The 67,477-nt window shown below is 61.9% G+C and overlaps 5 protein-coding genes across 5 annotated transcripts in view; 2 read left to right on the forward strand and 3 right to left on the reverse strand.

The window, feature by feature from the left end:
• The first annotated feature begins 11,476 nt into the window (after positions 1 to 11,476).
• FAM240C (family with sequence similarity 240 member C) lies at positions 11,477 to 13,727 on the forward strand. The gene is made up of 2 exons (XM_047084862.1): positions 11,477 to 11,622; positions 13,598 to 13,727. The coding sequence occupies exons 1-2, from the start codon at positions 11,477 to 11,479 to the stop codon at positions 13,725 to 13,727; spliced, it is 276 nt and encodes a 91-aa protein (XP_046940818.1).
• A 12,007-nt stretch (positions 13,728 to 25,734) lies between these two features.
• On the reverse strand, positions 25,735 to 29,929 carry RTP5 (receptor transporter protein 5 (putative)). Its single transcript, XM_047084872.1, has 2 exons — positions 29,778 to 29,929; positions 25,735 to 27,220 (listed from the first exon to the last, which is right to left on the reverse strand). The coding sequence occupies exons 1-2, from the start codon at positions 29,927 to 29,929 to the stop codon at positions 25,735 to 25,737; spliced, it is 1,638 nt and encodes a 545-aa protein (XP_046940828.1).
• An 8,163-nt stretch (positions 29,930 to 38,092) lies between these two features.
• Positions 38,093 to 50,687, forward strand: PDCD1 (programmed cell death 1). The gene is made up of 5 exons (XM_047085652.1): positions 38,093 to 38,272; positions 45,354 to 45,713; positions 47,109 to 47,270; positions 49,461 to 49,495; positions 49,743 to 50,687. Exons 1-5 carry the CDS (start codon positions 38,197 to 38,199, stop codon positions 49,944 to 49,946), a joined length of 837 nt encoding a protein of 278 aa, XP_046941608.1. The 5' UTR covers positions 38,093 to 38,196; the 3' UTR covers positions 49,947 to 50,687.
• Positions 50,688 to 56,633: 5,946 nt separating this feature from the next.
• On the reverse strand, positions 56,634 to 59,131 carry NEU4 (neuraminidase 4). The gene is made up of 3 exons (XM_047082478.1): positions 58,931 to 59,131; positions 58,589 to 58,844; positions 56,634 to 57,619 (listed from the first exon to the last, which is right to left on the reverse strand). Exons 1-3 carry the CDS (start codon positions 59,129 to 59,131, stop codon positions 56,634 to 56,636), a joined length of 1,443 nt encoding a protein of 480 aa, XP_046938434.1.
• Positions 59,132 to 66,779: 7,648 nt separating this feature from the next.
• Positions 66,780 to 67,477, reverse strand: part of GAL3ST2 (galactose-3-O-sulfotransferase 2) — a 3,163-nt gene continuing 2,465 nt past the window's right edge. Inside the window, exon 3 of the mRNA XM_047083558.1 lies at positions 66,780 to 67,477. This exon is cut by the window's right edge and continues 121 nt beyond it. Coding sequence (XP_046939514.1) covers positions 66,780 to 67,477 — 698 coding nt within the window.

Consider the following 67,477-nt stretch of genomic DNA (forward strand, 5'->3'; position numbering starts at 1 on the left):
ACGGCAGCTCGCGGAGGCCTGGTCCTCACGGTTGCCGGGAGTACCCAGGGCCCTGTCTCTGGCGCTCGTCCGCCATCGCCTTGCTCCTCTATGAGCCTCCCGTCCTTTCCTGCTTTGTGTGCAAGTGGATCTTACCTTATTGGCCTGCGAACGCTCTTTGCATATTGTAAACATCCGCCATGTTCCTGGCATTCGTTTTGCAAGTTTTTTCCAAATCCATCACTGGCCGACCGTCTCTGCCCCTGCCTCCCTACAGCTGAAAACTGCGTCTTGCTTTAACTTGACCCCCTCATCTGATTGGGGGGCGGGGGCGGGTTTGCAGGGAAGGTCTATTCAGCATGTCACAGACTGGACCTCTGGGTCATCCTGAGCCACATGCTGCACTTGGGAAGACCAGGGAAGAAGCAAGAGAAGCTAAGGCGCCCTCCTGGGGCAGAACGTGTTCTCCCCAAAGCCTCCCTGTAGCTCCGGCCTCCGATGACGCAAATAATACACGCTCCACACAAACACTTCACAACACGCTAAAAAAAAGAGAAAGAAAACTGCACCTGCTGACCTCGACCTTGACCTTGGCGCCTTCGTGCACCGTGTGGAGACCATGGCTGCGTAGATCCCGCCACATCCTCGTTAAAACAAGGGAGGCTTGGGGCGCCTGGGTGGCGCAGTCGGTTAAGCGTCCGACTTCAGCCAGGTCACGATCTCGCGGTCCGGGAGTTCGAGCCCCGCGTCAGGCTCTGGGCTGATGGCTCAGAGCCTGGAGCCTGTTTCCGATTCTGTGTCTCCCTCTCTCTCTGCCCCTCCCCCGTTCATGCTCTGTCTCTCTCTGTCCCAAAAATAAATAAACGTTGAAAAAAAAATTTAAAAAAAAAAAAAAAAAAAACAAGGGAGGCTCACACTCGTCTGCTTTTAACCTCGGACGGGCACCTCCGTGTCCCCTGCGTCTCCTCCACGACGAGCACCCGGCCTGGGACACTGGGGCCTTCCCGCCCTCACAGGCTCGGCGCAGACGGAGGCACCGGTGAGGGCTCCCGCCGCCGCTCACTTTACAAGAACACGGTCGTGGCCCAGGCACTCCTGGTCGGTCCCTTGTCGTCTCAAGCCCTGTCCCCGCTCCTGCTATTTAGTGATGCTCCAAACCGGGCTGGGTCCCCGTCTGTGTCTGTCACCCTGTGCGCCTGAGCGGCGTCTGCCTCTCCGTGCGTCCGTGTTCTGCGTGTGGTGGGCTGGGTGGCCGTACGTCCCGATACCGTCCTGGGGCCAGCCTCCCGCCCAGCGTCCCCAAGAAGCCAGGCGCTGCTGTGCAAAGGCGCTGGCCACTGCAGGACACAGGACCCGAAGGAAAGCTCCCCACCTCCACGTCGGACACGCACGCAACTTGAATTTTTTAAAACCAGCCTATTCTGGGGCGCCTGGGTGGCGCAGTCGGTTAAGGGTCTGACTTCAGCCAGGTCACGATCTCGCGGTCCGTGAGTTCGAGCCCCGCGTCAGGCTCTGGGCTGATGGCTCAGAGCCTGGAGCCTGTTTCCGATTCTGTGTCTCCCTCTCTCTCTGCCCCTCCCCCGTTCATGCTCTGTCTCTCTGTGTCCCAAAAATAAATAAACGTTGAAAAAAAAATTTTTTTTAAAAAACCAGCCTATTCACGAGAATGTGAAAAACGACCTTGTGGGAACCCTTCGTCCTGAACATGTGGACCACTTGGGGGCATACAGAACAGCTCAGCTGATTTCTTCAGAAAGGACACTCTGTCCCTTAAACGGAGGGCACTCTGACGTCCCTTAAACGGAGGGCACTCTGTCCCTTAAGAGGAGGACACTCTGTCCTTTAAACGGAGGACAATCTGACTGTCCCTAAACAGAGGGCACTCTGTCCCTTAAACGGATATTAAACCTGACCCTGGGTCACACAGGAGCTGTGAGGATGGCCGTCCAGGGAGAGAACAACACACGGGTATATTCTTACTGTCATGTGTATGATTTTTTAAATTTTTTTTAATGTTTATTTATTTTTGAGAAAGAGACAGAGCTTGAGAGCAGGGGAGGGGCAGAGAGAGGGAGACACAGAATCCGAAGCAGCTCCAGGCTCTGAGCTGTTAGCACAGAGACCAACACAGGGCTCGAACTCACAGACTGTGAGATCATGACCTGAGCCAAAGTCGGACGCTGATCCGACTGAAACCCCCAGGCGCCCTCCTCCATGTATGATTTTTAAATGAGATGCATTACAAAGAGATGGACGGACGTTTGAGATAATTATATGCACACACAGAGTTGATTAGGTACCTATGTCTGTATTTGTACGTGTAGCTGTCTTGTTACAGATGCTGCTGAATCTTATTTTTAAACAATATCTGTAGTATATATAAAGTCAGCACACACAAAAAGGCTTCTTACAGAATCTTGTGTAAAACAGTGTGAGGAGCTTTTTTAAAAGAGAAAAAAAAAGGCATACTTGTAACCATCTTACATCCAGAAAGTTGCCTATTTCTGTCCTGGTCTTTCTGGGACAGTTTTTTATATCGGTTTTCAGTAACTTTCTACCTATGATTGTGCAAAAATACACGTGTGTATATACACAAAATATATATCTACAACTAAGTAGACCAGCAAAGGCTGCAAACAAATGCACACGCACACCACACGTGCACACACACATATGCACACACACGCACGCACCACACACATGCACACGTGCACACACACACACACCTCACACACACACCCCATACATACCCACACCGCACACACGCACGGCCCCCCAAGGCATGGCCGCCCAGTGGGCTCTTGCAAGTGTCCTGATGACGGGCTGACGGTGTGTCGGCTCAGAAAGGCCCGGATGTGGTTCCGGGAAGAACAACGGGGCCGGAACAACACGAAGCTCGACCGGTGCCCTATCGCATGTGTCCTGGCTGGCGTCCAGTGTCTATCTCGCAGCGTGTTAAACGCAAACGTGTGCTGCATGGATTCCCTGAAGGGAAGGACACAGACGTCCTGCAGAATTCCGCTCTCAGGTGTAGCCAGTCTCCTGAGGTGCTTCTTACCCCCCCCCCACCCCCGACAGGAGATCAGAGGTGGAGAAGGCACTGGGTTCTCACTGGAGCCCGTTCTCTCCTGCAGTGAAGAACTTTGGTCCTCGAGGTGCCTATTTGCCTTTTCTTGTTCTCTGTTCAAACCAGGTACCACCTGGGAGCAAAAGCCTCAGAAGGAAGTCCTCTGTTTAAACTAGAACATTCCAGGATGCATGGGTCTATGTCGGGTACACAGCCGGGGTCCACACACAGGTGTGGAGTTTCCGGTCGGTTCCTGAGCCAGTCGACAGCTCTCAGTGTCTGCCGTCCCCGGGGAAGGCAGGCCCCTCTGTCCCGGGGGCTTGGTGCTTCGTCAGCTAGAGTCACTGCGGGGATGCGTGGCCAGCTGGCCCCCCTCCCCCGGCTGACACAGGGGCCTTCATCCCGCAGAGTCGATGGGTCGTGCACGTGTGCTCTGCTCCAGGCCCTGGTCAGGGCCCGAGGGGACGTTGAAGGGACTACTGCACTGGGCCCGGTTCTAACCACTTGGCCATCAGCCGGGAGCCCCCTCTGAATCGCTGCTGCCCTGTGTACTAGTGGGAAGGGCAGGAAACACCCGGGTCCAGGGCTTTCCCTGCCTTTCTGAGGGAAGAACGCAGGCCCCCCGCTGACGGGCGCTCCCTTCACCAGCGCCCACGGGTCTCGTGTCTTCCTGAGGCAGCCCGCTTGCTCAGCACGGCACCAGTCCCTCATTCTCCACGTGATCCCCTTCTCAGTCCCTAGTGAAGAACTCTCGCCCTCTGTGGGTCCGTATCACCCCTTTGCTCCGTTTCCAAACTAGGTCCTCTCTGGGGCCAGAATAAACACTACATCACATACATAAACGCAAAGGTGAAACAGCCAACTCGCGGAAAGAGCCCAAATGTCCATCACCTGACGAATGATTAAAGAAGATGTGGTTTGTATACACCACGGAACACTACTTGGCAACGAGAGAGAATGAAACCCTGCCATTTGCAGCAACGTGGATGGAACTGGAGGGTATGATTATGCTGAGTGAAATAAGTCAGCCAGAGAAGGACGGATACTTTCACTCGTGTGTGGATCCTGGGAAACGGAACAGAAGACCATGGGGGAGGGGAAGGGGGAAATAGTTACCAACAGAGACGGAAAGCAAAACACAAGAGACTCTAAAATACAGAGAACACACTGAGGGCTGATGGGGGGAGGGGGGAGGGCAAAGGGGTGAGGGGCATTGAGGAGGCACCTCTTGGGATGAGCGCTGGGTGCTGTATGTAAGCGATGAACCACGGGGATCTACTCCCGAAGCCAAGAGCACCATGTACACGCTGTATGTTAGCCAACTCGACAACAAATTATATTAAAAAATAAAATAATAATAAAGCTAGCTTGTAACATAAATGCACATGAGGATCCAGTAAAACTAAATAAACACAAATCAAAGTAAATGCAAAGGCAGAGCGTCCGGGTGGCTCAGTCGGTTAAGCATCGGACTCTTGATTTCAGCTCAGGTCACGACTCCGGGATCGTGAGATCAAGCCCCGCGTCGGGCCCTGTGCTGACGGTGCAGAGCCTGCTTGGGATTCTGTCTCTCCCTCTCTCTCTGCCCCTCCCACGCTGTCTCTCTCGGTCTCTCTCAGAATAAATAAATAAACTTTAAAAAATAAACAAAAAATACCGCAAAGGCCACCACTCCTCACACCAGGCCCATGACCCTGCGCGATGCCCAGGCAGCCCACACTCTCGGGGGACGGCGACACCTGGGTGCCACTGTCTCCTTGCCCTCTGGCTCCCTGTCAACCCCCGGGGCTCCTCGGGAGCAGCGTCTCAAGAAAACCAAGCTGTCGGCCGCTAGTAACGCCATCCGGCAGGGAGGCAGGGAGCGAGGCCAGCAGACTCCACATTTCTGGACGGAGGACCGAGGGACACGTGTGCGCCAACAGCTACGTGCCAGGAGCCAAATTACGTCTCGGGATCTGCAGCCAGACAGAAGACAGCTCGCTGTCCCAGCAACTGACCTGAGGCCAAGTGCGCGTCACGAAGCCCATATAAGTGAGTGACGGGCGAGACCAGCGGGTGAGCTCTGGAGAGACAGAGGGCACCCACCCCGGGGAAGACACCCCAGGACGCCCAGTGACTGGGCCGAGAGTCACCTGCAAAGTAAGCTCTGATGTGCCAGGCGAGCTCGCTGGCGGGAGGCAGGGCGGCATCTGGGGGCCCCTAATACGTGAGCACCACGGAGAGGGGTTGGGGCGCACACGAGAATTCAACTTCGTGGTGACTGTTTCCAGGCGGGTTTCTGGTGGCGACGCCCCGGGTGCAGGGCCAGCTGGCGTTGAGTTCATCCCGCGTCCGGCTCCGGGGTCTGTTTCGCTCTGGGTCCTCCACCTGCTTTCTGGATTTCCCGCTGTCTGTCTGTCTGTCTGTCTCCCCCACGAGGGTCGGCAGGGCTGAGCCTCCTCGGGAGCCCTGCAGGGGAGCACAGGGGAGGGCAGCAAGGGCTCGGCCTCCCGCTTGTACTGATGTGAACAAACGCGCCTCCGAGGGGGGTTCCTGTGGGGGGTTCCGCCCAGAGGCACGAGCAGGCGCGCTGCCCCCCGCGGACCGCCAGGGGTGGGTGCGCTCAGGTGCGTGGGCTCAGCACGACTCCCGGCTGCCGGCGCGGCTGGGCACAGCCCTTCCGGTAAACCGCGCGTCGGTAGGTTTCCGGAACATCAGAGAGGGCGCCCACGGCTGACTTTTTGCCTCAAGAAAAGCCTCAAGAAGTGCTCACAACACGCCTCCTGACGGCCCGCGCGGCCCCACAGCCACTGTACCTGCGTCCACGGCTGGACGGTCACGGCGGCAGCCGCCACGTGATACGGCACGGTGCCCGCCGAAGGGGGGTGACGTGCTGGGGGCACACGAGCCCTTCGCTTTCCCCCAACTGGGAAGACGCTGGTGTGTCTGTTCCCCATCAGGGTGCAAGTCACACAGTAAAGGGAGGACCTGTCCCGAGACGTGAGTGGGGACGCAGGGCCTCGTGTCCCTGAGCTCCGACAGCCGGGACGTTCCCAGGGCCGTGTGGGGCTCAGGCAGCTGCAGGCTGGGGATGCACCCTCGTTCAGAGAAGCCCGGGGCCTGGACCGTCACCCCGGCTCCTCCTATAACCTGGGGCTGCAGCACGGGGCCGGCCGCCCGAGGAGACCCGGGACCGGGCGTGGCGGGCACACCCACAGGACCCAGGCTCCGTGTGCCCTCACGGCTGACCTGAGAGCAGGAGCCAAAAGGATTGGCTGCAAGTGACATCAGTCAGCCTGCCTGGATCACTTTCTCTCAAATAGCAGGACTGACTTCTTTGCCATGTTCTGGCACATTCGGCCCCAAGTCAGGGCTATTTCAGACCAAGGGTTACCCCTTCCGGAAGTGCAGTGAGGTGGTCTGTGCCAGGCCGGCCTGGGTGGCCTCGGGGGCAGTGCTGTAACTAGGGACCGTCTGCTCCGCAGCCCAGGACACTAAGTCCGCCAGGCAACCAATGGTACAGGCTTGTCCGCCATGTATCAGCTCATCATGGCCACACTCCACGGCCACCCCGTCCTGAGACCAGAGACCTCCTGGGAGCTGAGCATCAGCAAGATCACAAACCCAGAAGGCGGGCTCCCTCCTGGGACCCTACCCCTCCTCCCTCCCGGGACCCCTGCCCCTCCTCCCTCCCGGGACCCTGCCCCTCCTCCTTCCCAGGGACCCCTGCCCTTCTACTCCCAGACACCCTTGCCCTCTTCCTTCCTAGGGACCTCATATCCCCTCCTCCAAGGAACCCCTGACCCCTCGTCCCAGGAACTGCTGACCCGCCTGGGGACCCCTGCCCTCCCCCCCATTGACCTCTACCCCCCTCCTACCAGGAACCCCTGACCCCTCCTCCCCCACAGAACCCCTGCCCCATCCTGCGGACCCCTGCCCTCCACCCTCCCGGGACACTGCCCCTCCACCTTCCCAGGACCCCTGCCCCTCCTCCCTCCCGGACCCTGCCCCTCCTCCCTCCTGGGACCCCTGCCCCTTCTCCATCCAGACACCCTGCCCCTCCTCCCTCCTGGAACCCTGCCCCTCCTCCCTCCCAAGATTCTGCCCCTCCTCCCTCCCAGGACCCAGCCCCTCCTCCCTCCCGGGACCCCTGCCCCTCCTCCCTCCCAGGGACCCCTGCCCCTCTACTCCCAGGGACCCTTGCCCTCTTCCTTTCCCAGGGACCTCTAATCCCCTCCTCCCAGGAACCCCTGACCCCTCGTCCCAGGAACTGCTGACCCCTCCTGGGGACCCCTGCCCTCCTCCCCATTGACCTATAACCCCTCCCCCAGGAACCCCTGACCCCTCCTCCCCCACAGAACCCCTGCCCCATCCTGGGGACCCCTGCCCCTCCTCCCTCCCGGGAACCTGCCCCTCCTCCCTCCTGGGACCCCTGCCCCTTCTCCCTCCAGGCACCCTGCCCCTCCTCCCTCCTGGGACCCTGCCCCTCCTCCCTCCTGGAACCCTGCCCCTACTCCCTACTGGGACCCTGCCCCTCCTCCCTCCCGGGACACTGCCCCTCCTCCCTCCTGGGACCCCTGCCCCTTCTCCCTCCAGGCACCCTGCCCCTCCTCCCTCTTGGGACCCCTGCCCCTCCTCCTTCCTGGGACCCCTGCCCCTCCTCCCTCCTGGGACCCTGCCCCTCCTCTCTCCTGGCACCCTGCCCCTCCTCCCTCCCAGGACCCCTGCCCCTCCTCCCTCCCGGCACCCTGCCCCTCCTCCCTCCTGGGACCCCTGCCCCTCCTCCCTCCCAGGGACCCCTGCCCCTCTACTCCCAGGGACCCTTGCCCTCTTCCTTTCCCAGGGACCTCTAATCCCCTCCTCCAAGCAACCCCTGACCCCTCGTCCCAGGAACTGCTGACCCCTGCTGGGGACCCCTGCCCTCCCCCCCATTGACCTCTAACCCCTCCCCCCAGGAACCCCTGACACCTCCTCCCCCACAGAACCCCTGCCCCATCCTGGGGACCCCTGCCCCTCCTCCCTCCTGGGGCCCTGCCCCTCCTCCCTCCCGGGACCCCTGCCCCTCCTCCCTCCCGGGACCCCTGACCCTCTTCCCTCCTGGGGACCCTGGCCCTCTTCCCTCCTGGGACCCTGCCCTTCCTCCTTCGGGGACCCAGCCCCTCCACCTTCCCAGGACCCCTGCCCCTCCTCCCTCCCGGACCCTGCCCCTCCTCCCTCCTGGGACCCCTGCCCCTTCTCCATCCAGACACCCTGCCCCTCCTCCCTCCTGGAACCCTGCCCCTCCTCCCTCCCAGGATTCTGCCCCTCCTCCCTCCCAGGACCCAGCCCCTCCTCCCTCCCGGGACCCCTGCCCCTCCTCCCTCCCAGGGACCCCTGCCCCTCTACTCCCAGGGACCCTTGCCCTCTTCCTTTCCCAGGGACCTCTAATCCCCTCCTCCCAGGAACCCCTGACCCCTCATCCCAGGAACTGCTGACCCCTCCTGGGGACCCCTGCCCTCCCCCCCATTGACCTCTAACCCCTCCTCCCAGGAACCCCTGACCCCTCCTCCCCCACAGAACCCCTGCCCCATCCTGGGGACCCCTGCCCCTCCTCCCTCCCGGGACCCTGCCCCTCCTCCCTCCTGGGACCCCTGCCCTCCCCCCATTGACCTCTACCCCCCTCCTCCCAGGAACCCCTGACTCCTCTTCCCCCTCAGAACCCCTGCCCCATCCTGGGGACCCCTGCCCCTCTTCCCCAGGACCCCTATCCTCCCAGGTCCCAGGTCCCTCCACCCTTGTTGGAGGCCAGCACTGAGTCACTCTCCAGAGCACAGGGGCCCTCCTCTTGGGTCCCCTACTTTCTGTTGCCAGCACAGAAGTCTCAACTCCTAATGAGACTCCCCGTCTCCTCCTGACCTTGGTTAATGGTGGGGGGGCCACAGGTCTTGATTTGCTTTCAGAAGCCCCAGTGAACACAATTGGGGTAGCCCTGCCGGACTGAGGCAGGAGCCCCCCAGCTGACCTCCACCCACCTCTGGGCTCATGTCCCGGGGCCGGGCTCTGCTGCCTGTGCCCCCAGGGCCTCCCCCAGGAGCCGGACCTGCCCACCTGCAGCGTGAGCCCAGAGGCCCTGGGGGTGGGGAGGGGCCTTCTCCCTCAACTTCACACCCCTGAACTCAGCCAGCAGCAGGTCAGGGAAGGAAACTCCCTCACTGCCTTCACCCCAAAGGTCACAGGGTCCCCAGGGATCCCGCCACACACCGGCTGCAGGAGGGGCTGAGGGCCAATGATCACCCTGAGGTCTGGCCCAGGCCCCCCACCTTCACGATGCTAATTCATTCGTGTCCTGCTCACTTAAATGTTTGCACACACCCACGGGCCCCAACTGTGCAGGTGTTTTACGTGCCGTCCTGGGTGCTGCGGATGCTTCCAAGAGAGATCCCAACAGTGAGAGAGGAAAGGACTGGGTCCCCAGGAGAGGTCAGGCAGGCTTCTGGAAGCTTCTGGAAGGAGTGGCCAGCTGGAGCCTTGCTGGCACTCTGGTAAAGCACAACAAAATCAATTGTAGGAAGTGACATTTAAAAGACATAAAGCCCATTTTTTTTTATGGGACCCACACAAAATTCCAGCCAAACAGCCATGGAAGCTCCTAGCCTCTTCCCTGTGATTGTCCCCAAGGTGCCACCACGGGGCCCGAAGGGAGGGCCAGGCAGAGGAGGCATCGAAGCCCGGTCCGCAAGGGTCCTGATGGCAGGGGCATCACCTGGTCCCTCTCACTGTTTTCAGTCTGCGCCCTGCTCCCGCAGGTCCCCCAGCGCGTCCCCGATGTGTCCAGGTGTCCCTCCCCCTGGGCACAGTGGCCTCTGGTTCCTGGGAGGGTTCACTCCCGGAACTCGGTGCCTCCAGCTTCGAAACAAGCGTGTGTGAAGCATGATATCAGAAGATGAGTTTTGTTAAATGTCAACTTCAAGTTCCTTCTCGTAATTTTTTAACTTGAGTGTAGTTGACACAAGACGTCACGTCACTCTCAGGTGTACAACGCGGTGACCGGATGGCGTGGGCAGGACGCCGTGCTCCCACGAGCGTAGCTCCCGGCGGTCACCGCGCGACGCTCCTCCAGCGCCACTGGCTGCGGTCCCCGCGCTGGGCCTCCCGCACCGGGACTCCTTCGCCCCGTAACCGGAACGGGAAGCCTGGCCCTCCCTCTCCCCTGCGCCCCTCTCTCCAGCCCCGCCCCTCCCCTCTGGCAACCACCAGTGCTTCTCTGCATTTATGGGTCTCTTCCTGCTTTTTTTGCTTATTTGTTTTGTTTTTTAGATAACACGTAGAAGTGAAATTCTATGGTTTTTGTCTTTCTCTGGCTGATTTGTTTCACTCAGCATAATATATTCTAGGCCCACCCAGGTTGTCACAAATGACGAGGTTTCATCCCTTTTTTCTGGCTGAGTGATATTCCACTGTATATTATACACCACATCCTCTTTATCCATCATCAGTCAATGGGCAGTTGGGCTGCTTCCATATCTTGGCCATTGTAGATAGTGCTGCTATAAACATGGGGGTGTATATATCAAATTAGTGGGTTTTGTTTGGGGGGGGGGTTGTAAATACCCAATCATGGAACTTTGAGGTCATAAGGTAGTTCTATTTTCAATTTTTTGAAGAATCTCCATACTGTTTTTGGCCGTGGCTGCACCAGTTTGCATTCCCACCAACAGTGTAAGAGGGTTGCCCTTTCTCTGTGTCCCCCCCCAAAACCTGCTGTTTTCTGTGCTGTTGATTTTAGCCATTCTGACAGGTGTGAGGTGACATCTCATTGTGGTTTTGATTTGTATTTCCCTGATGATGAGTGCTGTTGAGCATTTTTTCATGTGTCTATTGGCCATCTGGATGTCTTCTTTGGGGAAAGTGTTCATATCTTTTGCCCATTTTTAATGGAATTGTTTGTTTTTTGTTTTGTTTTGTGTGCTGAATTGTGTAAGTTCTTTACAGATTTTGTTCTCATGTGTGTTTTTTTATTTTTTAATGTTTTTTTTTATTTTTGAGAGAGAGAGAGAAAGAAACAGAGCACGAGAGAGAGGGGGGGAGACACAGAATCCAAAGCCGTCTCCAGGCTCTGAGCTGTCAGCACAGAGCCCAACATACAGCTCAAACTCAGAACGGGGAGATCATGACCTGAGCCAAAATCGGATGCTTAACTGACTGAGCCACCCAGGCACCCCTGCCTTAGATTTGGGATACTAACCCTTATTAGGTCAGACCCCGGAGGCTGCTCTCAGGCGTGCCTACCGACTACCTCCCTGACGGATTCGGTGTGGGGGTCCCCACGTGGGTGTTCTGAGAACCACCCTGCTCCGAGAATCAGGGATTTGAGGCTGAATCCTCCTCATGGTTAACACGCCCACTCCCTGTGCAGTCCAACCAACACAGCACAAAACGGCTAAGTGTCATCAATTTTCCCTTTGACAGAAGATGAGCAAAAGCTACACTCTGAAGCAGCCTGGAAGAATAGCCTACGATGCTGGTGTGATCAAGAAGTTTTGGGAGGAAAAGATCGAGCTGCACACAAAACAGCTGCAGAGCGAGGACATGAGGACCCGCAGGAGCGCCCTGGACAGGTGAGCTCGCCGCAGAGCACGGCCTGGGGCCGCTCGGCCATCACCGTCCAGACACCGGCCCTGCCCTCAGATTCAGTCACAGGAGGAGCGGCTGCAACCACGGAACACCACTCACATTGACTCAGCTTAGAACCTTGATCACTGGGCTGGGGAGGAGAATGCCCCATCCCTGCAACCCCACCCGCTAACACCTACCAGCCCACCTGCCACCTCCCAGCCCTCCACTCCCCATCCCTGCAACCCTTCCTCCCTCCCCCCACCCCCTGCCCCCCATCCCCCACTCCGGAAGGTCTTGCTAGAAGTTATCAAAGAAGCCTTGTCTGGCGCAGACTGATTTTCTGACCGTTTCCCCCCCTCCCCACCCCAGACCGCAGGCTAAATCATCACACTCCTTCCCACACGTTTGCAGACCCAAAGCCCCTTTCTTCTCTGAGATGAGGCGAGGGGTCTGTGGGTGCAGAAGAGGGTCTCCTAGGTGACCCCGAGCAGACTCAGGGGTGCCTGGTCTCAGGGACAGCTAAAAGGGCAGGTTAGCACATAATTCGCACCTAGACAAGGGCTCAGATGGCCAGATATTCCAGAGTGACCACAGCTTTCATCCTCAAATACCCCAGCAGCTGCTGCCCTGGGCGCCCAGTTGGAAAGGAGGGTTCCCGGAGGGGCAGTGGGACCAGGTCTGGCGCTGACCTTGCCGGAGGCCTGGCTGCCACCATCCAGGACACCTCACCTGTCATCCAGCACACATTCCCCGACAGGCCCAGTACGGGACGCCAGGGTGTCCTTCCTCTCTGCATGGCTCAGCCCCCCATCTCACACACAGCCCGAACACGAACACGGGAAGAAGGGACCTCCCACTAATGCCTCCTGCCAGCCCTCGGCTCCCGCGTGAGGGCGCCACGGCCTCAGCCTTGTCCTACGTGCACCTTCAGACCCTGGAAACTTCTGGGTCTTCTGCCCACAGACCCGGGTCCCAGGAACGGGCGCCGGGTCAGACAGCGAGAGTGTGGTCGGCAGTGGCTGGGTTTGTCACTGAGGGTCCGGGCTGCTCAGGGACAGACTGTGGAGTGTGACCTTCTGTGGGGGATATGGGGCTAGTCATTAGGCCGCAGACCTGGCCGGAAGGATTGTTCCCTGTCTGCTGGATGACAACAACCCCCACAGCAGCCCCACAGCCATCCCACGTGCTCCCGGGAGCCATGTCGGGCCCTGGGCCCAGCCAGTCAGCAGCTGCGCCCTGGTGAGGGGACAGGAACATGGCCCTCACGTGACACCAGCCTAACGGCCTGCTGCTCCGAGGCACCTTCCTCATTCACATCTCCGGCTGCTGGAACAGCATCTATGTGCACGACTCTTACCGGTTTGTCCTCCAGACCCAGAGGCGTTCGGGAGCTGGGCTCCCAGCCCACACCGCGCCCTCCAAACCCAAACCACAGAGCGGGGCCGTGGCCTGCACGGGGATGTTCAGGTCTGTTCCCACCCAGTCACCCCGTGTGTCATGCTGTGGTCACAGCAATGCGCCACCAGCGGGCAGGCGGGCTGGACAGGCGGCTGGGAGTACCCCGGCAGGAGCCCGTGTGAGGGCGCTGGTGAGGGGGCCCAGGCCGACCGTGGGGACTGTGTCCGGTCCCCGTGAGCACATCTCCTACACAACAAACCAGGCCCACTGACAAAGGAGGAATTCAGGACATGGCTCAGTCTCTCCCGGCCTCAGAAGTTTCCAGAAGCTGCTTCCTGGACAGAGCACTTTCCCTCTCCGGGCTGGGGACCGGAGTGAGCCCCTCCGTGTTGGGCCATCGCCCCCGCCCGGGACCGGCCGGGCCTCCGAGGTGGCAGGGCTCTCTGGGACCCACAAGGTCACGGCCGCTGGCCGCCTGGAAGGGGACGGCTGCACGGGAACATGTGCGGAGGTGCCGACAGAGGCCTGGCTGCCGCCGGCCCACGGCTGACTCACAGGCCGAAATTATCGTTGTCCTAGGCTCCGCGGCGAGTGGGCTCGGATGCTGGAAGGCAGGAACAAGATGCTGCAGGGCCCCCCCGAGGCCCCCACGCGGCCGTGCCTGCTGGGCCCCCAGCCTTCCCACGCACAAGACACGACGGCAGCCTGAGGCTGCGGGGCCTGAGCGCAAGCGGGAGTCGGAGGCGTTGCTCATCCCCCGTCCCCGCGGCCACGGGTCCCATCACGGCGTCGCCCTCCCCCCAGCACATGACAGGTACCCAATAAAGCCCAACATTATCGGATTACATGTTTTGTGCAAACTTTTCTTCATACCTTTAACATTTACACACATTGGAAGCTCCCGTGGTGTTTTTAGCCCCTAAGAAGCCACAGGCACCTGTCCTGGGCTCTGGCCTCCTGCCTGCAGCCTGGAACTCGGCTCTTTCTTGCCTTTGATCGAAATACACGCGTAAACTCAACCCCAGGATGCGGCCTCGTGTGATGCTGGGTAGAGCTCTGTGCTTGTGCAGAATTCTCTTAAATACTTCATACATTAGCCACAACATCTCAGGAAACTAAAAATCCTTTTTTTATAGTTGGAAAGTTCAGGATTGGAAAGTTGTGTATTCAGGGCGCCTGGGTGGCTCAGTGGGTTGAGGGTCTGACTCTTGATTTCAGCTCAGGTCATGATCCCGGGTCATGGGGTTGAGCTCCACGTCAGGCTCACAGTTGAACATGGAGTCTGCTTAGGATTCTCTCTCTCTCTCTCTCTCTCTCTCTCTCTCTCTCACTTTCTCTAAAATAAATTTGTTTTAATTTTTTTAAAAAGGAAAGGCGTGTGTTTCCAAAGCCACGAAGGTTGTTAGGGTTGGGGTTCAGTGCTTGACCGCACTTGTCCTGTCCCTAGGCACCCCAGCTATGGCTGTGACCACCCTGGAGTCCTGGGGCAAGAAAACCGAGCACATGGTGGAGGCCAGGCCACCAGAGGACCTGGGCCACATCAGCCAACAGGGACCCAGACTGCAGCCAGCACCTGTCCCGACGTGTGAGCCCAAAGCCCACCACCCCCGTTCTCACTGCGTCCGCCCTGCTGTCACCACTGCACTTCATCCTCAGTGACACAGGACCCCCGTTCGGGGGACGGGATCCGGTCTGTGTCCTCTCTCCAGATGTAACTGCTTACAGGGTTTGGGTTTTGTTTCGTTTGACCCTCTGATCCAGTTGGCAGGGAGACAGGATGAGCAGGACTTCGCAGGTCATGGGAGACTCCCCAGAGAAAACACTGACACCTACAGCTAAGTGACACTCGGAGCCACGCAGGTTCCTCGTAGGGCACCCCCAGAGCGGAGCACAGACCAGACAGGCGAGCGTGAACATCCAGGAAGAAAGGCCCAGAACCCGACACCGAGCAGGGGTGTCTGTCTGGCCAAATGAACAAGTGGACAGCGAGTCCAGCGAGTGTGCCTTTACGACACCAGCCATGTCCCTCCGGCCATCCCCAGACCGTCTGTCATCACTCGTGACTCAGGAGATTCCACTGATAACACACTGGGGAGCGTGGGTATTAATACCCAAAATAGTTCCTGAACAGAAGTCACTCGCTGATGCTCACAGAGCCCAGAGCTGCTGAGGGTAACTTTATCTGATGGTAAACTTAGAACGCATTTACTGTCAACGCTAGGGAGCTGGGGTGTCCAGTTAGACCATTGTGGGGTGGAAGAGCCTTTTCACACAGCAGCCCTTGCTGTGAGGCTGTGCGGAACCTTCCAGAACAGCCACACCCTCCTTGCTGTCCGTCACGAGCCCATTACCCCTCCCACTAACATAGAAGCCAAGGGACACCAGGCAGTTGACCGGCCACGTCTTTGGGGTCCCCACCACTAATCACCTGGGCAAAGCTGAGCAGGTTCTGACACAGGAGGCATGGGGGGAGGTGAGCTGACCCCAGCCCCAAGGGCTTTGAGGGGCTCGGGAAGGGTGGGGGCGGGGAGGGAGCAGCCACAGCCCCAAGGACCCCCCCCCAGGGGCTCAGGACAGGTCTGGTGGGGGGGCAGGTGAGCGTGGGTGGGGTGAGCTTGCGTGTAGAGCGAAGGAGGCGGAGCCACCCACCCTGCAGGCCCCCAGTCGGCCACTCTGCCTCCAGGCGGGTGGGGAACTGGCTGTGGGGACAGATGGTCTGCACCTTTTTGGGGTGGAGCCTCCCCGCATTCACAGTTGTCCCAGCGCCCCGAGCTGAGCTCTGGAGTTCAGTGCTAGCTACTGTACAGAAGTTTCATAGAACAGAAAAGGTTTTAAAACGAAATGCAAGGCTCACACACACCGTCCTCTGCCGCTGGCCCCGTGGCCGGGAGGGCAGGTGCCTCCCGACAGGGAGGGGCCCTGCTCCCAGGGGGGCCCCGAGGCTTGCCTGCCCCCCCCCCGTCAGGTCCCCACCCCACCCCGCACGCACACCTGCCGTCGTAGGAACAGGCCCCACTCGGGGGGTAGCTGAGCAGGCCCTGGGTTTCTCTGCTCAGGCTGGAGGAGGGGAGGGGGTCCTCAGGCTTCACACTCAGGGTGTTCTCTCCCTCCAGGCGTCGCTGTCCCCACACCAGCCACCAAGCCTACCATCCCTATATTCATTCCCTCTCCTCTCCCAGCGGTGACGAGTCACGTGGGAGGGGACGGAGGTGTTAGCTAACCTTACTGTGGTGGCTACATCACATCGTAACCGTGCATCAGATCATCACCGGACACCCTAACTTTACAGGGTGTCACTCGCCAATGACCCATCCGTCAATGGTGCTAGGGAAGGAGGGAGGCAGGGGGTCAGGGTCTGAGGCTGGAGGTGCCCCAGCCCCCAGGGGCACCCGGGAGGCACCAGCCCTCCTGACCCCTTGATTTTATTTTCTGCCTTTAATGTTTACTTATGTATTTTGAGGGAGAGAAGGAGAGGGAGACAGACAGAGCAAGCGAGAGTGTAGGGGAGGGGGAGAGAGAGACAGAGACAGAGACAGAGACAGAGAGACAGAGAGAGAATCCCAAGCAGGTTCCAGCTGTCAGCACAGAGTCCAACGGGGGGCTCGGCCCCATGACCTGAGCTGAAATCAAGAGCCAGACACTCGACCGCCTGAGCCCCAGGACACAGCTGCAGGGCAGGGGATGGGGGAGGGCAGTCAAGGGGGCCCCTCAACCCAGGGTCTGGACCGGTGTCCACAGCACACACACCTGCTGCAGAGCCGCTCACTTAGACCAGGGGGCCCTGGCCCCTCCCCCTGTGCCCACCCCTCCCCCACAGGCTGACCTCCAAGTGCCACCCCCCAGGGGCCGGGGGGGGGACCGGAGGAGAATGCCTCCCTGACCGGCTTCCAGACCCCACGTCCTTCTCTCTGGTCTCTCTGGAAGACGCCCCGCACTGCCTGCCAGATTGGCTCACTGCAGTGGCTCACGGCTCGGGGGTAACAGAATCAGAAGCACATTCAGGAAACCCTTGTGCACGGAGGGAAGCCTACTGTCCGCTGTCCTCTGCAGTGACCCCCCACAGCCCGGCCTCGAAGGGCTTGCCCCTCCCCAACACAAGCGTGGTGAACCGTGCGTTTCTTCCCTACAAACTTCCAAGTGTTCCTTCTCCATTTGAGAGAGAAGACCCAGGCCACGTCTGCTGTGAGCTCAGCCAACCCTCCAGTCGCCCCTGTGTAGACCCCTCCTCTGCCCCCCCACCCGCCCGCAGCCCCACCCCAGGAGGAGGCCTGGCTCGTGCTCAGACCGGGACAAGACAGTGCAAAGGGACAAGACCGGGAGCTTGAACTTCAGCGGGTGGCCCGGGGTCAAGGGTGAGTCTCACTGTCACGGCGGGGACCCGACTGCTGGGCGAGTTCTCCCGGAACAGGTGCACCAGAGCCCGTGGATTGTGAACACACCTCCACGTGCAACCAGGTCGGTGGGGCAAGAAGTCAGCTCACCACGTGGCCCAAACAGCGGACCAACGACCTAAGTCCAGACCCTCCGGAATGTTCGGGGCGGCGGCAAGACAGACACTCCTCTTCCGCATCCACCAGGGAAGGGCCTGACTTCTTCACCTGCCCCGGTGCGGTTCCACATCTCCGAGGGTCTGTTCATGGAGGATGAGCCCGTTCGAACCCACCAGCGTTCCACACGGCCCACAGCCCTGCCCCGACGCCCTGCCCTGCGCCCGCCCCCCCCCCCCAGGACGTGTGTCCCCGCCTCCACGGGGTTTCTGCCATCACCCAGGCCTTGCTGCCTGCCGCCGCGGCTCTGAGACCCACAGTCAGAATTTTTGCCCAAGAAGGCCGGGCATCGCTGGAAAAGGCAGCCGGGCTGACCCAGGCCCCCCCAAGCCACGGCATGGCCCGTGGAGGGAGCACACTGAGGGTGTCTGCGTTCCTGTCCCTGGTGAGCTCTGTCGTGGGGGGTGGCGTGGCACTGGGCTCTCACTCCCCGCGCCCGCTGTTGGCTCTCCCGTCCGGCACTCAGGCGACCTGTGCCCTTGAGCTGCTAGGATGCTCGGAACCTCCCCTCTGGCCGTGGCGAGTGACCGCAAACGCCCTCCCACCGCAAACAGGTAGAAAATCAGGCAAACACAGGGCGGTTGCTTGCAGGCGCTGGGTGGCAGGCAGAAGCTGACTGTAGGCCATGGGCGGCCTGCCCTAGGGGGTGGGGCCTGGGGAAGCAGGACCCACAGGAAGACACAGACGCACCTGACTCCACGGCCCAGTCCCAGAGCCTGGGGCCCCCGCATCCCTGTCCGAGGCTGCCTGCCCTGTGTGCAGGGCAAGCCACCGTGTCCCTGCCCTGTCCAAACGGGGGTCTCCTGGGGGTCACAGTCTGGGGATACCTGAGAAGGCCAGGCCTTAGGAATAAGAAACGTGTCCTGGAGGAAGGGCCACAGACAAAAGGACTCAGAACGGGCCCAAGGGGTGTGGGGCCAGGCCCTTATCCGTGGGGCAACACCCCGTCCCAAGGAGATCACTTCTTCCTCACTGGCCTCGTACCTACCCTGCAGGCCGGCCGTCATGTAACGTCATGGAGTGACCTCTCACACAACACGGGCAACAACAGAGCAGAGTGGAGACCAGGAAAGTGCAGTGCTCCCACTGGAGCCAGAGAAAGGAACAAGTTAGGGGCAGCCCCCAGATGCCGCCCTCTCCCTCCTGGCCAGGAGGACAGGGTCTTGGGAAAGAGCTCAGTGTCTGAAATGAAAATACGCTGGTGACTCAGGAGCAGGAAAGAGGCAAATGAGCAAGAAAAGAGGGGGAGAGGGGATGGGAGGGGAGGGGAGGGAAGGGAGGAGGAGAGGAGAGGGAGAGGAGGAGGGAGAGTAGAGGGGAGGGAGAGGGGAGGGAGAGGGGAGGAGAGAGAGAGAGAGGAGGGAGAGGGGAGGGGAGGGGAGGGAGAGGGGAGAGGAGGGGAGGGAGAGGGGAGGGAGGAGGAGAGGAAAGGGAGAGGAGGAGGGAGAGGAGAGGGGAGGGAGAGGGGAGGGAGAAGGGAGAGGGGAGAGGAGGGAGGGAGAGGAAGAGGGAGAGTAGAGGGGAAGGAGAGGGGAGGGAGAAAAGAGGAAGGAGGAGAAGGGAGGGAGAGGGGGGGGAGAGGGGAGGGAGGGAGAGAAGAGGGAGGAGGAGGGAGAGGGAGAGGAGGAGGGAGAGTAAAGGGGAGGGGAGGGAGAGGAGAGGAGAAGGGAGGGAGAGGAGAGGGGATGGAGAGGAGAGGAAAGAGGAGAGAGGAGGGAGAGGAAGGAGGAGAGGGGAGGGAGAGGAAGGAGGAGAGGGGGAGAGGGGGAGAGGAGAGGGGAGGGAGAGGGGGAGAGGGGAGGGGAGGTAGGGAGGGAGGAGGAGAAGAGAGGGAGAGGAGGAGGGAGAGGAGGAGGGAGAGGAGGACGGAGAGGAGGACGGAGAGGAGAGGGGAGGGAAAGGGCAGGGAGAGGGGAGAAGAGAGGGAGGGGGGAGGGGGAGGAAGAGGGGGAGTGGGGAGAGGGGGAAAGGGGAGATGGGAGGGAGGGAGAGGGGGAGAGGGGAGGGGAGGGAAGGAGGCAGGAAGAGAAGAGAGAGAGAGGAGGAGGGAGAGGGGAGAGGGGGAGAGGGGAGAAGGGAGGGAGGGAGGAGGAGAGGAGAGGGGAGAGGGGAGAGAGGGAAGAAGGGAGGGAACGGCCTGAAGAGGCCGCCGGCTCCCGGGGGCAGTGCCCGGGCAGTGGCTGAGCACCCATCCACGGCGGCCCCCTCGCCATTCTCAGCTCCTGTCTGCGGTGACAGGTCTGTGCCCACAACTCCCAGCCAGCCGCGGCCTCCCAAGGAGCCTGACCTGTGGCGCACACTCTTGAAGCAGAAAGTATGCGATTACGGTTCGAGTGTGTGCGGAAGGGAGCACGGTGGCCAGAAGGGTGTGGGTCCGTGCTCCCACTGGGATCTCACACCCGCTGAGGGGCCGACAGCCTGTGGCACGCCACGGGCCCAGTCATGATCCCCAGAACGACTACTAAAAGCAGAGCACGAAGAAGCATGACTAAGAGGCCAGCAGAGGAAGTAAGTTAAGGTGAAATACTAGGGGCGCCTGGGTGGCTCCGTCGGTGGAGCGTCTGACTCTTGCTTTCAGCTCAGGTCATGATCCCCGCGTCACGAGATCGAGCCCTGAGCCAGGCTCTGCGCTGACGGCTCGAGCCTGGAGCCGGCTTCGGATTCTGTCTCCCTCTCTCTGCCCCTCCCCCGCTCACTGGCACACATTCTCTCTCGCTCTCTCTCTCCCTCTCTCTAAATGAATAAATAAATAAACATTTTAGAAAATGAAGTGCCAAAAAAATTCTGCAAAAAGGAAGGAGTGGAGGAACCGAGGAAGAAAAAGCAGAACAGGTACAAAATAAACGCCAAGATAAGACTGTTACGAAACAAACAAGAAAGGGGGATTTCGAGCCAACTGTATGGAAAAGTGCACACAACACAAAGGCAGAAACGAAGACAGAGGTCATCAGACTGAGACGCACGCCAGGACCCAACTCCACTTCAAGCATGGGGACCCAGGCCGCACGTCTCCGGGACAGGGGTGCGCCCGGCCGGCCAGCGTCAGAGAGCTGCGGTGCCCACGACAGACCACGAGGCATCCCAGGGGAAACGAGGGGTGCCGTATCGTGACAAAGGAATCAGCCGCCAGGAAGACCTAAAAATCCTAAATCCTGGTGAACCTGATACAGGAAACCGGGCAGAACTGAAGGGCGGGGCTCGGACACTTCAGCAACAGGTAAGGACTTAGAAGCACCGTCGGCCCGGCGGACACGATGCGCGTTTACAGAACTTTGCACCCAACAATTGCCGAAAACACATCATTGTCGAGTGTGTGAGGCACACTTACCACGGATGTCTGCCACCATGAGTCATGAAGGAGATGCAAACCGAGGCCACACGGACATGCCACTACCCATGCGTCGGGTCACAGAGGTGGTGACGGGCCTGGCACCCGCCGGAGGCTCCGAAATGGGGTCAGGAAGAGGGTCCGGGTCGTGGCAGCTGCGGCTAGGTGTGCAGTGTCCGCTGAGGGTGGCCCTTCTTTCTTAAAAAGCTCCGTTCTAACGCCGCTTGCCGAAGGAAAATCAGAGAGCTTCTCTTGGTTACGCTAAGGCTGTGCTTGGCGGGACCAGGCCCCTGTCAAAACCTAGCTGAAAATTAGTGGAAACGGCAAGCTTCCCGTGGGCAGCAGGGGGTGAGTAACGCCCAGGCGGCGGAGGAGAGAGGCCTGGGGATCCAGGAAGCTCAGAGTCAACGTTGGAGGAAAGGACTCGCAGCCATTTTGCTCTGAGGCCCACGGTCAGCGTCCAGTGCCTCTCCGACCCTCGGGGGAGCCCAGAGGTGGCCAGGAGCCCAGGGCGGCCGTCGCCGGAAAAGTCAAAAATCCCGGGCAGGCAGAGAAGTAACAGCTACAGCAGAGAGGAGGGGGAGGGGGATGGCTGGGCCGCCAGGGAGGGATCAGCTGTTTGTCACACACATCGTGTTACGTATAGAATTATTTTGACTTTTACACACCACAGAAAGTCCCACTTTGCCGTGATCTAAGGAAAATAATACTGCAGCCCCGGTGCCACCAGGAAGCAGGGGGAAGAAGCGGCTCCTGAACCCTGCGTTTCTGGGAGTTAGAATGTTTCCTATCACTTTCCTAATAAAAACGGAGGGGGTGGGGCTTCTGGGTGGCTCAGTCGGTTAAGCGACCGACTTCAGCTCAGGTCACGATCTCACGGTCCGTGAGTTCGAGCCCCGCGTCGGGCTCTGGGCTGATGGCTCAGAGCCTGGAGCCTGCTTCCGATTCTGTGTCTCCCTCTCTCTCTGCCCCTCCCCCGTTCATGCTCTGTCTCTCTCTGTCTCAAAAATAAAATAAACGTTAAGAAAGGTTTAAAAAAAAAAAAAAGGAGGGGGAGGTTCAGGTCACAAGTGGGTAAGTGTGTGTTCTTGTGGGCGCCTGGGGACAAGCTCTTCCAGGAGGCAGGCCCACCCCTTCCCTGGTGCTTGAAGGAGGACCTAAGATCTGCCCTGGCTCTGACCCCACACTCACCCAGCCGCTTTGTGATTACAGTGGTAGAACCTTCCAGAATTTTCTGGAAAACAATGCCAGACTACATTTGCTGATGAGAAGGGCTGGACTATAGGATAGATGTGTTTTCTGATCAAAATCAACAAATTGTCCTGACTTTTCAACTCAGAGGAAAGATGATAGAAAAGCATTTCAGATGGGACAGTTCGAAGTCAGGATTCCAGCTGATAGAGTTTGCAGAGTGGGATCGCAGCCACCTGCCAGGGCCTCGGGCAAGGGCATCTGGTACCTACAGGAGGCCAGCCGTGGCAGGGATGTGCTGGGACTGACGGTGCACTGTGGCTGCCCTCAGGGAGAGGGCCTGGGAAAGTGCCCATCCACCGCCTGCGTCCCAGTGCAGGGCATGAACTAATCAGGGTCCGTCTGGTGCAGCCCTGTCACCCCCTGCCCTGCAGGAGGTCTCCTTGAAGCCCCCCTCCGCACACACAGGGCCCTTCCTTCTTCCCCCAGCTTGAGAAGCTCACATCGCTGTGCTCAGTCCCTGGCACGCAGGAAGTGTGACTCATTCCTTCACTAGAACATTTACCAAAAATCAGGAAATTGTTCACACTTTGAGACCCCCCACCCCCCGGCTCTGGCTGAACTAACAGTACTTGCATTTAAAATGTGTCTGCCTTTGGTTCTCTTCGAGATGTTTTAGACATTCAGTGTCTCTATTATTGATTGAGTTCCCAAAAATAGTTATTGCTACATCATACTGAATTGGGCCCAACCTGGTCATTCAGGCTGTACAAGAGACAGGTGTGGAATCAGGTGGAGACTCAAGTACAGGGTCAGGAACAGGCTCAGGTGTGGGCCCAGGTGTGGGTCAGGCGTGAACTCAGGTGCAGACTCAGTGTGGGCTCAGGTGTGGGTCAGGCATGAGCTCAGGTGCAGACTCAATGTGGGCCCAGGTGTGGGTCAGGCATGAACTCAGGGGCAGACTCAGTGTGGGCTCAGGTGTGGGTCAGGTGTGGGTCAGGTGTGGGTCAGGTGTGGGTCAGGTGCAGACTCAATGTGGGCCCAGGTGTGGGTCAGGTGTGGGCTCAGGTGCAGTCTCAGGTGCAGACTCAGGTATAGGCTGTCCTAGATTTGCGTCCCAGGCACGCCTTGGCATTTTAGCCGGTGTCTGTGAGCCTGCAGTCTCCCGTGATTACGAAGGTAAACAGGCGCTCAAAGGAGCTGGTGTGCCCGGATGCGGATGCCCGGATGAGGATCTGTCACAGAGCGAGTGCATTTGCTCTCCGCATTTGCTATCGGTCTTATTAATGAAACTTAATTCTTAATGAGTTAATTATTAATGATTTAATGAAATTTAGCTATTCATAAAGACTAATGTTAATGATGTCGATGACGGATGGAGTTTGCTGGGTTTTAACAAACCGTCTGATTAAACAGAAATATTTAAACAGCTGCCATCAGTCGCGCCATCGCGGGGCTGCGTGTCCCGCCAGCGGCCACACGGAGGCGCCTCAGGACAGCGCGGGCGGCCAGGCGCTGGAGGCGGGGCCGGAGAAGGGGCGGGGCTGGGGCGAGGGGAGGGGAGGGGAGGGGCTGGAAGAGGTGCAGGCGTCTGGAGAAGAGGAAGGGACTGGGGAGGGTAGGGCTGGGGGCCAGGGGCCGGGGCGGTTTAGGGTGTCAGGGGCTGGAGAAGGGGCCGGGAGCTGGAGGAGGGAGCGGGAATGGAAAGGGCCCAACGCGGCCAACCGGCAGAGGGACCAGGTGGACCCTTACCTCCTGACTCTCACCAGGGCTCCCCCAGGGGGTTGGGGCCGGACTGGCTTCCATCCCTCAATCAATCAGAAGAGACCCCGGTTTCAGATATTAAGCTCCTCCCCAGGGCAGCCCTGGTGAGCAGGGTCCCTGAGCTGAGGGAGGTGCTCCCCAGGGGGTCCTCTGGGAAGGACAGGCCCCTCTGGCCAGCCCCTGGCAGGGTTCCCGACCCCCACCCTCGTGGGGCAGGAGGGTCTCCAGCACCCATCCCAAAGGGACGCTGGTCCTGCCCTGGGACCCCCGCGACTGTGGGCAGAGTGTCCCTCCCTGGAGAGAGTCCAGTGGCAGATCCCACGGTGGGCACTGCCACCCCCCAGTCATTTCCAGGGAAGCCAGTGAGCTGGGCGAGGACCCGTGTGTGGGGACAGGACAGGGAACCTGCCCATGTCGGACCTCCCTAACAGACTCCCGGGTAGGTGTCCACACCCAGTGTAGATGGGATGCTGGGTGGGGGGGGGGGGTTAGGGTTGGGGGGGGAGGGAGGCGGGGGTGGCAGCTGCCCCAGGACAGAGGGCTCTCACCTGGTGTGGGTCCTGCCCTCCCAGTGAGGCTCTCACCCAGTGTAGACGGGACTTGGAGGGTCTGTGTTTAGGTCTGCCCCGGGTCTCAGTGGCGTCAGGTGAGGGCTCCTGTTCAGGCTGGCTGAGGTCTGTAGACCCTGTGTCCCACACAGGCTTGGCCTTCAGGGCAGGGCGGAATCTTCTGGGTTTGCTGGTATTTGAAGCCTCACCTGCACCTCTTCTCTCCCAGCCAACAACGTAGTCGGTGCAGGAGCACCCCGTCCCCGTGCCTCCCCCAACATGCACCTGTAGGATCCGGGTCAGGCCAGAGGGCAACTGGGCAGAGCCCTGGACGAAGGTTACCATACGCTCAGCCCCCCCCCACAAGGCAAGGCTTCCCCAGACCCTCTCATCTGACCCCCCGCTGCCCAAATCTCAGACCTCGGGGTCCCTGCAGACAACTCCCCACCTCCCTGGGGCCCCGCCTGGAGAAGGAGGGCATGGGGGCCTGACATGGTCATGCCCAATGTCACGCCTCCACCTGGCTGGGAACTGCACAGCCCAATACCCCTGCCCCTTAGAAGTGGGCCCTGTGGCCTCTGAAGATGGAAATCCAGAGTGTGGCTGACAGGAGGGTTCTGATTTCTGGCATGGACGGCCCTTCTCCCACCACAGCAGTGCTGTCATGCACGGGGTCCTGGGGCAGGTCGGGGGGCAGGGAGTTCACCATGGCTCAAGGGGGCTTTTACCTTTTCCCAGAGCGGCGGGGGGGGGGGGGGGAGGTGTGGCAAGTGGTCTGCTCCAGGAGGGTCCCAGGGGTCCACACATGAACGCGGCTCGTGCACGGCCCGCGTCCCCGTGCTCAAAGGGCAGAGCGTCCCGGCCCAGCACACCCAGCAGGGAGTCCAGAAGCCATCAGGGGAACAAGTGCTGGGAACGACCGGGTCCCTGCAGGGAGGTGTCCACCACACCCGCCCACCTCCAACCCTTCCGGGTGCTGACTTCCACTCAGCCCAAGAGCACCATGGGTTTTTTTCCGTTTAACTTTTATTTTACTGGATTGTAACACTCACACAGACAAGTGCCTGGAGCACGCGTGGGCAGCTTGGCGGAAAATCACGGCGTGGACATCCACGAAGCCACGACTCACATCAAGAGACAGAACACACACGGAAGTGGGAAGGGGAGGGGAGGGTAAGGACCAGCTGTCAGAGGACTCAGCTCAGGGAGGGCAGGGAGGGGGGCAGGGGGCCCGGGGGTGCAGACAGGGGCGGGGGTCCCGTTGCTCTGCGGCCTGGGCGGCCCTGCTGGAGGGGCGCAGCGGGGACCGGACGGGGGGCGTCGGCCTCACCCTGGCCGTCAGGGGCTGAACTTGTACAGGTACATAATCCACAGGATGCAGACGGTCATGGACACCCAGATCCACACTTCTTCGTAGGGGTCGAAGCAGGGCCTGCAGCAGCCGTCCTCGGGGCACAAGTCCTCCTCCCAGCCGGGCTCGGGGCAGGACCTGCCCAGCCTGGCCCGTGGCCGCCTCCTCTTCTGGGACTGGCCACGGGGGGCCAGGCCACCCCTCGGGGAGCCGCTGGCGGTGGAGCTGGGGCCCACACATTTTATGATGTTGAAGACCGAGAAGGGGATGGTGACGGAGCCCTCGCTGATGGTGACGGGTCTGCGGGCGTGGGGCCCCCGCGGGGGCTCCCGGCCAGCGACGGCGGGGCCGTGGCCGCCGCCCCCCTCCTCTTTGCCTTGGGTGACGCCGGCAGAAGCACCCTTGCCTGTGCCTTCATCAGTAAAGATGAAGGGGAAGGTGACAGAGCCGTTGACGATGGGGAAGGAGTCCTCCTCTATGACGATGTTGGCCAAAGACGAGGGGAAGGTGACGGAGCCCTCTCCGTCATCCGTGAGGCCGACGATGTAGGACACTGGCAACCGGCTGCTCCCCGCAGGGCCCCGGTCGCCCGGGTCGGTGTCAGTGGGGCTGGGGATGGAGCCCCGGCCCTTGAAGATGAAGCCTTTGAGCTGGAAGGGCCTGATGCTGTTGAGGAGGAGGCCTCGGCCATGGAAGATGGGGCTCTTGAAGTTCACCGGGAGCCCTCTGCCCTTGGGCGGGGCCGTGGGCTTGGCAGGCAAGTAGATGGAGCCCCTACCAATGACGAGCGGCCCGCGGGGTTCGGCCGCCGGGAGGGGGCCCCCCCTGGGGCCAACACCGCCCCTGGCATCGGCGCCGGGCCCCCTGTCCCTGCCCGCATCCACAAGGGAGAAAGGAACCGTGACTATGTCGTCGTCGCGCTCGAAGAAGTTGCTGCTCTCGGACACGGGGTTCCTGATGAAGTCGGACACGGACAGGGGGATGCTGATAGAGTTGGGGGTGTAGCCCCGGGAGCGGTCGACCACGGGCCCGCTGCCAAGGCTGAGCAGCTGCTTGCCGGCCGCGGCCGAGGCCACGCCGTCACCCCCGTACAAGGTGTACCTGCCCTTAATGGAGCCGGGGCTCTGGACCTCGGGCCCCCAGGCCGGGTCTGGGGGCTTCTGGAAGAAGCAGACCCCCAGGTCGCAGGCCTCGCAGCGCTCACCGAAGCAGATCTCGGGGCACTGGTCCGCGCTGAGGCCCTCCCCGTAGCACTTCTGCAGGATGAACAGAACCAGCTTGTTGAGGAAGAGCCGCACGTTCAGGAGACTCACCTGGCAGGCCCCCTGGGAGCCCGGCGGGCACAGTCGGCAGCGCTGGCCCCAGAGGCGCATCTTCACCAGCCCCAGGCAGCTGGCCGGGTGGAACCACACGTGGAAGAGGATGTGCACGTGCGCCGAGGACCAGCCCCACTGGCAGCGGCCACACTGCAGCCTGAGGAGGACAGAGGGGCCGTGAGCGGCGGGCAGGGCCGAGCGCCCGCGCCCCCTCTGGGAGGGGACAGCGGGCAGGTACACACCCCTGACCTGCAGCCCGCAGTCTGAAAGCCAAAGGGCAAATTCTTTTCCACCAGTCTGGCGGGAAAACCCGCTCAGGGACGAAGCCCGGCCCGACACCCGTGAGGGGTCACTGCACTGCCTGCTGCGTCCTGCTGCTTTTGTTTTGGGACTCAAGACCCAGGCTTAACAGCCCTGAGGAAATGTCACCAGGAGCCAAGCACCCTGTGAGTACCTGGTGGGGGGGAGCATCGCTGTGGGTACCTGGTGGGGGGAGCACCCATGTAGGTACCTAGTGGGGGGAGCACCCATGTGGGTACCTGGTGGGAGGGAGCATCCCTGTGGGTACCTGGTGGGGGGCTGGGGGAGCACCCTGTAGACACCTGGTGGGGGGAGCACCCCTGTGGATACCTGGTGGGGGGTGAGCACCCTGTGGGTACCTGGTGGGGGGAGCACCCATGTAGGTACCTGGTGGGGGGAGCACCCCTGTGGATACCTGGTGGGGGGGAGCATCCCTGTGGACACCTGGTGGGGGGAGCACCCCTGTGGACACCTGGTGGGAGGTGAGAACCCCTGTGGGTACCTGGTGGGGGGTGAGCACCCCTGTGGGTACCTGGTGGGGGGTGAGCATCCCTGTGGGTACCTGGTGGGGGGTGAGCATCCCTGTGGGTACCTGGTGGGAGGGAGCACCCCTGTGGACACCTGGTGGGAGGGAGCATCCCTGTGGATACCTGGTGGGGGGAGCACCCATGTAGGTACCTGGTGGGGGGAGCACCCATGTGGGTACCTCGTGGGGAGTGAGCACCCCTGTGGGTACCTCGTGGGGGGGAGCATCCCTGTGGACACCTGGTGGAGGGAGCACCCCTGTGGACACCTGGTGGGAGGGAGCATCCCTGTGGACACCTGGTGGGAGGGAGCATCCCTGTGGACACCTGGTGGGGCACGGGGGGAGCACCTCTGTGGGTACATGGTGGGGAGCATTCCTGTGGATACTTGGTAGGGGGCCGGGGGAGCATCACTGTGGACGCCTGGCGGGGGAGCATCCCTGTGGGTACCTGGTGGGTGGAGCATCCTTATGGACACCTGGTGGGGGGAGCACCCTATGGGTACCTGTGGGGGGAGCATCTGCTATGGCTCAGCTGTGCACAGAAACATGGGGAAGCCCTGGAGGGAAGAGCCCCATCCGAGAGGAGAGGAGGTGACAGGGAAATAAAGTCGGGGCAGGGAGGGATGTCTGGAGAGCCGGGAGGGGCTGGGGGCTCCCAGCAGGACAGTGAGAGAGCCTCTTCGACGGGTCCAATCTGGCTCTAAACACGTGAGCAAGAGAGCCATGCACGGGCTGTCTGGGGCTGAGGAAGGTGCTGGTCTGGGGTCTCTGTGGCTGCACGCCCCGGGGCCAGGCAGGGGCCCCCTCTCCCAGACCCTCAGGTCCTGGGCGAGTGACCACACGCGGGCATTCCCCAGACAGTGCGGTCACCGGTGAGGACGGGCTCCGTGAGCATCGGCCGGCCAGCAGCACACAGCCACAGGTGGCCAGGGAGCACCCATACAGCCAGTGCCCTGGGAGCCGCACTTCCAACTTCATTTCGGTGGAATCAACACGCACGCCAAGGGCCACGTGTTGCAGAATGTAGGGCTGTGCTGTGTGACCCCGCCACTCGCTGGTGTGCCTGCACGAAAGCTGAAAACCAGCTAAACGGTGTTTATGACCCTCAACCACACGTTTCAGGCAGCTTTTTCGCTTGGCTGTGGGACAGTGACGTGTTTCTCCCAACACCTGGGAGAGCCGACAGGCACCGGACACCTGCCCCCGGGGCTTTCAGGCGCCGTGTCAGAGTGTGGCTTCCCATGGAGTCCCCCTGGTGACCTGTGAGGCCCTCTCCCCCACTGAACCCCATCCCTGCAGGCCTGGCCCATCCCCACTGCTGTCATCATGCTGACAAGAAATGGGGTTCATGCGGTGACCCTCACAACACTAGGGTTCCCAACCTGGCCCTGGCCAGACACAGCCCCACCTCGGCCTGTGGCCCCTTCGGTCACAGTCATGACTCAGCTTCCCTGTCTCAGGCCCCTCTGCAGGGCAGGGTGTGACCACCATCACCTGCCCATCCCCCATTAGGCCGTCAGTGCTGCCATGGAAACCGGGAGATGCCTCCCACGCGTGGGTGGCCGCATCACCCCACCAGCATCTGCCCCCCCACCGCGTCCGCAGGGCCCCGACGGGGGTGGCCGGCACTGCCCAGCTTGCCAGCACTGGGAAGGACAGAACAGGCTGTCCCCCGGCACCCCCACTTCCCGGAAGGGAGGACGCGCTCCGGGCCCACCTACCTGTTGGAGCCAAGAGCAGGTTGGATGCGTGCCCCTCTTCCCTGCCCACAGGGTGCCCGCCGCAGCCGGCCCGGGCCCTGGACTCAGGGCCGACCAAGGGCGGTGCTTCAACAGCTCCCGCCCCTCGCCCCCCGGCACCCCACAGGAAGCCCCCACCCTCAGCGCACCTGGAAAGCCCCCTCAGCCGGTACTGAAAACCGCCACCCTCCATGTGCCCGGAGGCCAGGTTCTCCTCAGGCAGCAGCTCCCAGGTGTCCTGGGGTTTCCTCTTGGCCATCAGCTGGGCCAAGGTGCTGGCCCACACGTCCACCCCGTCCATGCTGGCGCCGGGCTCCGCAGTGCAGTCTGCTGGCTGCACCAGCTCGGGCTCCAAGGAAGCCCTGGGATCCCACATCCTGCACCTCACCAGCCAATCGCTGTCCTGACAGCCATCCGGTCTCCATGGCAACCGGGTTTGTCTCTGAGGAATGAGAAACAGGCCTTTTTCCTTATCCCCTTGAACATTTTCTATTACGCAAGCAATACGTTTTCATTTCAGAAAAAACGAGAAACGGACAGATTAATAAAAAGGGAAAACTGCAATACAATCAAATCGTACATGATCATCCTTGTGGTGCTGACATCCATACGTTTTTCACACACGTGCATGTGTAAATTTTCGTATCTATTTTTCATGTACAGGAACCCATGCTAAATATGTTATCGTACAGCGTGGCCTCTTTACTCCACGACATACCGCGGCCGGCGGTCCGTACTCGTCCATCTGGAAATATCTGACATCTTTCCAGTCCTCAGCCGAGCCCAAGTCTGCGTGCCCCGCCCCCGCCCGTGCTCATTCTTTGCCATCAGAAACAAGGCTGTGAGGAACTTTACGGAACATGTATCATTGTAAATTTTCCCATGGTTTTTTTCCAAACTTTTTATTGGCTAGAAATGTAAAACGTGTACCTAAAAAAATGGCTAAAACATAATGCTTCACAAGTTGTTATAAAGAACTCGCGCGGCACCCCCAAAACTCTCTGGGTGCCCCTCCCCTGCAGAGGCTCTACAGGGCGGGGGGGGGGGGGACCCCTTGGAGCTCCGCCAGCTGAAATGTTTCTTTTTGCCGCTTTGAGCTTTCTGCAAAAGGAACCCTGCAGGACACATACTGTGCGCGCGTGTCTGGGCCTCTGCCCCAACCTGGGCAAGCCGCTGTTCACGCGCACGTCCCCCAGATGAAGGTCGGACATCCGTCTTCAGCTTTCAGGACCACTGCCTCCGCCCCCGGGGCCAGCGTGCTCCGTGGGCCTTCCCGGCGGCCTGGGCTTCCTCCGCTCTGACCGCCAGCCTGTCCCCAGGTCCCTGCTCTCCCCCGTGGGTGCGCTGTTTCCAATCTCCCTTCCCACCCCTCCAGGAGTTCGGACGTTGCGCTCTGGTCCTGTTGCTTTGTGGAAGGCCCTGGAGCTCCAGGGTGTGAAGCCAGCCAACGCCTTCAGAGGGCAGGGCCCCATCCCCTGTGGGGCCCTGGACTCTGTGTCTCTCTGACCTGCACTCAGAGCAATCCTTTCCCCTTCTCGACGGCTGACGAATTCTCTGCTCACCCAGTCTGCAGCTAATCCTGGCACGTGACTTGATGTTCCCATCATGTTTTGCATTTCTGAAACTTCTTCTTCGATCTCTCAGTGATGTGATATCTGTCTGTCTTGCAGCAAAGGGGAATCGTGGGACAGGAGAGGAAACTATTGGGACACACTTCCAGGGAGGCTCCATAATACAGGACCAGCTGGCTGGGGAAGACCTATTCCCCATCCCACTGTCCCTGGCATCTGTTTATCGATGCAGAGATGATGACCGGCACTCCTGCAGCCCTCTTAGACCATGAGGTGACTATGGTCACCATCTGGTCCTTGATGACAGTTGGAGTCACCACATCACTTCAGCGTTGCCCACCTCTGGAATTATTGTTCAAGAGAGAAGTTCACGCCCAGATGCCGCTGTTAGCTTAGGGCACTGTTTTCTTGGTTATCACACAGGTAATCTCAGCAATTCCACCTGATATGCTGGGGCTGCACCTATGGTCATTGTGTGTAGGTGGGCACGTGTGGTCCCGGTCACACGCCGTGCAGGGGTCCGAGGGGATGGCTGTAGCCCTGGTCCGGGGCGGGGGGGGTCCCCACAGAGATTTTCCTCTGTATGTGACCTGATTGAGCCCAGCGGCCCTGACTACTTCTGCACCGTGCTCTGCCCCGGGCCATACCACAGCCTCGTCTGCGTGGCCAACCCCACAGTTTCCTCCCCTCCAGAGACCACAACCTGCCTCTGAGTTTAGGGAAGAGTCTTGGTATCATGACTGACCAAAAATAATCTTTTTGGTTAAGAAACTTCCTTAAACCTTTCCTAGAAGTCTGCTGAAAAGGCCTGGGTGGCCAACCCCAGGGAAACCAGCCTCATTCCACGTGCCCGGTTATCTCTCCTCCCGAACCCACGAACCGAGCCCTCTGCAACAGCTACTCACGGCCAACTAACAAGCCAGTTGGCCATAAACATCCCCCCCTTCTTTAGCAGAGGATGATGGAGGAGACTGAGTGTGCACATGGCCGACTCCGGAGGGGTGTGCCGTACCCTGAACCCGGTCGGCCGTCGCCCGCGTGGATGCAGGTCCCTCCGAGGACAGGCTCTGGAGGCTTGATCGCAACTCCCTCTGCGCCTGCCCCATCCTCTGACCTGCGCCCACCATTCTGTGACCAGCCCCACCCCCAAGGCTCGGAGGGCTCCAGAATGGGAGAGTCCAGGGGTGACGGGGCACCATTTCAAGGCTACTGCACCCACCTGACAGAGACGGCGCTCTCCTCTCCCCGACGGACTCTCTCTTGCCTGCCTGGCACTCATCTTGAGTTCAGCCTTCCGAGAAGGTGGCTGGAAGGCAGGGCCTCACCCCTGGGCAGCCCCGAGGGAGTGGATCTCAGAGCTCAGAGCATCTGTCCCCCTCTTGGCCTGGGCGTGGCCTGGGCAGGTTCCCCCAAAGCCACTCACTGCGAGGCTGGACCAGAGAAGTACCAGCTTTGGGGCAGGACAGCACAGCAAAGGAGTCTAAGCTGGAGGCCAGCTGGCGGGCTGGCTGGTTTGCTCTGTCGGCAGGACCCCACCTCGTGTGCCTGGAGGGAGAAAAGTTGAGAGACAGACAGGCCAGGAGAGAAAATCGAGTGGCAATGATCATGCTGGGTTCACCCCTGCCCTCCTCCAAACACCAGCAGAAGTTGTACACCTCCAGGGACACGCTGCCCGCGCAGACCCCAGCCCCCAGCAGGCGGGCGGGGCGGGCATCCTGGGCCGCAGGCAGGCAGCGGCATCTGCTCCTACAGGCTCTTCCCAGTGCCCCCAGGTTCCTTGCCCTGGCGTCCCCCCGGCTGCTGCCAGGCGGGGGCCAGTCACGTCCTCCAAGCCTCGGTGGGAGGGGGGCTTGCCCTGCAAGGAGCAGAGACCACCCTGGACAAAGAAGGGACAGACCAGGGGCCTGGGGACCCATGAGGCTGTGCATGTGTGGCTGGCACATTGGCCACAGACATATTTGCCGTGAGTGTGTCTGCCATAACCAATCGGCCATGTGGTGATTTTGCAAAAGAAAAAATAAAAAACTGGCGAACAGTTGGTTTGACAGTGCGATTTCCTCAAACCAGTAGACAGTTAGGTTTCGTTTCTCCATCAAAATGAGCAGGTGCGTGCAGGGCGGGACAGGGCCCCTCCCTCGTCCACGTCCACATGCCGGTGGCCAGCAAGGAGCCCGAGTGGCGTCCACCATCAGAGGTCAGGGACGCGTTCACGTGAACCGTGTCTCACACACGCCTGTGAACACACGGCACACACACACACGGGAGCACGTACGCACACACACACACAAGCGCATTCGGAAATTTAAGATAAAAGTCCACATTTAAACAACGAACAGCATTCTAGAAAGTTTAGAAAGTGAGGGGACCTGGAAATCTCCTGTGACCCTCCTACCCTCACAAACACCCGACTCCCTTCATTCTTGTGCTCAGTAAATGGTGTAGTATTTTGTTCACATTTTTAAAATTTGGTTCTTAAATTGGGCAGATAAATTAGGTGTTCTTTTTTAACTTCTGGGAAATGCTTCAAAAACAGGATAGAACAGAAAGTTTTTATTTGCAAACACTATTAACCATTTCCTGTTCCAACCTCAGAAATCGCTGTGAATCTGCTGCTGCCTCCCAGGGCCACCACCGCCTGCGTCCAGGCTGGGTGACATCACCCCAGCCTCCCTCAGAGGCGGTTTCGGGATGATCCTTCTTCCTGTGTTTTACCATAAATGGAAACCTCCCTGTGACTCGGCTGCTGGCTCGGGAAAGCGCGGGGGGATCCCCTCTCCCCCACTTTCCATCGCGCTGGCTCCTGTTCCGGCTCCCCCCACCCGCCCATCCGCCAGCCCGCCTGCACACCCTGGCGTCACCGCTGGGCACCTTGGAAACCAGGACTCCTCTCCTCGCAGGGAGGGGGCACCCCACAGGACCAGACCCCCTGGGACCAGAGCGCCTGGTGGGGGAGGGGGGCACCCCGCAGGACCAGACCGCCTCGGGGGGAGGGGGGCACCCCACAGGACCAGACCACCTGGGGACCAGACCTCCTGGGGAGAGGGGGACACACCACAGATCCAGACCACCTGGGGGGGAGGGGGCACCCCGCAGATCCAGACCACCTGGGGGGGAAGGGGGCACCCCACAGGACCAGACCACCTGGGGACCAGACCTCCTGGGAAGGGGGGGACACACCGCAGGACCAGACCACCCGGGGGGGAGGGGGGCACTCCACAGGACCAGACCCCCTGGGACCAGAGCGCCTGGGGGGGGAGGGGGGAACCCCGCAGGACCAGACCACCTGGGACCAGACCGCCTGGGGGGGAGGGGGGCACCCTGCAGGACCAGACCCCCTGGGACCAGACCGCCTGGGGGGGAGGGGGGCACCCCGCAGGACCAGACCGCCTGGGATCAGAGCACCTGGGGGGGGAGGGGGCACCCCCCTCGCTAACAGCCCGGGGCCTCCCGAGCCTTCTCCCCTTGGTCCTGCCGGAAGCAAACAGTGCACGCGGAGCAGGTCGGACACAGGGACACGGGCACACGGCGCCCAGCACGCGCAGCCCTGACAGTCTCCCGGCATAGACCACAGGCCTCCGCAGAGAACGGCCGCCAGCACAGTGAGGAGCCCGCTGCAGACGCGCACACGTGCGGGAACGCGGCCAGGGTCCTGCCCCATGGGGCCCAGCCCGGCAGGCCACACGCCAGGCTCCCCCACAGCTCTCCAAGTGCAGGACGCTCAGGCCGTCCCACGGGCGACCCCGTGAGGCACTAACCATGCCACGCACGCGGTCCTTGGACAGAATGTCGCCCTCAAGAGAGCCTGGCCAGGGTACGAGGCCGGCGAGAGAGCCTACGATCTCCCAGGGACCGCACACAACACGCTCTTCGCGAGAGACCCCTGACCCTGGGGTCGGGGGGGCATCCCCGATGGCTGCCTACTGGAGAGGGTCCGGAGGTGGGGGCAGGGAGCAGGCGACCCTGGCTGGGACCTCCCGAACCTGAAGGGGTGAAGCCAGGACACGGCGGGGAGGAGAGGGCCGGCTAGCAGGGGCCACCAGAAGGGGACAGATGGAGATGAAGACAGATGAAGACCCTGACCTTCCCCTTCCCTCCTGTCCCCAATGAAAGATGGTGGGGGAAGGGCACACACACAGTGTGTGACGGGGACACTGTGTGTGACGGGGACAGTGTGTGTGACAGGGACAGTGTGTATGATGGGGACACTGTGTGTGTTGGGGAAACTATGATGGGGATACTGACAAGGACACCGTGTGTGAGGGGACAGTTAGTGTGGCGGGGACAGTGTGTGAGGGGACACTGTGTTTGGGGGAGACAGCACGAGTTTGGGGGAGAGCATGCCAACAGGTGGTAGGGAGCTCCCCTTGGGGGTACGGCGCCCCAATAGTCCCTGGGGCTCCTGCCCCCTCCCCCATCTGTCCCAGCCTCCTCCACCGGCTCTGATCCGGTCACCTGCTGGTCCTGCCCACCCCAGGGTGGGGTGGAAGGCTCCCCTGGGCCCTGTCCTCCGCCCCCGCCTCCCCAGCCTTCACGGTCTCTGTGCCCCCCTCTGCCTCCATATAACCCCTGCCAACCCAGGGCCCCCAGGGTCCGAGTGCCCCTCTCAACCTCTCCAGTGGGCCCCTGCACGCAGCCCACCGCCCCAGCGGACATCAGTGGGAAGGGGGGATAGGAGCCGAGGAGGGAGGAGAGAGGAAGTGATAGAGGGGGGACAGAGGGCGCTGGGCAAGGAGGGGCACCACACACCCTTAGGTTCTCCGGGGGCCCACTCTAGATGCGCATCCAAGCTCCTGCCCGTGGAATCACAGCAGTGTGGCTGGGGTGCAGGGGCCCCCGGGGGGCCCGGCGACATCTTCCCCCAGAGCACACCCCCCACACCGCCCCTCCCGGCAGGCCCTCCAGCCCCGAGCCCCACAGGGCATCGTGCCCCCCAGCGCGGAGCCTCGAGGCAGGTGCCCACAGGTCTGAGCCTTGCCGGGCACCAGGCCGTCCTTAACCTGACCTGACCCGCCTCCCCAGCCCCAGGCCAAGCGCCTGCCATCTGAGGGGAGGCCACGAGGCAGGTGTGCGGGAGACAGCTGTCCACGAGGGGTGTCCACGGGGGCTGTCCCCCAGGCCAGCCCGTGAGCCATCCGGCAGCTTCGGGTGAGCCACAGGCCCTGTGCCCAGCCTGGCCGGCAGGGCTCCCGCCCACCACGCCGCCCCCGCGGCCCGCGCCCCGGCTCTGGGAGTGGCCCTTTGCTCAGCACCGAAGCTTCCTCTGCTCGCCCTCGCCTGCAGACGCGTCTTTGATGCTCTTTTTCCACAGCTTCAGTTCTCTTTAATGTCTTCCCTTCGCCGCCGAGCCGAGTGGAGCCGGGCGGCCCGCCAGCTGTCAGGCGGGCTCTGCCTTGTCGCTCAGGCTGTGAGACCCACGCGCCCAGCCACCCGTGTCAGCCGTTTCCGCTCCCGCTCGTCACCGTCGGACACAAGAGCACGGGCCAGGAAACCGGCAGCCGCCTCCAGACCCCAGCGTCCCTGGGGACCCCAGGACCACGTGCTGGGGGGCCGGGCAAGGGGGGCTGCGTGACAGGTTGAGCCTCCAGGACTGGGTGTCCTCGGGACACTGCGTGGAGGAAGAGCCGGGGGCCACTGCGGAAGGACGCGGGACCCCGCCTGGCCTGCGGCCCCTGAAGCTGGGCCAGCGGCCCCAGGGCCAGCAGCCCCAGGGCCGGGCAAACCAAGGCCACCCCAGGGCCAGGGAGACCCCAGTCCCCGACACAGGACTGGAGGAGAGGGGTCTCACGTGGGCTCGTACAGACCCTCAGCTGCCCCAGAGCGGTGGCCTTGCAGCCCGGGGGTGGGGTGAGCCCTTGGTCGTGGAAGAGCCCCCTCCCCTCTGCCCCTGCCCCTGCCCCCTGAGCCTGCCCCCTGCCCTCTGCCCCTGCCCCTACCTCCTGCCCCCTGTCCCTGCACCCTGCCCCTAACCCCCACCCCTGCTCCTGCCCCCTACCCCCTGGCCCCTACCCCCTGCCCCTGCCCCTTACCCCTGCCTCTGCCCTCTGCCCCTTGCCCTCTGCCCCTGTCCCCTGCCCCCTACCCCCTACCCCTGCCCCTTGCCCCCACCCCTCCCCTCCCTCTTGCCCCCTGCTCCCTGCCCCCTGCCCTGCTCCTACCCCCTCCCCTTGCCCCCGACCCCTGCCCTTGTTCCCTGCCCCTGCCCCCTGCTCCCTGTCCTGCCCGGCCCCTCCCCCCTCCCCTTGCCCCCGCCCTCTTCCCTGCCCTCTGCTCCCTGTCCCTGCCCTGCCCCTCCCCCCTCCCCTTGCTCCCTGCCCTCTTCCCCTGCCCCCTGCCCCCTTCTCCCTGTCCCTGCCCCAGCCCCTTCCCCCCTACCCCTGCCCCCTGTCCTTCCCCCCTGCCCCCTGCCCCCTGCCCCCCTCAGCAGTGGCAGGGTATGTGGATTCCACCCCTCAAGCGCAGGCAAGGTGGGCTGACGCCACCCTTCATTGTAGACGAGGGGTGGGGGGGGGGTGCCTGAGCCCAGACGACTTGCCCTCCCAAGGGCAGGAGGGGGGAGGACACAGGGCCCTGCAGCCTCACCAGCCTCAGCGGAAGGGCGAAGAAGCAACAACAAATAAAGGGACAAAAACTGCTGCTGGACAGACCCCACGGTGGGGGAGCGGCGGCTGGCCTTCCCTCCTCCTTCGGCCTCTCTCTCTCCCTCCATTTCTGGGTCTCTGTGGCTCCTGCGTCTCTACCCTCTCACTTCTATCTTCTATCTCTCCCCCCATCTCCCTCTCCCACCCCCCCACCCCCATCTCTGTCTCTCTGTCTCCCTCTGTACCCTTCTCTCTCTCAGGCTCCCCTCCAATCTCCACCCACGTGGAGGAGGAGGAAGAGGGGGCAGGGCTGGGGCTGGGGCGGGTCTCGTCCTAACACGGGACAGTTTCCTTTCCGCTGACACTCTACCAGAGCCGTGGAGGAAGAGATTACGGAGGCAGCGGCTGCCGCTCCAGGCATGGGGACCCCACGGGCGCCCTGGCCTCTTGTCTGGGCCGTGCTGCAGCTGGGCTGGTGGCCAGGATGGCTCTTAGGTATGTGGTCAGGGGGAAGACTTCCCGCCCATGCCCCCTGGCAGGTGAGGAGGGGGCTGGGGGGGTGGGGGGCCAGGGCCCGGAGGCCCAGCTCTGCCCCTGGCAGGGCGCTGTGTGGCTTTGGGCAGGGGAAGGGGCCTCTCTGGGCTCAGTTTCCTGCCTGCCCACCTCACCTGGTGTCCAGTCCAATCCTCGCCGATAAGCAGGCAGGAACCTCCCAGCTCCTCCTCAGAGTCCCGTGGGACAGGCCGGACGCTCTCTGAGGGATGATGGGTCCTCAGCCCAGATGCTAATGTTCTCCTGGGGATGGGACCAGCCTCCCAGGGGGAGGACTGTCTTCTCTAATTATATCCGAGGTGCGGCCATTCAGGTGAAGACTTCTCACCTCTCCAGCCCACCTGCCATGGGCCTGGGGCCTCTAGACAAGACTCTTGGGTGTGCAGGGGTGGGCACGGCTGGCGGGGGGGGCATCTGCGGCAGGATCTGGCAAGGAGGCCCTGGCCCCTAGCCCCCTTTCGGGGGGTGTCTGTCAGGCAGGCCCTGGGGGCCCCCGGTCAGAGTCTGCTGGTCGGGGAGAGGGGCCCGGCTGCCCTTGTCCTCCAGGGAAGGTGGATCCCTGGGAGGGGCCCAGAGTCTTTTCTCTGGACCTCGCTGGGCTCAGAGGTGTGACGGCCCCTGAGCTCCCTCCCTCCCGACCCTGGGGCTGCCCCGTCCGTCCGGAGTGTTGATGCCCCTCCAGGGGGCCTCCAGGCAGCAGCCATCCTGCATTTCCTCCTCAGGCTGGCCTGGCCCTCAGGTTCAAGGGAGGGAACTCAGAACAGAGGTCGGTTGTCCAAGGGCCTGTGGCCAAAAGGTGCCCCATGGGGGTCCTTGCGTGGGAGCCCGGGGAACAGGGGCCGAGGGGCGGATGTCATCCCAGCATAGTCAGGCCATGACTCAGCCCTGGTGGCCGGCTACCCACCAGGACCCCTTCCCAAAGCAGGGGAAGATAAGAACGTGGCTGGGCGTGCCTCCATTTCCCCACCTCAGCACTGAGCGCTCACGCTGCCGACATCACAGGCCGGGTGGTCCTCCGGCTCTTCCATCGGCCTCCAGCACTGCTGGCTGTGGGACATCTGGTTCCATGTCATCTCTTTCCCTTCCTGATTTATTCTCTGTATTTATTATTTTGGTCGTTCCCATGGGTGTCCCCCACAGCTCCTCATGTACACGTTTTTTGTTTTGCATTTTATGAAATATCCCAAACCCAAGAGTTGGCTGAGCCCTATGCTAGCGAACAACAGTGGTAAGGGTATGTACAGGCTTTGAAACAGGCAGGCTTGAGTTCAGCATCGCTGACGAGGCACCTGCCGCTGGGGACAGGGATGATTGCCTTATGCTGAGAATGGAATCAGATCGTTAATGAAAACCGTCCGGCACAACACGTGATGATGTCCTTTGAAGCCAGATTTCGCTTATGTATCTTTTCTGCTTTATAATTTTGAGAAATGCCTGAAACCTACAGCAAAGTCACAAAAGCAGGCAGCGGACCCCCTCCCCAGAGTGGCCAGCTCGCAACCCTGGCACATTTGCTTCTGTGTTAATTTGCCGGGTGAGCCATAACGAAATACCGACCCCTGGGGGCTGCGGGTCCGAGAGCAGGTGTGGGCCGGGCTGGCCCCCTCCGAAGCGGAGGGGGCATCCGTTCCAGGCTCCCCCGGCTTCTGCCGTTTGCTGGCAGTCCTTGGGGTTTCTTAGCTTGTGGGTACATCACCCCATCCCCGCTCCAGCTTCACACGGAGCTCTCGTATGTTTGCGTCCAAATTTCCCCCTTCTTACAAGGACACCAGTCATGTCGGATGAGGGACCCACAAGCTCCAGCTTATCTTAATTAATTACACGTACAATGACCCTATTTCCAAATAAGGTCACGTTCTGCAGTGCTGAGGATGAGGACTTCAACACACGCACCGGGGGTCACAGCTCAGCCCACGGCGCTTTCTGAGATGTCAGACTTCTCTGCTAACACTCCAGAGGCTTCCTCCCGGGACGGTAGCCTTGACCCACAGCCCGGATGCTCCTGCACCCCAGGGCCCCCCAGGCTGGGTTATCCGGCCCTGAAGGGAGCCCAGCCGAGGACTCCCTGCTTCACTCAGATGTCTCTGTCTTCGGCTCCTTCCAACTGGGGGCCCCAGCTCTCTCTGCCACCGCCAGCCCTGCCCTTCTCTGTGTGTGCGTGTGGTGTTTGTTTTTTTAAATCAAATCTCAATTTTATTTTGGATATGGAAAGCCTTAGGATCGGGAATACAGAATTAGGAATATTTTTACTGAGGTACGATTGACCACAACGTACTAATTTCAGGTGCACAATGAAATGATTCGCGATGTGTATATACGGTAAAACGACGACCCTGGTAAGGCCACCAACATCTGTCACCACACACAGTCACAAAACGCGTCTCCTGTAGTGAGAACTTTCAGTCCGCTCCGTAGCGCTTCCAAATGCGCAACACGGCACTGACTGTCGTCCCCGTCACCGTGCTGCACATCCCCGCGCCGTGACTCTTGCATTTCGTAACTGCAAGTTTATGCGCTTTGACACCCCCCCAACTTGCCAGCACCTCCCTCCCCATCTCGATAGCCACCAATCTGTCCCCTACGTCCGTGAGCTCAGGTCGTGTTTTAGTTTGCTTTTCGTTTTTAGATTCCACGTGGAAATGAGATCCTACGGTGTTTGTCTTTCTCCGACTGACTTATTTCACTTAGCGCAATGCTCTCCAGCTCCGTCCATGTGGTCACAAATAGCGGGGTTTCGTTCTTTTTTTTTTTTTTTTTTAATCACTGAGCAACATTCCGTCGTGTACACAGCACACCTGCCTTATCCATCGTCTGTCGGCTGCTTCCATACTTTGGCTGTTGGTACAATGCTGCTGTAAACATAGAGCTGCGCATATCTTTTCAAATTAGTCTTTCTGTTCTCTGCGGATAAGTATCAGAAGAGGAATTGCCGGGTCGTAGGGTAGTTCTGTTGTTGGTTTCTTGAGGAGCCTCCACACTGTTCTCCAGAGCGGCTGCACCAGTTTGCAATCCCACCAGCAGTGTACGAGGTTGCCCTTTCTCCACGTCCTCGCCAGCACCTGTTTCTTGGGTCGTTAACGTCAGCCACTCTGACCAGTGTGGGGGGAGGCGTCTCACCGTGGTTTGGATTTGTATCTCCCCGACGATGAGAGATGTGGACTATCTTTCCGTGTGTCTGTGGCCCTCTGTGTGTCTTCTTTGGAAAAGTGTCTGTTCAGGTCCTCTGCCCATTTTTAATTGGATTGTTTGGGCGTTTTGCTAGCGATTCACATGAGTTTTTACGTCTTTTGGATATTATCAGATGTGTGATTTGCAAACACTTTCTCCCATCCCGTAGGTGGCCTTTCCACTGTGTTGATGGTTTTCTTTGCTGTGCAAACGCTTTTTACTTGGACGAGGCCCCATGTGTTTGTTCTCACTTTTGCTGACGGCAGAAAGGGTCCAAGCCAGGGGTGCAGGCACGCACCCCCGGGTGTGTCTGACACCTGTTTGTGGGTGATCACAGGCGTGCTGGGGCCCTTCGGGGACCCCAGGGCAAGGAGGCCAAGGCACCCTGTTTCCGTCCCGATGAGTAAGAGACCCGTGGGGGTGGCTGGAGCCCCGACAGCCTATTGCGTGACCCTTCTGACTCCACAGACAGGGTTTGCCTAAATCCAGCGCCAGCTGGGGGTGAAACGCATGGCCCGTGGGCCACACTGCTCTCTGTGGGAGCCTGACACACAGCCTGTCCCGCGACACTGGGCCCCACCATGAGGTCTTGGGGTCCTCACCCTGCCAGGCGGGTACAGTGTTCTCTCCTGAGCCCATTCCCCAAACATCTCATTATCAAATATAAATAGACAACATTTCAGTGTTTAAGCCCAAACAATATAAGACTCACAGATGTTGGTACCGTAGGGACAAAGTGGACTCCTATCCTCTGTCCTCAGAAGCGAGTTCCACTATCAACCCTTCTCTGGGAAGGAGTTTGGGTTGACTCCCAGGCCCCATCTGGCTGTCGCTCCTGCTCCCGGAGAGCAGAGAGCCGAGGGCCCACCTAGCCCCTCTATCTCCCCAATGAGGTCTCAGCCCCGTGCTCCCTCTGGCCCACTCCCCCCCTGGTGCTCCCAGGCTGCTATTCCAGGGAGCCCATCTTTCTCCATCCGGACAGGCCCCTGAGCACCCGGCTGGGATCCCCCCCACGGCCCTGCACCCCGGCCAAACAACCAGCGCCCTCGACGGTCACACACCCTGTGACTTGAGGGAGGTGGGTGCTCCCTGGTCAGAGCTGCTCTGGAGCCTGCGACAGGCCTGCCCCCTCCCGCCTTCCCCACAGGAACACTACCCCCTCGACCTGTCTCGGGCCAGGCATAAGCTGCCGCTGTATCCGGCCCCTGCCCCTGAGCGTGCTGTGAGGACACGAGCGGGTGGGAAGGGAACGGGCCCGGCCGTGGGAGTGTGTCCTGGGAAGGAGTCTGAGGAGAAGCGGCGAGGCCGTATGGCGCCCAGAGGAAGTGGGACCTGGGCAGGACCGGGAGGCTGCCGTGTAGACGCCTAGGCAGAGAGGCTGGGCCAGGGTGGACGGGGCTCCGGACAGCCCAGAGTCCCCTCCTCACCAAGTTCAGACTCCCTGGGAGGCCCACAAGGAGCCGACGAACAGAAGTGACCCAAATGGTTGCAAATTCATGTCAGATGCGGGGCAGCGAGGGTCTGAACCAGAGTCCTCGAGGGGCCCTTGTGGGGGGTGGGGGGCTTGCGGGAGTGGGCAGCCCACGCACCACGTGGACCAGAGGGAGCCCAGAGGCACGAGGCTGGGCGGGCCCCACGGATCACATGGGCTCGGTGCCAGACTTCGCCCTGCTGGCACTGTTCCTCCCTCGATGAGTTCCGTGAGTGGACGCGCGCTTCTCGGACAGATGCGTAAAGACGGCTGTCGGTGCCGCCAGGGTCAGCGGTCCTGCTGTCCCGTGCTGGTCGTGTGCGCCTGGGACGCACGGTTACAATAGGAGACGGGCTTACTGTGGGCACCCCTGGTGCTGTGTCACCCCCGGGAAAGCCGGGCTGGGGTCCGTGAGCAGATGGCCGGTTCCACAAGGCAGTGGACCTCCCACCTGCACCAGCCACCCCCCCCCAGTCCCGGCCTGGCCCCCTCCAGGCCTTCTGGCCTCCTCCTGGCCAGTGGGATGGGCCCTCTGCGGGGCCACAGAGATGCACGGACAGCCACCCCCCTCCCACGGGGGCCAGGGGACCCCAGGCTGGGCGGCCTCCTGGCCCTGACACCCAGGGGGTGCCCACCTTCATGGCCACGTGACAGCCCTGTCCCTCCATCAGTGGCCAAGGGAGACACCAGGGAGGCCAGAAGTAGAAGGTCCAGACTGGTTGGGCCAGCCTCTCTAAGCCTCGGGGCTCCCAGTGTAAAAGGGGGTGGGGGGCCCCCGCACGCTCCCCCGAGCAGGGCCAGCAACGCACAAGGATGCTGCGGGAGTGTCAGGGCCCACCCTGCTCTCACCACCTCTGTGATCTCGCCCCACGTGAGGTGCCCAGTGGGGACGTACAGGAAGAGCTCTTGTTACCCGCGCCCCGACGGGGCTCTCTGGGCCCTGGCACCAGCCCCTTCTTCCCCGGGGCCACGGTCACTCGGCCAGCAGGACACCGTGACCGGCCTCAGGCACCCTGTCCCCAGAGGCAGAGGGACTCCAGCTGAAGGGCTGTGGCCCCGTGTGTGAGGAACCTCGCCCAGCACACGCTGTTGCTGGGGTGGAGGCCTCGCCAGGCAAGAAAAGCTCAGAGGGGCAGCCACACGGCCTCGCCTGGGGACTGACGTCCCCGGTCCCTGAGCATTTGGGGAGCCGAGGGGTGGGGGACGTGCTGGGAGAGCCAGGAAACGACCCCACTGGGCCACGTCTCGGGTCTGGATGCTCCCAGGGGAGCAGCGCGGCAGGGGCCGGGAGGGGCCGGGGGCTGCAGGGGCCGGGGGCCGGGGCAGGGGGCGGCAGGGCCAGAGCTGGGTCCCAGCTTAGCAGCCCATGGCCAGCCGCCTCCTCCCTCCGAGCCTTGGTTTCCCCGTGTGTAACTCGGGTCGTGGCGCAGCCTCCCCGTGTGAGCCGACCACAGGGAAGGGGGGCCCCAGCACGTGTGGGTTTGGCCGTGACTCTGTCTCTGGAACCCTGGGAGCCTGTGACCCGTCCCCGTGTCGCCTTGACCCCGTATGGGTGCCGCTGGCGCGGTGCCTGGGCCTCGATGGAGGGGCCTCTCCCCGGCCGCGGTGAGCACGCGAGGGCGTGTACACTCACGCGGGCGCTTGTGGACGTGTGGGAGCACGAGTGCATGTGTGCGCGCGGGCCTGAGCGTGCCCGGCGTGGCGGCATCCCTGGGCCAGAGCCCTGGCCGTCGGGTGTTCTTGCGAGGCCTCGTTTTGTGGAGAGCGGGCCGGGGCCCAGGACCGTCAGGGGCCTCCATTTCTGTCCATATCAGGGGGCGACGGCCCGGCTGGCCTCCGAGCTCCCGTCCCCAGGGTCGTGGCGGAAGACACGGAGGGACCCGCGCTGACCCCACCCAGCTCTGAGCTTGTCCTGAGACGGGCCAAAGGCTGGACCCTGAGCCTCCTGGGGGCTGGGCTTTCGGTAGGAGGCCCCCACCGGCCCCTCCCAGCCTCTCGGACACCCACCCCTCCACCCTCAGTATACACGGGACCCGGCCAGGCCCCCGATGCGCCAGCGGCCCAGGACAGTGGAGCCAGGAACGTGGGGGGTCAGGCCCCGGAGTCAGCAAGGGAGGGGTGACGGCCTAACCACCACGGTCCAGGGAGAAACGGGGGGACCTGGGGCTTCGGGTCTCGGTGGGCTCAAAGGACAGAAGTCCCACCACAGAGCTGCCCGGGGAGAGCGCCTCGGCCGCTAGAGCGGGCCGGGAGGAGCCGCCAGGGGCTCCGCAGCGGGGGCTCCGGTGCGGGCTGGGGCGTGCGAAGGTGGGGAGAGCAGGAGGGTCTGGGGGGGCTGCCCGCGTGCCTCCTTCCTCACCAGCCGGTCCTCTCCCCACGCCTCAGACTCCCCCTACAGGCCCTGGAGCCCCCTCACCTTCTCCCCGGCCCAGCTCACGGTGCTCGAGGGGGAGAACGCCACCTTCGTCTGCCACCTGCCCGACGTACCCGAGAGCTTCGTGCTCAACTGGTATCGCGTGAGTCCCCGCAACCAGACGGACAAGCTGGCCGCCTTCCAGGAGAACCACACCGAGCCCGGCAAGGACAGGCGCTTCCGCGTCACGCGGCTGCCCAGCGGGCAGGACTTCCACACGACCATCCTCGCCGCCCAGCTCAACGACAGCGGCATCTACCTCTGCGGGGCCATCTACCTGCCCCCCAACACGCAGATCTACGAGAGCCCACGAGCGGAGCTCACTGTGAAAGGTGCACGGCCGGGCGGCCGGGGCAGGGGGCGCGGCAGGGACCGCCCAGGCTGCACTTCCGACCCACGGGGTGACTGAAGCACCCCCACACCCGCTGCCCCTTAAGGGAAGGCGAGGCCTCAGCGGGGGCGGCAGGTGGCACTCGTCAGGGTAGGGAAAGCTTGGAAGCTCAACGGAGGTGCCGCCTGGGAGAGGCTGGTCGGTGCAGAGCTACAAGCCAGGCCCCTCAGGACTCGGAGAGGGCAGGGGAGGATGCTGGGTCCCCTCCCTGGGTCCCCCCTCCCTGGGTCCCCTCCCTGGGTCCTCCCTCCCTGGGTCCCCCCTCCCTGGGTCCCCTCCCTAGGTCCCCCCTTCCTGAGTCCCCTCCCTGGGTCTCCCCCGGTGTCCCCCCAATGTCTCCTCCCTGGGTCCCCCCATGTCCCCTCCTGGGTCCCCCCCAGTGTCCCCCATGTCTCCTCCCTGGGTCCCCCCATGTACCCTCCCTGGATCCCCCCTCCCTGGGTCCCCCCTCCCTGGGTCCCCTCCCTGGGTCCCCGCTTCCTGAGTCCCCTCCCTGGGTCTCCCCCGGTGTCCCCCCAATGTCTCCTCCCTGGGTCCCCCCATGTCCCCTCCTGGGTCCCCCCCAGTGTCCCCCCATGTCTCCTCCCAGTGTCCCCCCCATGTCTCCTCCCTGGGTCCCCCCGTGTACCCTCTCTGGGTCCCCCCTCCCTGGGTCCCCTCCCTGGGTACCTCCCCCGTGTACCCTCTCCGGGTCCCCTCCCTGGGTCCCCTCTCCCTGGGTCCCCCCTCCCTGGGTCCCCTCCCTGGGTCCTCCCTCCCTGGGTCCCCTCCCTGGGTCCCCCCCGGTGTCTCCCGCCATGTCTCCTCCCTGGGTCCCCCCATGTACCCTCTCTGGGTCCCCTCCCTGGGTCCTCCCTCCCTGGGTCCCCTCCCTGGGTCCCCCTTCCTGAGTCCCCTCCCTGGGTCCCCCCATGTCCCCCCATGTCCCCTCCCTGGGTCCCCCCTCCCTGGGTCCCCTCCCTGGGTACGCCCCCCGTGTACCCTCTCTGGGTCCCCCCTCTTTGGGTCCCCTCCCTGGGTCCCCTCCCTGGGTACCTCCCCCGTGTACCCTCTCTCGGTCCCCTCCCTGGGTCCCCCCCATGTCCCCCCCATGTCCCCTCCCTGGGTCCCACCTTCCTGAGTCCCCTCCCTGGGTCCCCCCCATGTCCCCCCCATGTCCCCTCCCTGGGTCCCCCCCTCCCTGGGTACCCTCCCTGGGTACCCTCCCCGTGTACCCTCTGGGTCCCCCCCCTGGGTCCCCCCCGTGTCCCCCCTTCCTGAGTCCCCTCCCTGGGTCCCCCCCCCGTGTCCCCTCTCTGGCTCCCCTTAGTGAGTCTCTGTCCTTCTGCCCCTCCAGAGAGAGTCCTGGAGCCCCCCACGGAGAGTCCCAGCCCCCCACCCAGACTCACGGGCCAGGGTCAGGGGCTGGTCGTGGGCGTCACAAGCGTGCTGGTGGGTGTCCTGCTGTTGCTGCTGCTGACCTGGGTGCTGGCTGCGGCCTTCCCCAGGGCCACTCGAGGTAACGTCGTGCCAAACCCTACTGCCGTTCCCCGCAGACAGAGCCCAAGGCACAACCCACAGCCTCACCCGCCAGGGATCCCAACCCTCCCCCTCCCCCCCCCGCCTCCCCCCAGCGCCCTCGCAGCGAGGACCGCTCAAGGAGGGGCTGGGCCTGGAGCAGGCCTCCCAGGTTCCGGGGCCCCCTGTCCCTAACACCTGTTTTAAGGAGGGGGGGGGGTAGGCAGCTGCCAAAGTGAGGAGAAGCCCCCCAACAGGCTGAGCCACCTACTCTGACTGCACCGAGGCCAGCCCCAAACCTCAGGCCACACCTCAGCCCACAGGGCACAGTGAAAGTCATTCTAACAGCCGCTGGGCTCTGCTGTTGACCACAACCACCTCGCCCCCAGGTGCACCTACCCTGGCCTCCCGGCGTCACGAGGACGATTGGTCACTCTGATGATGGGTGCATGTCCCTGGGGCTGGAGGGAGGTGCCGAAGTTGATTCTCCTGGTGCCACTGAGAGGGGACCCAGCCAGGGGTCAGCTCTTCCCCAGGCTCCAGGTCATGGTCTCCTGGGACAGGCACCCGGGGGGACATGTGGCCAGAGAATAGGAGGTTCCACAGGGTCCTGGACAAGACTTCCACGATCTCCCCGCTGAGCGGGTCAGGGAGGGCAGCTGAGGTCAGGGAAGGCGGCTGGGGTTAGGGAGGACAGTGGGGTCAGGGAGGACGGCTGGGGTCAAGAAGGAGGATGGCTGGGGTCAGGGAGGGCAGCTGGGGTCATGGAAGGTGGCTGGGGTCAGGGAGGGCAGCTGGGGTCAAGGAGGGCAGATGGGGTCAGGGAGGGCAAATGGGGTCAGGGAAGGCGGCTGGGGTCAGGGAGGGCAGCTAGGGTCAGGGAAGGAAGCTGGGGTCAGGAAAGAGAGCGGCAGGGGTCAGGGAGGATGGCTGGGGTCAGGGGGGGAGGCTGGGGTCAGGAGGGAGCGCGGCTGGGGTCAGAGAGGACGGCTGAGGTCAGGAGGGAGAGCGGCTGGGGTCAGAGAGGGCAGCTGGGGTCAGGGAGGACAGTGGGGTCAGGGAGGACGGCTGGGGTCAGGGAGGGCAGATGGAGTCAGGGAGGGCAGCTGGGGTCAGGGAGAGAGGCTGGGGTCAGGAGGGAGGGCATCTGGGGTCAGGGAGGGCAGATGGTGTCAGGAGGGAGGGCGGCTGGGGTCAGGGAGGGTAGCTGCGGTCAGGGAGGGTAGCTGGGGTCAGGGAGGGTAGCTGGGGTCAGGGAGGGCGGCTGGGGTCAGGAGGGAGGGCAGCTGGGGTCGGGGAGGACGGCTGGGGTCAGGGTGGGCAGATGGGGTCAGGGAGGGCAGCTGGGGTCAGGGAGGGAGACTAGGGTCAGGAGGGAGGGCAGCTGGGGTCAGGGAGGGCAGATGGTGTCAGGAGGGAGGGCGGTTGGGGTCAGGGAGGGAGGCTAGGGTCAGGAGGGAGGGCAGCTGGGGTCAGGGAGGGCAGATGGCGTCAGGAGGGAGGGCGGCTGGGGTCAGGGAGGGAGGCTGGGGTCAGGAGGGAGGGCAGCTGGGGTCAGGGAGGGCAGATGGCGTCAGGAGGGAGGACGGCTGGGGTCTGGGAGGGCAGCCAGTCTCCCCGGGGAAGCAGTACTCAACCTCAGCCAGTCTCCAGTGGGAGTTCATTTCTCCAACGATTTTCCTCCTGATATTTTCGAGAATGTGCTATGTGCTCTGTGTGCTGGCCACTGGTGGACACGTGGCAGTTCTGTGTGGCATCAGTTGGAGAGAGACTTGCTACACTGATTCACTGTGACCACCCACCACCCGCCCCCCGCCCCCCGCCACCGTGTGCTGCACCAGCCCGGGGATGGTGGGTGGGTCTGGTGGGCTCCTCTCTCGGCCAGGGTTTGCAGCCCGAGATAGTAGGCGACCGCGGCAGGACCCAAGCCGGGGGTCCTAGGTGGTCGCCAACCCGGATAACCCGCGGTCCAAGTCGGACTTTTGGTTGACAAGCAGGGACTCAGGGTCACCACGTGGGGGGCGGGGTCAGCCAGACCGCTGGGGGGGGGGGGGGAGTGGAGAGGACACTCGGCCACCTCGGGTGGAAGGCGTGGTGCCCTCCCAAGCCCCCGGGGGCAGGGACCCCTGCCACAACCCCCACCCCGAGGACCGCCGGGTCTCCTGGGCTCACTCCGGACGCTTCTTCACAGGTGCCTGTGCCTGCGGGAGCGAGGACGAGCCTCTGGTGAGTTCCCTTCCCTTGGCGCCCTGGCGCCAGAGCCCGCGCCGTGCTGGGGGAGGGCCGGGCCCGCTGCGGGGCTCAGCGGGGCTGGGAACCCGCCAGGGAGTCTGAGCGCGGGGACACCGGGCCCCAGGAAGGGTCACGGAGCGCGGGCCCTGCCCGGCTTCGCTCCGGCTTGGCGTCTGCACGTGCGCCGGCGCGCGTCCGCGTGTCTGCCGCGCGACCGCCCACGCCAGCCCTCTCCCTACAGAAGGAGGGCCCCTCTGCGGCACCCGTGTTCACCGTGGACTACGGAGAGCTGGATTTTCAGTGGCGAGAGAAGACGCCCGAGCCCCCCGCCCCCTGCGCCCCCGAGCAGACCGAGTATGCCACGATCGTCTTCCCCAGCAGGCCGGGCTCCCCGGGGCCCCTGCCTCTGAGGCCCGAGGACGGACCCTGCCCTTGGCCCCTCTGACCGGCTTGCTCGGCTGGCCTGCGTCCTTCGGAGCCTCCGCCAGGAGCCCGGGCGGACCCTTCCCCGGAGGAGCGTGCCGTGGGGAGGCTGTGGGGACTGCCAGCTTGGCTCTCCTCTCGCCGCTCACGCGACCCGGGGGTAGGCGGTGTCCCCGTCCCGTGTGGCCGTGTGGCGGTGGGGAGGGGACTCGGGGCCTGAGCCGGCCCATCGCTCCCCAGATCTGCTGCTCTGCACCTCCACACACGCCTCCCTGTGGGGGATGGTCTGGCGCTGCGGCTCTCCCTGACCCACCAATGCCTCCCAGGGGAGCTCCAGGACATGGGCGCACAGGGTCCCTGGTTGGGGACTGTGCCGGTGAAGTGCCCCCACGGCCAAGAGATGCAGCACACGGGTGGAGGGGCACACGCATGGGGCCCGGGACCTCGTGCCCCTCCAGGCCTGGAAAAGAGCTCCTGGTGTGGGGAAGGGCAGGCCGTCCGTGGGCCACCCTCATGCACAGCCCAGCCCACCAAACAGCCTGGGGGCAGGGGGGCAACAAGGGGAACGGGCCCCAGCTGGGGAGTCGCCCTCCCCTCGGTGCCCATGCATGGTGCTATTTATGGGGGCCTCCGCCCGGCACCCCCCGGGCCCACTGTCACGGCGGGGGGGCAGTGGTACCCAGGCGTCAGGGGCTGTCTTAGGTTCCACACACACCTCAGAGCCCCTCACCCTGTTCTATTATATTATAATTAAATACTGACGAAAACTCTAAGAAAAGCCTAGGTTCTCTCCTGGCCTTGTTGGGGCGGCAGTGGGTCAGGGGGCGGGGGGTTCTGCCTCAAATAGAGGACGCAGCCAGCCCTCCTCGGGCCTGGCCCTCACCCACCTGGCCGGCGCCTTCTCTGTCCCAGGAACACACGGAGCCCCGAGGCCCCTCATCTCCGTCCCCCCCATCATGCACCACGGCCCCCTCAAGAAGTCTGTCCCCAGACCACCTCAGCCAAGAGGCTGCGTCGGTATCTGTCCTGCTCCAGCCCTCCCCGCAGGCCCCCTGCACCTGACCGTCCCTCCCAGGCAGTGTCAGTGCCCTGGGCTGGGGTCAGGCCAGGCTGTGAGCGAGTGGGTGCAGCCCCACTGGAGACACACGGCCCTTCTCAGATGCAGAGGGGAGGTCTGTTCCGTCCTCCGGGAAGAAGACACAGCACCACCATCAGGGGCCTTCAGTTCTTGTCCCTGACTGCAGTGACGAACACCCCCCAATCCTGTCCTTCCCCGTGAGCCTCGTCCAGACCCTCAGGGGCCAGGAACACAGCTGCCCCCCACCCAGCCCTCAGGGCTCACACCCTGTGCCCGCCACGCTGGGGTCCTGTCCTGGGCGGGCAGGAGCTAGAATCACCAAGTCCGGGACAAGGCGAGGACATCAGGCAAGGTCACACATGAGGGAACAAACACTGCCGGGAAAGGCTGCGGAGGGCACAGGCTTGCATGCCTGGAAAACCCAGTAGCTTCTGCGGAAACACGAATAGGGCAATAAGAAAATGGAGTCAGGTGGCACACACAAAATTAACCCCCAGAAATAAATGGCTTTCATACATTCAAACAGCCGCCCCCTGGAAGAGAGAGTGATAGAGAATCTAAAGTTATGCCCGAGGCGTAAATTTAACAAGAAATGCGCCGACCCGCAGGAAGACAGCTTGGCTGCAGGTGTGGGCCCTCCAGGTGGGGACACGCGGTGCCATCGAGACACCACCCCCCCCCCAGGTTGACTGGTAGGTGTGACCATCCCAGTGAAAACCCACTGCGACTGAAAAGCTCGTATGGAGAAGCAAACAAGAAGAAGAAACCTAGGAAACCAAGAGAAGGAGAGCAGCTGTATCAGACCTCCGGCTCGAAACGGTGGTGCTCACACACGAGAGGCGGGACACTGGGAAAGGACATTCTGCAACAGAGGGCGTGAGCAGCTATTCGAAAAGCATCAGGTGGACTCCGTTCGTGTGCCAGGAACTTGCACAAATCCCAAATACAAGGGTAAGACGGAAACCCGAGCAGACGCAGAGGAAGACGGGTGAGGTCCTTCACGCTGGAGCAGGAAAGCCTCCCCACACTGGCTCGAAACCACAGCACCATTAGAGAGATTGACACATTCAACTCTACAAATTGGGGGAAACACTTTAATGTGGCAAAAGGAAAGTCAGAAGCAAACCAGGGGAAAGTATTTGCAATATTATTACACAAAAGGTTAAGACTCCAGTTATGTAAAGACCTAAAATACGGAAAGAGCAAGGCCGATGGAAGGTACGATGGAAAAGTGAGCAGAAGATATGACGAGGCGGCACCACCAACTCACACGCCCACGCGCACACATACGTGCACACGCATGCACGCGGACACGCACGTAACCACACACGCGCGCGTGTGTTCCATCTACGTATACTCAGATCCCTTAAACAACCAAAGGATGTTCAATTTTACTCATAATAAGAAAATCGCAGATTACGACTTACAAATCACCCGCGGGCAAAACTCTGACCGCGTGACAACACGGTGCTGGCGAGGACGTGGAGAGACAGCCCTGGAGCGGCTGGGGGCGACAAGGCCGGACAGGAGGACTAGGCACCAGCCAGTGGTTAGAGAAAATGTGCCCTTTGACCCCTAAGCCCCGCCTGTAGAACTCCTCCCGGGGGTGAGCCAGCCGCCAGGACCACGCGTGCCCCAGGCAGGCAGCAGGAGTGGGGGGAACCCCAGGGGCAACTCACTGCCCCCCAAAACAAGGAACTGAGCTGGGGGGCTCTACTCAAAGACAAGGGAGCACTTTGAGCACGAAAATACCAATTAAAATTAACATATTTTGAGTACGTTTTAAAAGAGATAAGTTCGTATTCTAAAAAAAGAAGAAGGAGGGGGAGAAAAAAGAAGACAGAGGAGCACGCAGCAGAGAGGGAAGGAAGCGGTGGCCTCACCAAGCCACCGGCCGGGCCACCCACTGGCGGCAGCGCCACGGCTCAGACAAGAAGTGAGAGAGCGCAGGCACAGTCAGCACTTTGATGCTCGCCTTCCCGGAACACGGCCCCTGCAGCCCGCCTCCACTCATTTTTTCCGTGCCCTGCTCTGCCCCAGTCCCGTGTGTCAACGGCCCTGGCTGGGGCAACTTGCCCATCCCCACCCACGCGCCCCCCCCCCCCCCAGCAGTTCCCTCTCTGCCAACCTTGCTCATCTCCTGGAGGCTGGCCTCAGGAGGACCGGTGGGGGCTGGGCTCTTCAGATGAGGCCTGAGACCCTGGCACAGGGCACCCAGGGCGGAAGGCATGTGGCCACCCCGAAAGCCCGGGGCCACCAGAGCCCCACACTTGTAGCCCCTCTGGCCAGGAGGACGGCCTCTCCCACTACCTGTGCTCACCTTTCCTGGTCTGCAGAGCTGGGGGCAAGGGCTGGCCTCCTCCAGATAGAAATGCAAGGTCGTGTGGGACAGGAGGACAGGAGTCTGTGCCACACCCAGAAATCCAAGGTGGGGGCCCTGACAAAGGTCTCCTGGCGGGAGAAGAGTACAGACCCCAAAGGCAACCTGCCCAGGGGATCGGGAAGGAGGGGCTGGCGGCCCTCACTCCAGGGTCCCAGTCCCAGTGCGTGGTAACCAATCCCGCGTGGACAGGGGCATCTTTGCACCTGGTGCAGCTCCTGAGATTCTGGAGAATTCGGGATGGGGTGGGGAGGTGTCTTCCTGAGGGCAATCAAGGCGGCATGGCCAGCATGATGTTGACTCCAATCGCTGGAACCCCTCAACTGCTGCTCAACCGCAGCCCCCTGGGGGCCCTGGACCCTCTGGCTCCGGTCCGGTGGCCCCACCCAATTATGGGGGCCCATGTCTGAGGCTCCTGAGCTGACCGGCTCACAGTGAGGCTGATGACATTGTCACGAGTCCACTGGCCACTTGGATGCTCTCAAGATTATACAACCATTGTCAGGCACTTTCTTCTTTCTCTTTTCTTACTGTCAGAGTGTTTATGGCTATACTTTTTTTTTAATTAGTAGACATATTTTTTTTAATGTTTATTTATTCTTGGGAGAGACAGAGACAGAGACAGAGCACATGCGGGGGAGGGGCAGAGAGCGAGGGAGACACAGACTCCGAAGCAGCTCCAGGCTCCGAGCTGTCAGCACAGAGCCCGACGCAGGGTTCGAACTCACAAACTGTGAGCTCACGACCTGAGCCAAAGTCGGATGCTCAACCGACTGAGCCACCCAAGCGCCCGAATTAGTAGATATATTTTAAAGCGGTTTTAGGTTTACAGAACTGAGCAGGAAGTCTCAGTACGCCACCCCCATGCCCCCCGCACACACAGTGTCCCCGAGGTTAGCATCCCCCACTGGTGGGGCACATCTGTCCTAACTGATGAACCAGCAGTGATCTGGTACCTCACAACAGGGCTCACTCGTGGTGATGTGCACTCTGTGGGTTTGGACAGATGTACAGTGACATGTACCTACCATTATAGTATGGCACTCGCTGCCCTCACTGCCCCAAGAACCTTCCGTGCCCCACACACACCCCTCTCCTCCCCACAACCTCTGACAGCCACCCATCTTTTCACTGTCTTCCAAGGTCCGCCTTCTCCAGGATGTCATATGGAATCGCACAGTACGTAACCCTGTCACACTGGCTTCTTTCACTTAGTGACGCACCTTCGAGGTTCCTCCATGTATTTTCACGGCTCGATAGCGCGTTGCTTTTTGGCGCTGAGTAATCTCCCGCTGTCTGGATAGACCAGTTTGTCCATTCACCTCCTCAAGGACATCCTGATTTCTTCCAAGGTTTGGCAATTCTGAATAAAGCCGCTATAAACACCGTGTGCAGGTTTTTGTGTAGACATGGGTATTCAACTCATTTGGATAAATACCAAGGAACACAATTGCTGGATCCTACGGCAAGAGTTTGTTCAGTTTTGTAAGAGACGGTGACGCTGTCTTCCCACGTGGCCGCCCCGCCCGCGGCAGGAGAACGCTCCTGCTGCTCCACCCCTCGCCAGCAGGCGGCGCTGTCAGCCTACCGGACCCGCCGCGCTGATAGGCTAATCGCGTCCTGCTCTTTGTTTTACTTGGTCTTCCCCATGGGGGCATCTTCCCATATGCTCACTTGCCAAAGCATGCAAACAAGTCTTAAAACTCCCAATGAGAAGGCAAACAGCACGGTTAAAAAAGGGGCGAAGGCTCTAAACAGACACCTCACCAAAGACGAGCTGCGGCCACTTTGGAAAACAGGCTGGGCAATTTCTTGCAAAGCGAAACTATCCGATAAACCAGCAGGTATCCTGAAATGTTTGTCGGAATTCACGGGGAAAGCCATGTACTCCTGCAGTTTTCCTAGAATGCACATGGTTTTTTATTTTTTATTATTTTTTTAATGTTTTATTTATTTTTGAGAGAGAGACAGAGTGCGAGCAGGGGAGGGGCAGAGAGAGAGAGGGAGACACCGAATCTGAGGCAGGCTCCAGGCTCTGGGCTGTCAGCACAGAAACCGTCGCAGGGCTCGAACCCACTAACCGCGAGATCATGACCTGAGCCGAAGTCAGACAATCAACCTACTGAGCCACCCAGGTGCCCCAGTGTGCGGAGATTTTAAATTACAGATTAACTTCTTTAATAGGATTTTTCAGGCTATTTCGTCTTTAATAAGTTGTATTTTTCCAGGAATTGTCCATTCATGTAAATGGTTCCTAGTATCTTCTTGAAACCTGTGAACATCTGTAGGCCCTCCTCGTGTGTCCCATCTCGTTCCTGATATTAGATGTGTGTGTTTTGTGTCTTTTATGACCAGCCCCTCGAGGGGGTTATCAGTTTTACTAGCTTTCTAAAAACCCAGCTCTGGCTCTGGCCATTCCCTCTGGTGTCTGAAGTCTCCTGTCCCTCTAGTTCTGCTGCTTCCTGGGACTTCACTTACTGCCACTTTCTAAGGTGCTGGCATCACGGCGCCTCCCGCCACCCCCGCCCCCACGGGACCCACCTGGCTCAGCTCAACTCACAGATCGCCTGCAGCACTCACACAATTAACTTCAACGTCTTTTTCCATTTTCACTGTAGCATCTTCTTTGAACCAGGGGTAATTCAGAATTGTGTTTCTCAATTTTCAGACACAAGATTGGAAAAAAATAAATTTTTTTTTTTTGAGAGACACAGAGAAGCGAGGAAGGAGTAGAGGGAGAGGGAGGGACAGAATTCCAAGCTCAGCGCGGAGCCCAGCACAGGGCTCGGTCCCAGGAACCCCGAGATCACGACCTGAGCCGGAATCAAGAGTCGGATGCTGAACTGACTGAGCCGCCCAGGTGCCCCCACAAGGAAGATTTTAAGTTTCCTTTTGTTTTCATTTCCAGCTCAATTTCACTGTACTTTTCAATCCTTTAAGTCTTCTAGAGACTTGACTTCATAATCCAATATAATGTCAATTTTCACACCTACGTGTACTCCAACAGACTGTAGATTCTGTTCTGTGCAGTGCTGTGCGTGTGTCCACTGAGTGAAGCTTCTTGGGCAAGTTGGCCAAAGCTTCTGTGTGCAGCCTGATTTTGTCTGCTCACTCTGTCAGTCATTGAGACTTGTATCTACAATTTTCTACTGTAACTGTGGATCTATGTCTCCTAGAAGTCTGCCCACTTTTGTTTCTTATTTCAAAGCATACTATGAGGTATGTACAAATGGGTCGGACCAGAGAGCCCGTCAGGAAGGCCGGCAGCGCTCCAGACGCTTGTCCCCGAGGCCGGGTGGCTTGGGGCCCGGCGGCAGGTTCTGCAGGACCTCACCAAGGGAGAACATGCAGAAGGAGATCTCCTCGTAGGAGACCCTGGCCCCACTCTCAAACAGACAAGCAAAGGTCAGGGCTCCCTTGACAGTTGGCCCGACGGATGCCAGATCAGAGTAGCCGCTGGGCCCCTCATAGATCACCCAGGGCTCCGTCCAGCTGTGGGGATCCAGGGGGGACCGGCTCAGATAGATTCCCATATGGAGCCGAGCCCTGCGCCCCACCGGGTGGGAATACAGCAGCCAGGTGGGGCTCTGAGACAGGGTGGCAGGGGGCCCGGGGACCTTCGAGGTCCAGGCCGCCATGATCCCACTGAGCCCAGGCCCCAGGCCAGGCTCTTCGGGGCTGTCCCTACATCCCTCCATCCCGCTGGGCCCCTGGGCCCCTTGGGTGTCTCCAGTACCCTCCTCTGAGGGTTCCTGGACTCCAAGACAGAGGTGTGGAGAGTAGGAGTGGCTCCCGGCACCCACTGGCCATCTACCATTCCTCGGCCTGCTAAAGGGTGGGGCAGGGAAGCCAAGGACGCTGCCCTGGCAGCCCCGGGCGGTCTCGGCCAGGGCGGGCACCAGCTCCCCGGGCAGGAAGGAGGTGCCCTCGTCCGCACTGAGCGCCTGCACGCGGCTCCCCAGGGGGCTCCGGGCGTTGCAGTACAGGATGTGGCCGGCCTGCCCGCTGTCCACCGCGGCCAGCTGGCACTCGCCCGAGCGAAGGTTGGGCACCAGGCCTCCGTGGCGCCAGGTGCGACCGTGGTCGTCACTGTAGAAGGTGAAGGCATGCGGGCTGGTCCTGCAGATCTTGCCAAAGCACTCCCGCCGGTCTACGTGGTACGTGTAGGCAGGCACCAGCAGGCGGCCTGAGCGCAGCTGGATGCCGTGGCCCGGGCCCACGGCAAATGTGGCCCAGTCTGCAGAAGAGGGACTGCTGATCATCCGAGCTGGGAGGCAGCCTTGGCCGAAGCCAGACGCCACCGCCCTGGGGGTCAGGGACGATCTGGAGCCAGTGCTTCAGATGTGGGGACAGCTCATGAGGAAATGGGGGACTGCACCCCCACCCACACTCCTGCCGCCCACTCCGAATCCCCCAGGGCTGGACAAGCCTCTCTTCGCCACCAGCGGGAGCAGGGAGCCCGGGCAGGTGGCTCCGCCAGGCTCTCCCGGCGGCAGCAGGTAGCTAGTCCCTGGGCCTGGGGGGGCAGCCACTGCAGTGCTCAGCGTGAGTCCTGCCCAGACAGAGGGGCAGCCAAGGGCAGAAGGGGTACAAGGACCTTCAGGGTGGGGTCAGGCCCTGGGCCTGGGTCGCATGGGGTAGGGTCCACAGGAACAGAGAGCTCTTCGGAGCAGCTCCGTGTGTCCTGGCCAGGTCCCAAAGCCACATCCCCTCAGCTCAGCTCCCACCTGCAAGCCCCTGGGCCAGTGTCGCCACACCAAGGTGGGGTCGCCTCGGGGGGCAGTGGGTGGCATGGCCCTCGGGGAGGGGGCAGCAGGAGTGGAGGAAAAGCTTTAGGGTCAGGCCACCTGCCTGGCCCTGGGCTGGACACCGCCCCCCCCGGGGTCCGGGTGCTAAGAAGGAGGGGCCTCAGCGCTCAGAGCGAGAGGGGCTTGGTTAGATGAGCCTGTTCCTGCCGCCAGGAGGTGGGGGTGACCAACACCCACTCACGGGACTGAGGGGTTCGGAGGGGCGGGGGGGGGGTTCAGTCCCAAGAAACGGTGTGGGGGAGTAGGCAGCCACGTGACCTGCGGACGGACCCTTCCCCCGCCCCCGCAGTGCAGAGCCCCCTCCCCTCACTTGGTGAGACCCCGCAGCTCTGCAGGCCCCCTCCCAGCGCAGACCCAGCCGAGCGGACCCCACCCTGAGCGAACCCCGCCCCGCCTACCCTGCTCGGCGCCGCCCACCGCCTCCTCCGTGAGGTCCCGGGCGGCGCCCCAGCTGCGCCCCGCGTCCCGGCTGGTCACGCAGCAGAGGCGCGCGGCGTTCCTGCCCGCGGCGATCTGCGCGGCCTCGGGGGTGCGGCCCCGCACGGCGATGAAGAAGAGGAAGACGGTGGCCGTGCGCGCGTCGTGCACGGGGCAGGGGTTCATGGACCGGTGCTCCTCCAGGGCGGCCGTCCCCAGCACGCGCGCGGCGCCCCACTGCCGGGGGCGGGGCGACCTCAGTTTACCCGCGCGCGGCGGCGGCCCGGCCCAGCCCTGCCCGCGGGGCGCGCCCGGCCACTCACCCGCACGGAGCCCCACGCCAGCGTGCCCCGTCTCTGCACCAGCCGGTGCGCGTGCGCGTCGTCGGGGCTGAGCCGCTGCTCCGCGAAGGCCAGCAGGGTGGGCGCGGGGGGCACGGGCAGCAGCGCGGGCACGCGGTACGTCAGGCCGCTCCTCTCGCGCTGGAAGAGCACTGTCCGCTCGGGGACGCGCGGGGCCCCCATGCTCTGCGGGGACACCCCCGCCCCCCCCCCCGGGCCCCCGGGGTCAGCGGGCAGGGCTGGCTCGCTCCCCTCCTGTGAGCCTGGATGGGGGAGGGGGCTCTGCGGGTGGGGACGCCCCCACCCACCCGCGCGCCTCCCTGTGCCCCTCCTCCTCGGAGACCGCCCTGTCCCGGGCTCCTCACCCCACGTCCACGGCCGTCCCTGCCCACCCCTCCCTCCTTGCCACTGCACCCCCAAACGTCTGCAGTCGGCCCTTCCTCCTCTCAACCGGGTCCCCCCGAGCGGGAGCTGCCTGCTCGGTGTCGGAAGCGGGGGCCCCGGCCGGAGTGCCCCGACTGCCCGCCCCGTGCCCAGGCAGGAGGCTGGCCAAGTGGACAATCCGGGCCCAACGTGTGGGACGCGCAGGGGTTCAGTTTCCCCCAGTAGGGACCCCACGAGCACGGGAGCCACACAAGCACAGAGAGACAGAGGGTACAGACGCACTAGACCCCGAAAATGAGACAGGGAGAGCCGGGCAGGCGGCACAGGTGCGGACACCGGTGCGCACACTCACCACGCAGGAAGGAGCCTCGGAGACAGAAGGAGCTTGCGTCCCACACCCACGGCCGCAGGCTTCTCGGGGAAGGTGCCCCAGCTGCCGCCACCACCCTGCTCGGACCTGGGGGCCAGGGGGCTCTTGGGAGTGGCCAGGAGACGGGGGGTGGCCTGCTGAAACCAAGAGGGGGCACCAGTGGGGCTCCTGCAGAGAAGGGGCCTGAATTCCAGGTCCCTAGCAGGCCACCTATGGGTGCCGGGGACCAGTCCCTCAGGCTCCTGAGCAAAGCTGGGGTCATGAGGAGGTCCAGCAGAGACACCCCCCACAAGATGCCCCAAATGACTCCCACGTGTGCCTCAAGGGAGGCAGGTACACACCCCAGTGTCCAGGCCCCCCACAGCTGGACCCCACAGTGATGGGAGGAAGGTACCCACTCCCAGTGTCTGGGCCCCGCCGCCAGCTGGACCACACAAGCTGAAGCCAGGTTGGGGAGAGGGTGGTGTGCTTGGGGGCTTCCCAGAGTGGAAGGCTAAGAGGGTGGGGGAGGGGGAGGGGAAGCGACCGAGGGGAGGCAACATTCCAGGCACCAGGGGGGCCCCGGCAGGAGGGGGGGAGATTCAGCAAGGAGAGAGGAGACCCTCCCCACTGCAGTCCAGGCCTCTCTTCCACAACCCCGGCCCCACCTGCCCCTGCCCTTGGGCCCCATGCCCCTCACAGCCCCAACCCTCAAAACCTTCGCTGGACACCCGGCCCCCCTGGCCCACAAGCAGGTGACAGAGAGTGGCCTAGGGCAGACTTTCTGGAGGCAGCCCCCCTCCTAGGAGTGTGCTCCCAAGGGAGGCTCACATTTGGGGTGCACGTGGAGGCCTCTTTCTCTGATTTGCACAAGGCAAATGAGGGCTGGCCCAGCCCCCCCTCCCCCACCCCCCCCTCCACCGCAGGGACGGGAGTGAGTGAGCAGAGAGGCCCAGGGGGCCGCAGGCAACAGGGGCAGGGGTGCCACACGCCGAACTTGGAGCAGCCAGAGGCCCACCGCCAGGCACCGGGAGGTAACTGGCACCTGAGGGCACTGAGGGGAGGGCGAGGCAGGGAGGCGGGAGAGAGCGAAACACCCCACGTCACGCTCAGAGTGCCCCTCTCGGCAGATCAGGCCCCCCACGCACAGGCACGGCCAGTGCGTGTCTGAGGAGACAGGATGCAGAGGGGTGACCGGTCACGGGAACGAGCACCCGCCGCAGGAGTGGCCTCGCCGGGACACACGGGAGGCCTTGCCGCTGGCTCGGCCTCCTCTCCTGAGGTCCCCCGAACAGACAGACGTGTCCGCCTCAGTCCACCTCAGCCCAGGGCCACCTGCTCCCGAAAGGCTCTCGTGGGCGGCACGCAGGCCCACCCCACTGCCCGCCCCACCCCCACCACAGCCTCTGGGGCTCTGAGAGCAGCTTCCTGTGTGCTGGCAGCCCCTGGCCTGCCCCCAGTTTGCATCCAAGGGGCAGTTGTCCCCAAGCAGGAAGCAGGTGCACATGCCACGTGTCCCCAAAGGCTGAATGGACACAAGGGGACATTCTCTCCACTTGGCTCACTCCACAGGCCCTGAGACCACCTGGGCTGGTGTCGGGGAAGGCAGAGGCTCCGGGCCCACCCCACCCCCACCCTGCGGACAGAGCAGGAGAAACGGAGGTTCTCCAGACCAGCGGCTCGCGCTGCTGGCTGCACAGAGCAGGGCAGGGCCGCCGGGCCTTCGGCGCCGTCCTTGTCTAGGACAAGCCGCGGGTTTCGGCAGAGCCCCAAAGTCCCAGGGAGACTCCCTCAAGTGAAGAGGAAGAGCAGGGCCCCGGGGGCTCCCAGATGAGCAGGTAGCAGGGGTCTGCTTGACCAGGATAGGACGGCTGTGTCCCGACACCCTGTCTGGGCTCCCTGGAGCACTCAGGACAGCCCTCCGGACCAGCACGTCTCCTGTCCCTTGGACCAGGATCCCGGCCTGCTGCAGGGCACTTAAATGCACGCACACGAAGACAGCATGAGGAGGGACGGGCTTTGCGGACAAGCGGACAGAGGGGCCCTCTTAGCTCCGTCACTGCCCTGCCGGATGGGAATCCGGTCTAACCTGCCTGTCCTGTGCCCTGTCAGGGGCAAGGACTCAATTACAAACCCTGTGCCTGGTGGAGTGTGGCCTACACGCCCGTCGGATCCTGCAGGCTGGGACGGTGCCCCTGGCGTTGAGCCCCTGCACCCTGTCTGCATCACCCAACCTCCAAATCTACCCCTGGGGCCCTTCGGCACACCTGTCACTTGGGCCAGGACCTCATCCCACGGAGGGGGGGGGGGGGCGTCCATGCAGAACCTCTGGCTGGACGGCCCTCAGTCCAGGCACCCACTGCCCTCTGCCCAGAGAAGGGCCGCCGGGGGGGGGGACGGAGCGCCGTCTCTGGCCCTCGGGGCTGGGGTGCGGGTGAGCGGGGAGGGGACTCACCGGGCACCACACGGAGGCTGAAGAGCTAGCTGTGGGGCAGCAACAGGAGCGCCTGCTTCTCCGAGCCCCTGAGCAGCGCAGAGACAGAGACCGGCCCGCTGTGTGGGCGGGGGCCGGGAGCTGGCGGGATCCCAGGGCCGCGTCAGGACCCAGGACCCAGGACCCTCCCGCCAGCTGTGCGACTAAAGCCTGTGCAGCCGGGAGAGCGGGTGGAGGTGCAGAAGGGCACCCCGGGGAGGGGCCCGGCGTCGCGACAGGGCCACACGGCATTCCTCTCTGCTGCTCAGCTCTCTCCACCCTGGAGTGTAGGGGCTCACCCTCCAGCAAAGGGCCACGGTGGACCTCTGAGCTGGACCCTGATATCCGCTGCCCGCAAGCCTCGCCAGAGACACCTGCCGTGCGAAGCCGAGTGAGCGCTCAGACACCCGGCCACACGCCGTGACCCCCGCACGGCCCCGGGGGTGCCGGGCCCTCTGGCTCTCACCGGACCCCAGCCCCGCGTCCATGCTGGGGAGCCAGCTCAGGGCCCGGCGGGCCAGCACCCCACCCCCTTCCTAGCCCAGCCACCTTGCCACACTGGCCCCTTCCACGAGGGCCCACTTCCCGGGGGGCCGCTGCCCGGGCCGGGGCTCCAGGGGAGCCCTCAGCACCCCAGCCGCCGTCCGTGGAAAGGCCTTGGGGCCGTCCTGCTCAGGAGACCCTCTGAGGGCTCCTCGGACACTCCATCCCCTGCCCCTCCCTCTGCATGGTGTCACCTGCAGGAGCCCGAGACCTGAGCTCTACTGCCACCCACTTGTCCCCCCGACCTTCATCCCCCATTCTTCCCGAAGCTCTTCCTTCCCCCTCATCTCCTCATTCAGGCACAAGACCCGACAGGTAAAGCACCCCGTGGAGGAAACTCAAACTTCCCCCAAGCAGTAACGACAGTCTGGGCGAAGAGCTCTGGGGGCCCAGACCGCCCAGACCACCCAGACCAGTGTGAGCTCAACCCCCGGCTCACGCCTGCGCCGACGGACCACGGAGTGACCCACGGAGCCGCCGACAGTTACCCTCACCTCATTGTAACGTTCCATCCTCCATCCAAGGAAGAGCCCAAGCCTCATTTCTACAACACACAGCGTGTGTGTACGCGGAAGGTTTCCTTAAGGCCCGTGTGTGACCGCGTGCCCGCCTCTACACGGGATGACGAGGCTCCCCTTTCTGAATATTCCATCCTAACCCTAAATGAAAGGAACCCAGCCACCCTTGCTCGAGGGTCACGGCTTTGGAAGTTATTTCCCGTGATCTCCTTCTCTGCTGCAAATAAAGTTTTCTTTGTGTGCTAACTCACCTGGTGGAGTTTCTATGTGTGACTCACCAAGGAGGGAACTCACGTCAGGTGTTACAACAGGACTTGGAAGGGAAACCGAGCTCTGGGGAAATTATGACATCATAAGATGTCCACGTAGGGATGATGAAACTGCCGGGACTGTTCAGGTCCCTGGGGGGGCACCTGGGGAGCGGGTAGGAGGCCACCCCGATGCCGGCCAGGCCACTGGGCAGCAAGGATGTCCCTAGCCGGCAGCCTGCGCCCAGCGGAAGCCCAGAGATCTGCCGTGGAAGGAACAGGAAGACGGGGAAGGAGTCGGCACAGCCTCCCCACCTCTCAGGGCTCCACTCACACCGTCTCGCTCCCCGTGTCCCCCCCAAGTCTGGGCCTGATGCAGTCTGATGGGCCCCCCACGGAGCCTCCGAGTCACGTGGGCAAAGTGCCCACGTTCAGCAGGGCCGTCTAACCTCCATACCCACTGGGGCCTTGGAAGGAGGAGACTCTTGGACAGGCCTCCTTCCCTCTGCGTAAGGATTTGGGATTCGGGTACTTCGTGGGTTGTTTTTATTTTTTTAACAATACCAAGGAGTGCTTAGAAAATAATTTACCGTTTGGAAAACTTTTATTCATAGAGATTTTCTAAGTAAGCCGTTCATAATCTTTCACGTGTATTCATCTGAAAACCAGCTGTTTTTCATGTGTGACAATGATCTTTCCTCTAGAAACAGAACAAGAGATCTATGGGTTTTGTTTTGTTTTCTGGTGTGGGTTTTTTTTTTTCTGTTGTTGGTTTTTTGTTTTTTTTTTTTATTGAAGTGTAGTTGACATATGACACTATATTAGCTTCAGGTTGGGACACAATTATATGCATTACAAAATGCTCACTCCCGCCTGCAAACAACATTATCACAGGACTGACTGCATTCTGTGCTGTGTCCCTCACCCTCATTGCTATTTATTCCCTAACTGGACGTTTGTGCCTCTTAATCCCTCCACCTGGTCACCCATCCTCCCCGACCCCATAATGTTTTAGTGAGACGCCAGCAGGTTTTTAACAAAACATGGAGATTTTACATGAAAACCTGTATTTCCAGCTTCTCCTGAAAAATCAGCCCACAGCCGGCCATCACTGCCCCCCTGCCCCCACCCTGACCCCAGCATCATAAAGGCGTTGAAATCCCCCTCCCAAAGGGATTTTCTGCCTGGCTCTGTGCTCCCCACTTTTATTGGCTGCAGACCCAAGCATTTTAAATATCCCTTTTGAGGGGCGCCTGGGTGGCGCAGTCGGTTAAGCGTCCGACTTCAGCCAGGTCACGATCTCGCGGTCCGTGAGTTCGAGCCCCGCGTCGGGCTCTGGGCTGATGGCTCGGAGCCTGGAGCCTGTTTCCCATTCTGTGTCTCCCTCTCTCTCTGCCCCTCCCCCGTTCATGCTCTGTCTCTCTCTGTCCCAAAAATAAATAAACATTGAAAAAAAAATTAAAAAAAAATAAAATAAAAAAATAAATATCCCTTTTGAATGGATTTCCCGAGCAGATGGTTTTCTGTGTTTTTTTGTTACAGACCACATGCACTTTACCTTGTAATAAATACTCCCGAATTTCCTTCCAAAGAGACAGAACCAGTTTACATTCCTGCCAACCTCAAAGGCAAAAGCAAACCTCATTGAATTCCTACTATAACTTTGCGTTCTTGATGGGCGTGCTGAGAACAGACCCCCTCCTGTGGTCCTGGCACCGGGGACAAGACGAGGCACGTCTGTCCTCACCCTGGACGGGCACGCTGGCCCAAGCCAACTGGTGGAGCCTGCCTGACGCCCAGGGCACCCAATTTGAGTCTGTCTTCAAATGGGGGTAATATTTTCGTTTCTTTGTGTGGCTATAGTTTCTTACCTATAAATCCCTCACTCTCCCTTCTGGGACTCTGTTACCCACGTGCTTCCTAACCTGCATCTGGTCTCCCTTCCGTTCCCCAGGACGTCCCTCCACGGTCCCCACCGCCCCTGGCTCTCTGCAGTGTCCGTTCTGGTCTTTACTGTCTCTGTGCAGTTTTGGGGAAGTCAGGTTTTCAGTTTCTGATATCCTGTTTTACTCTCAAAAATCTCTGCAATATGTCCTCTAATCTCACTGAAGTTTCATTATTCTTAAATTTCCCATTAAACTGATGTCCAAGGTAGTTGCTGCCTGTTCTGATGGCTGGGTGTCTCTGCGAAATGCTGACCCCCTGAAAAGTGCGGCCACGCCCCCTCCCCAGGTTGCCCCCCCCCCACTCCCGGCCAGGCAACTGGGGACTTCGGGCCGAGGACCCTGGTGTGGAAGGAAGAAGACCCCGGGCACCCGGCAGACAGGCCAGGCTGAGCCTCCAGGCTGAGCGTGTGAGAGCAGTTCCGGTTCTTGGCTGCCCCAGGCCCCCCGCTTCTCTCGGGACACGGGGCATCCGGTTCCAGTGTGCACCCCGCCCTAAGCACTGGGCCCCGGGGCAGCCAGGGATCCTGTCCTGCTAGGCAGGGGGTCCTCCGTCCCTCCCCATGCGTGGCAAACAGGGGTGCCTGGAAGCCGCCCCCCTCTGGCGCTGCATCCGAGGGGGTCTCCGGCATAAGGGAGGGTGCCACCAGCCGCGGGGGCTCCTCCGGCAGACACTCCGGGGGGCTGTCCCAACAGGGAGCTGCAGGACTAACCCCCCCCCCCTTGTGCTCCGGCCAAACCATGCGTCTTATACACAGTTGGAACATTTCTCAACCTAAAGCCATTCTTCAGCTGGACAGAAACCTCATACAGCCAAAGAGATGGGAAGCTGAACATTCCAGACTCGCTGCCTCATACCAGTTTCCTGGGCCTGTTATCCAAGTGCCGCCTGTGGGTGCGGCACAAGTGTCTCTGTGACCGGCAAGTTCAGGGAGCCACTGTGGGCTCCCTCGGGGACCCATGGCCCTGCTGCCCAAGCCCCTCTGGGTTCTCTGAGTTCCAGTTCTTCTGACGGTTCACGTGTCCAGTGGGTGCTTTCACCGGCCGTGCTGGCATGCGCTCTGATGGGCCGCGTGTCCGTGTGTGTTCCTTCGTGGGACGGTGTACTGACGTCTAATTAAACATGTGAGCGTATTCTGTTGAACAGGTTCATGCCCTCAGACCAGGTGTCCCTACTGTCCGAGATCGGGGCCCTCACCGAAAAGGCCCCTCCAAGAGGATGGATCCCGGGTGGGCGCCTTCACAGGGGTCTTCACCCTAAAGAGGGGCTGCTGCGGGAGCTCCCCCCCCCGCCCCCGCATGAACTGGGGCCACGGCCTCCCCGCCATGGCAGGAGGGGGCTGCAGTCACGCGGGGGGCCCGACCCCGTCCCTCTATTCCTCCAGGAAGGGGATGTTCTTGGGGGGCTTCCCCGGGAACTGGCGGGCGTACAGGTGGGCCATGTACTGGAGCTCGGGCGTCACCATCCTCAGGCACATCTGCCGCGTCTGGTTGTCCAGGTCCCGCCGGAGGTTGTAGCCCATGATGTCGGCCACGCCCGACTGGTAGGGGCGCAGCCGGCGGTCGGTGATCTGCGACCCGTTCTTGGCCTCGCCGTCCTGCAGGCACCGCGCCGCGAGCTCCCGCCGCCGCGCCCGCAGCCGGGCCACCTCGGAGCGCAGGCGCCGCGGGCCCAGCTCGGCGCGCACGCGGGCCCACAGGGTGCGGTTGAAGTGCTCGTAGAGGCGCCAGTCGAGGGCGCACCAGCGCCGGGCGCGCGCGCGGGCCTCGGGCGACAGGCCGGCGACGCTGCGCGGGCTGCGCGAGTTGAGCGGGAAGGCCACCACGTCGTCCAGCCGCCAGCGCAGCAGGTGGCGCAGCAGCACCAGCGACTCGTCCAAGTGCTCGGCGATGAGCACCAGCTGGAAGCGCCGCTCCACGTCGGCGAGGCGCGCGCGCACGTACGCCTCGTCGGCCGGCGCGTCGTTGTCGAAGCCCAGGTCGAACCACATGCCGTTCCGGGCGGGGGCGTTGCGCAGGCCCGCGCCGCGGTGGTAGTAGGTGCGCGGCGAGGCCAGGAAGGCGTCCAGGC

The sequence above is a fragment of the Lynx rufus genome, unplaced genomic scaffold, assembly GCF_022079265.1.
Source record: "Lynx rufus isolate CCGP_SWC_20201006 ecotype Redwood Valley unplaced genomic scaffold, mLynRuf1.p SCAF_2, whole genome shotgun sequence".
NCBI classification, from domain to species: domain Eukaryota; kingdom Metazoa; phylum Chordata; class Mammalia; order Carnivora; family Felidae; genus Lynx; species Lynx rufus.

Coding starts and splice junctions, on each gene's coding strand:
- FAM240C (XM_047084862.1), top strand. CDS start 11,477: ATGAGCAAAAGCTACACTCTGAAGCAGCCTGGAAGAATAGCCTACGAT. Junction 11,623..13,597: donor CGCAGGAGCGCCCTGGACAG/GTGAGCTCGCCG, acceptor TCGTTGTCCTAG/GCTCCGCGGCGAGTGGGCTC.
- RTP5 (XM_047084872.1), bottom strand. CDS start 29,929: ATGGACGGGGTGGACGTGTGGGCCAGCACCTTGGCCCAGCTGATGGCC. Junction 27,221..29,777: donor CGGCTGAGGGGGCTTTCCAG/GTGCGCTGAGGG, acceptor TGTCCTCCTCAG/GCTGCAGTGTGGCCGCTGCC.
- PDCD1 (XM_047085652.1), top strand. CDS start 38,197: ATGGGGACCCCACGGGCGCCCTGGCCTCTTGTCTGGGCCGTGCTGCAG. Junction 38,273..45,353: donor GTGGCCAGGATGGCTCTTAG/GTATGTGGTCAG, acceptor CCCACGCCTCAG/ACTCCCCCTACAGGCCCTGG. Junction 49,496..49,742: donor GGAGCGAGGACGAGCCTCTG/GTGAGTTCCCTT, acceptor CTCTCCCTACAG/AAGGAGGGCCCCTCTGCGGC.
- NEU4 (XM_047082478.1), bottom strand. CDS start 59,131: ATGGGGGCCCCGCGCGTCCCCGAGCGGACAGTGCTCTTCCAGCGCGAG. Junction 58,845..58,930: donor TGGCGTGGGGCTCCGTGCGG/GTGAGTGGCCGG, acceptor CGCCCCCGGCAG/TGGGGCGCCGCGCGCGTGCT. Junction 57,620..58,588: donor GGTGGGCGGCGCCGAGCAGG/GTAGGCGGGGCG, acceptor CCTCTTCTGCAG/ACTGGGCCACATTTGCCGTG.